General features: G+C 37.7%; 2 protein-coding genes across 5 annotated transcripts; both read right to left on the reverse strand.

Moving 5' to 3' along the window:
- Nucleotides 1-1,173: 1,173 nt before the first annotated feature.
- Nucleotides 1,174-38,818, reverse strand: SIK1 (Protein kinase superfamily protein). Of its 4 annotated transcripts, none has more exons than XM_077355169.1 (18): nt 38,009-38,818; nt 36,975-37,063; nt 36,633-36,740; nt 34,290-34,397; nt 28,427-28,517; nt 23,482-23,534; nt 20,547-20,609; nt 16,764-16,808; nt 16,508-16,543; nt 15,596-15,651; nt 10,098-10,179; nt 9,621-9,731; nt 9,345-9,510; nt 7,280-7,412; nt 2,683-2,929; nt 2,297-2,497; nt 2,109-2,194; nt 1,174-1,380 (listed from the first exon to the last, which is right to left on the reverse strand). In XM_077355169.1, the coding sequence occupies exons 1-18, from the start codon at nt 38,715-38,717 to the stop codon at nt 1,281-1,283; spliced, it is 2,484 nt and encodes an 827-aa protein (XP_077211284.1). In that variant the 5' UTR covers nt 38,718-38,818; the 3' UTR covers nt 1,174-1,280. The 4 variants fall into 4 exon arrangements, with proteins under 4 accessions (XP_077211284.1, XP_077211282.1, XP_077211283.1 ...); XM_077355167.1 differs by having other exon boundaries at nt 7,280-7,433; nt 38,009-38,817; XM_077355168.1 differs by having other exon boundaries at nt 7,280-7,433; nt 9,345-9,507; nt 38,009-38,816.
- A 12,273-nt stretch (nt 38,819-51,091) lies between these two features.
- Nucleotides 51,092-54,314, reverse strand: CYP78A5 (cytochrome P450, family 78, subfamily A, polypeptide 5). The gene is made up of 2 exons (XM_077353782.1): nt 53,093-54,314; nt 51,092-52,007 (listed from the first exon to the last, which is right to left on the reverse strand). The coding sequence occupies exons 1-2, from the start codon at nt 54,047-54,049 to the stop codon at nt 51,408-51,410; spliced, it is 1,557 nt and encodes a 518-aa protein (XP_077209897.1). The 5' UTR covers nt 54,050-54,314; the 3' UTR covers nt 51,092-51,407.
- Between the last annotated feature and the right edge of the window lie 4,791 nt (nt 54,315-59,105).

Raw genomic sequence — 59,105 nt, forward strand, 5'->3', positions numbered from 1 at the left:
GCTCTGCATCAAGATCTGAGTCTCTAGACCTTGGCATTCATCTCGTTCTCTTAGTCGATCGAACCCTCTGCAGCAGGGGAGAAAGGAAAGGTTCTATTAAGACCTCCTCTGAGAGCCCCCGTTGCAGATAGCAGCATGGGATACGGACTCGATTTGATTGGTCCTAGGGAAATGAAAGCAGCCAGTCAGCGGAAGCAGCTAACTAAGAGGCGAATTCCTTATTCATTTCTCTCCGGCCTCTTCTGGGTATGGAATAAGTAGTTGACTCCCATTCGATACTGCAAGGGGCTCGGCTAATGTCCCGGAATTTTGAAAACAATGCAAAAATAAAGTTTCGAAAAAACTGGAAAATGAGCTAACTGGTAAAACACCCATATGCTCAAATAATTAGGGAAAAGGACCTATAGCCCTATAGGTCCCCACAGCTAAGGAATCTCCCATGTGGGCCCCATACCATCATCTTCATGCCAAATCAAAATTTGGGCCTGGGAATTTAGTCCTTGGTATCTCTTAGGTATTTCAAAGGCTCCTTCAGATTCCTAACAAGTGCTCTTTGCTCCTTACAGTGGGGTCCACATTCAAGTGAACAAACCAGTTGACAGCATCAGTGGGACCCACAAATCAGCTATAAACAATAATTCAAGCAAGGAAGGTGATGAAGTCAGAAAGCAAAGAATGCCCTGCGATGGGTGAGAAAGAAGGCCACCCAAAAGAAAAGAAACACCTGATTTCATTACTCAGACTACGTCGCTTTAACTTCAAAAGATATCTGTTAAGGTTTCTGAGTTGATTGCTATTAGAAATCTGTATCCATAGGGAATAATAATATCCTATAAAACTACTCTAAAAATTATCCTGTTTGAAGACTTCTTGCATCTCGTGCTGCAAGAAGAGAGCCCTGTAAAGTGGCTGGCTGAATATTTGGTGTTTCGGATGAATCTTGTATCCATGTGAAAATATTTGATGGCAATTTAAATTTCTTCTATTGACTTTACTTATTAGATTGTACTATTTACTTTCAATTTGGCTTATGTACAGTATTTAATCAAGAGAATCCATTTTGGTTTTGTTTCTTGGTGTCTTTGGCTCCCCAAACCTTCTCCTCAATTCCAGGAATGAGTTTGGGGATAAAATAATTTTGCCAGTGTATGATTTTGCCTCCCCAGACCCCACTTTTTCTTCAAATAATTTCGCTGATAATCAATATATAAAATGAACCAAGCATAAACAAAACCATATAGGAAGATATTGATGGCATAAAATACTTACACAAGGTGGGACTACAACCGTAATATAGTTCTGAGGGTGTCACATAAGTTCTGAATTGTATGTTGCTCTTCAGATGCATGCAGCTCTTGGAGTGGCATTTCCTCATAGCACCTGGAAGAAATGACAAGCAAACAAAAAATAAGGAGCTCAGCTTATGCCTGGAGAGAGATATATCCAATGAAAAGGCAACTCAAATTATATGTTACAGAAATCTGTGATTCTTGTGGCAATAGCTCTAAAAAAATCATGTGCATGCAAGAGATGCTTAAATGGTTAAAACCTACACTACACAGACATGGTATGAGGACGTCAAGTGTAACGTGTTTACCCTTAAAATTAAAGTGTTTGGATTCAGTTATTTAAGTCTACAGGCAATGAAGGTTAGAAGAGATTTCTGTTTCTAGGTGTCAAAACAGTTTTGGATTTCAAGAATTTTCTGGAAAAGTTAGGAAAGGAAAAATATTTCTAAATTTTCATACTTTTTTTACACAAAAACAAAGATCACTTGAACCAACCCTATTCCATGATTACTTAGAGGGAGGTTCAATTTATGATAATATCCCTCTAAATTAACCATAATCATATCATTTCCCTCTAAATTGTAGAAAGAAAAAAATTTCCATCAGAAACGTTTTTCTTTCAATCCAATCAGGCTCTTAGGGTAAGCATAGAGTGAGATGGTCAAATGCCTTTTGATTGCAACATAAGCCGATTGGCCTAGCTTAGTTTGCCTGGACTTGGCTTTTGATTAGACAGTGATAGCTATGAAAATAAGATTGAACAAACAGAAAATTCCTACATTTTGTGCAAGTATGATTGAATCAACAGAAAATTCATACATTTTATGGTAAGCTAAAGCCTGTGCCAGATTGAGTAGTGTTGAACTTGTAGTCAGTCTTTCATACACACTTGAAGGAAGGGGCATCTGCAGGGAATTAAGAATTGAAATCAAGACATAAAACACCATTAATACCATTTAATGGCTTTGAAAAACATGAATAGAGATAACAAATTAAGATGTTAGAACCTCGTTTTGTCCCCGTCGGCCTTTTCTAGCTTGCCCATCAGCACTGAAAAGCTCCTGTACTGCTTCCAGTGCAATAGTGCCATCTTTATTCAGTTCACTACCACCAAGCATATTGCCTGACACCAAAGCAAGAGGAGAAATGTCTGTTGCCTTTAAGAATGGTATAGGCACTGTCTTACCAGCTGCATATATTGACAAAAGCTACAACAACAGAAAATCAAATAAGTTAGCCATTATAACTATTGATTCGCTTTTTTTCTACTTTGAAAGGGATAATCAAAATAATAGGTCGGACACCTGTGGGGGGCTCTATGTCACAATTTCAAAGCAAAAAAAAAAAAATCTTAGATTTTACTTGGAAGTAATGATTTGAGGATGAAAATTACCTTGTCTTGCAGTGCGAAGGCTTTCCGACTAACAGTTGTGCTCTTCAAGGTCCCACTTTTATCCTTTAATGAACTAAGGCTGTCTATCTTAAGGTTTTGCTCATGAGATCCAAGTGCAGAAGGCAGTGTTCCCTGTATGCCTTGTGCATTGGGATTGAGTTCTGCATTTGAGAGGTTGTTGGTGATGGAAATGGCAGTTTTCTCCTCCCTGACAGAATAATTACTAATGAAGTGTATCTGTGTTGTACTAAATAACCCAGAGGTTGCAGCATATAATAGTTAGTATCCAACACTGGTAGGGAAATAAAACCAGAGAAACTTAAAACGCACTAGCACATGGAAAAATGCAAGAGTAAACAGTGAAATAAATAATTTAAAATCCAAAAAGAAACTAAAATTTGCATACAAGCCAAATAGATTGGAAAGAGGGAAATGTCACCAACCATTAAAAAAAAAAAGGAGGGAAATCTCACCAAATTTTCATGAATATAAAAGAAAAAAGAAAAATAAAGAAAGTGGTTCCAAGTATTATGAGATGAATGAGAAATATCCTGGACATGAGAATAGAACAAATGCAGCATGAAACTGGGAGATAAACTGTAATTTAGGATTTTTATTTTCTAATTTATCATAGCATTTCATATTTATTTTTTGGTGGTTATTTCAATTATTCCCAAGAGTACTTAAGGCAAGTAAAAAACAGCTAGAGCTAAAACTATTTATGATGTAACTTTGATAAGTATCTGAAGTGTTCGTTTCTACCCTAATTCCCTTGAAAATAGTTTAAACTTTAAAGCTACGTAAGTTCACAAGTTGTATCTACTATAGCAGTGTAGTTAGCTTTGACACTCTAGATCTAGCAACAACTACTTGCTTCTTACTCATTGAGGTGACAAGATTAAAGTCTCCAACAAACATACAACGCCAAACCCCCAACCCGACAAGCCTCATTTTTATCCTTGTATTGCCAATTTGATAACATATATAGCTTGATTCGATGTTATAACATATATATTTATCTATCACAAAGATGTTTTAAATATATGATAGAGTGTTGCAACTTGCAACTATATATCTGAATTTTTTATTTTTTTTTTATTTTTTGAAAAGTGACTAAAGATTTATTGATATAACATACGAAGGTTACATGAGTAGGGACCAGGAGTCCCCCATTTGCTACTTCGCATGGTAGCCTAGGAGGGAGCTCCAGGGCCCTGGGACATAAGCTTTCCAAATCTTTCCCCTTTACTAACCTATTCTCCCTCACATATGTCATTACATTTTCCTTAATAAAGACCCTGAACAAAAACAGAAGCTACATTTTCCTTGAAAGGCAGGTACCCCGGATAGCTTTCAGAGTCAATTTTCTTGGAAGGTATCAACTGGAGCTACTCCTCCCTTCACCAATGCTTGATCTTCGTCTAAGATCTACCAAAAGCCTGCTATCTGGTTAACCATCTTCCTGAGAGCATTGAGTTCTCTATTCCCTGTCCTTGGGGTGTTTTTGTTTTTTTCCCCGCATCCCTCTTCTCTATGTCGAAGAACATTTTCTTTGTCTCTTAAAGATTTTCCTGATACCCTATTCCCAGGCGGTCTCCTATTTTTGTCATTTTCCAAACTCATCATAGAAGACTTTTTCTTCTTCTTATGACACTTCTTCCTTGTCCTCTTATGAGGATACCTCGTCCGTATTCAACACCACTATCTCTTCTTCCTCTGACACTCTCATCTCTTCCTCTAAAACTCCCAACTCTCCTCCTACTGAAGCCTGGTCAGCTCTCTCAATGCAGGATTTAATTTTCCCTCTAAGTTATGCTTCCATTGAATCTATTGTCATTTTAGGCTCCTCATAAGGGAAAATTATATCCTTCTTCTTTTCCATCTTTTCTGCCCGGGCGGCCTCCAACCAATCCTTTCTTTCATGCCGCTCCTCTTCCAATCTTTGATGAAAGTCTGTCTCCTTGGGTTGTGATACGTTGTCTTCTTTGCCAGACCTTTTTCCAGACAGTTGGGGAACTCCTTCCACATTTTTCTTTGCTTCCTGTTCGAGCTTTTTCCGTTGTATTTTCCTGAATTCCCTTGCAATTTCACTTCTCGATGGGGATTCATCACATGAACTGTTCTTTTTATCCCCTCTGCTTTGGAGTTCAATCTTCCTTTTACCTTTTTCATCCACTCTTCCCTCATCTTCTGAGGACGAGGAGTCACCAGTTCTCTCATACTTTTCTAACATTTTCAGTACATTTGAGATGAACTGTTGCTTTTTTTGCTCATTTATGTCTACGTGATGTCCTTCCCGTTTCTTCTTAGGAGGTACGGGACCTATTCTCGAGACTTCTTTGAGTGGGTAATTGTAATGATGCCCCTTGGTCTTATCGTGGCAATGTAGTAAGTCCTTACCCACACGTAAACTTCGTGGCTTCCAATCATTTTCACCTTTCCTGGCCACATGGCACTTCTCAAAAGCTCTCGAATCCCGAGTGCGAAAGTTCTTTTGTAGCCAAACTTTAAGTTTTTCGAGGCAGCCCCAAGTTTGAAGTCCTTTCTCCCCCGATAACCTTGTTTTGCAGCAATACCTTTAGGAAGGTTTAGCTTTTCCTATCGTCGATTTAGAAGACCCCCCCCGGTTGTGAATATCCTGTAATAAGGCACCAGGTGTTGAGGCATTAAATGCAGCATGGTTGGCAGTCTCAATCCTTGGCCTTAGAGATCTAGCTAGGGAAGTCTCAGCTACCGACTGGAAGGGTGGAAATTTGAATTTGAAATTTAACGGCTCCTTTTGACCTTCCGGTACTTGCTTCGAATTACCATTTATGTCCACCTTTTCAGCCATGCTCGCCTCAGGTACCGAAGTGAGAAAACCGGTGATGTTTTTTCCGATCTGGCTAATTGTTTGGGGCGAAAAATCCTCATTTTCCCCCTCAGGCATACATTTCACTTGGACTAAGTAGATTTTATTATCTACTTTTAATTTAATAAATGGCGTAATCGACTTCCAGCACTTAGTTAGGACTCTAACTGAGGCAAAGGCCACACAATAATCATGGTTTCCTAATAACTGGACTTGAAGCACCTGGCCAAACAATTTTTCCCAAAGCTTCAACTATAGCTAATGACCAAGCATGAAGCGGAATGTCGTAGAATCTTAGACACACTGTTTTGGCACCAGAGTGAATGGCGGGGTTCCATGCATGCAGGGATGACATATTATGGCCCAGAGCATCCCCCCTTTCGGAGGACCTGCAATGCTTGTTGTTCCAAGTCAAACCTGAATAAAATCACCAAGTTATTAATTACTAGAGGCTTTGATAGCAACGGTATATTCCTATCTTTAATGGCCCACTGCCATACCTCCCTCCTCAAGGTCCCAAGAGGAGTTTTTCATACACCCTACCAGACATTTTTTCAGTTCCTTTTTGTGGTCTTCCACCTCTTTGCCTCCTACTGCGATTTCAAGGTATTTCTCCAACGCCCCAAAATCGGAGGGGGATGATACTTCTCTCTTTTCCTGTCATGTATTGACTCCGTCTTCATCCACTAGCTCATCATCTCTAGCTTTTGCACACTATCTGAATGTTTATCTGTGTTCTAGATACTTTTTTCTAAAATGATAAGAATAAATATCATTCCAATGAAAAGACCGAGGAGGTCTATACAAGGGATCAAGCACAATAGAGAGTATACAATAACGGCCCCACAAGGGCAAGAAGAAATACACAAACAAACAAAAAATGCGGGACTCAAGGGGGAAGGTAATCAAATAACTCCACCTCCGCCCTCAAAACCCCGGGTCTAACCGAACGACGGACATAGTAGAAAGACAAGATAAATTACCTCCAGAGATAATGCTCTTTAGCATATGTGTTTTAGATACTATAATGGATAAAGTACATTATTTGTCTATAGTAGAACATACCCAATAATCTATGTTAGTACATCCAAATTCATAATAGATGGAGGAATTGCAAACCCAATAAAGTGGGATCATGCTCCGTATAGGAAGGGAGCTTGTCGTTCCGGAGAAGGTAGAATTATGCTCCCTGCATGCACTCCCAACTCAATAAATCGCGATCTAGGTGTACATTTTTCTATGGTTGTCTTTAAACTGTGACTTGTTTCAGTTATTCTTCAAGCTGATACGACAACATTGTGGTAAATCATTTTACTTTCTTATTAGATATCAAAATTTAGCATCCATCACTTTAAAATTGGATCCACTCTTTCATGGTTGGGGAACCTAAACTGATTAGTCAATGTGTTAGTGATTAAAAATGAGAAAAGTTTGATATCTTGGATTAGAGAGAGGAAAAGAGAGTGTGTTGGGAGTTGGTGAGTTTTTTTAAAATCATAAACCCATATCTAAGTCCAAATAACACTTAAAATTCTGTGACTATTGCTTCTGATTTTTAGGAGGATGAGATCCAAGAAAGAGGCACCTATCAGATTGAGAGATATTACCAGCTGTCGTGGGCAGAGATCCATACATTGACTATATACATGTAATGAACACATTTCCTTTTTTGAGACAAACTAAGAATACAGTACTTAAAAATAGGTGCCCAAATGCAAACAAAGAAGTGTTTCGTGAGCAATATACCGAAGACTGGCTCCCTTGTCCCCTGGCGCATGAGAGGAATGACTTTCAATATCACTCTGAAAAGGCAGGAAGTCGTTTGCACCAGAAAGTGGTGGTTGAATGGCTGGCTGGCTTACTTCAACTTCACTATGAACTATAAAAGTCCCAAAGTCACCTGTACGAAATAAATTTCAGGCATATCTAAGAAACATCTTACTCACAAGCTCATGGAACTCTTAGTTACTGTACTTGGAGGGACTAAAAAAAATTGATAAATAACTCATTACTTTCCTCTAAGTAATCAATTTCCTAGATATTTACTTCCAAATTTGCATATTGATTCTTCCAAACGGAATTAGATAAATTACGAATCTTTGTTCTTCCAAATTTGCAAAAGCTGAGAAGCAAAAAAGAAATACAAATAAAAATGTACATATCTTAAAACAAGAAAACATACTAGTTGAAAAGGAAAATCAATAACCCCACATAGGAAACTATAACATCATTGACTTAAATAAGCGAATGGCCAAGATCTTAAGACTCGATGAATAACTGCAGCAAGAAAAAATAAAAGAATGAAAGAAGAAGTCACCGGGAATAAAACAATGCAGACATTGAAACTAAAAAAAGAAAATAATGTGCACTGAACACCAAATACTTTTGTATACAATCATGCATACAAATCGAAAAACTGGAGCAGAATAAAAGAATGAATGAAAGAAGTCACCGGGAATAAACAATGCAGACATTGAAACTAAAAAAAGAAAATAATGTGCACTGAACACCAAATACTTTTGTATACAATCATGCGTACAAATCGAAAAACTGGAGCAGAATTGCACATAGCAACAAAAAAGCCAAATAATATAAGATGGAACCAAAGATGAAAAACAACACTAACAACAAGAGAACAATTGATGAAGACGGAGGAACATGAGATTTTTCTTCCTAAGCACTACGGTTTTCATCCTTCTACGGGCTGGAAAGCTTATTCTAAGTCTTTTCCAAAATAATGTTGCAGTTCCAAACCAAAACTAATAATTAAAGGGAACATATCATCTGGCTCTTTTCGGTTTTGGTATGTCTTTTGGTCGTGATGGAAATGGAAACATGTCGGTTTCAGATGAAAATTTCGGTAGAAATCCTGTAAGATTACGGAAACGTATGGAAGCATATGTAAATGGTGAACATATAAGATAGAAATTCAGGAAGTGCCACAATAAGCACAAATACATACTAAAAAAATTATAACATGAGCAAAAAAATACCACGAATAATGGTTTAACAACATCGAAGACCACATGAAATGCGATTGATAATTCCGTACATACCGCATTTCACATGTAATTTATATAAATATCTATATAAAACACACACACCACAGTTCACTTGCAATTCAGACATATAATTATGTAACACATACTGGTTTAGTATACCAATAATACACTTACGATTTTGGTTTTGATATGCATTTCAGTGGAAATGGAAACAGAAACATTTTGGTCATTTTGTGTCGGTTCTGGTGGAAATTTAACAGGGAGATGCCCCCCCTGTAGGACAATGTGCCCCCCTCTTAAGGTGACTTGACGTCAAAAAGTGTAAAGTCTGCCCACAATTCACGTTAAAAGGGGGCGCATTATCCTACAGGGGGGTGAAAAAATCATCTCCCAATTTAAAATTATGCTTTGAAGTTTGAAAAATCATGCTATCATCAAATATAAATGCAGATAAAATATTCTAGCAATAAAATTACCATAAATGTATACAAAACTATCTCTTAATTTCCAGTTTGACCCAATCCACAAGTATCTAAAGTTGCACACGGAGATTTATCAATAGCACAATCTACTGGTAGGAGAATGCAAGGGCGGCCCAGTGCACGAGGTTCCCGCCATTGCGTGGAGAGGGATAGATGTACACAGCCTTACCCCTAGTTCGCAGAGAGGCTGTTTCCATGACTCGAACCCGTGACCACCAGGTCACAATGGAGCAACCTTACCGTTGCGCCAAGGCTCGCCCAGAGAATGCAAGACCAACAAAAAATATCTAGAATGTTGCTGAAAGTATTCCATGAATCCATGTGTACCTTGTCCAGGCAACTCCAAACCATCAGCTACATCATTCTTTCCGGAAATGGTAGCTGCATGGAGTTCATTTGGAACTTCATGAACTAGAATTTTCTGGGGTTTTGATGGAACAGTGTCGCCATAGTTCTCATTCAAATTCGGACTCTTACTATCTTCCAGCGGCTGCTATAGAGAAGGGCACATAAAAAGCATGAACCAACGTGCACTTAAAACCTCAAGAACTCATGAAGCAAAAGATAACTTTTAAATCAAACATCTCTCTAAAAATTCCTCACATCCACGCGATTATGTGCTTGCGCAGCCATTGCCACTCTGATCTGCTTTGCTTTCTCAATCTTTTGAAGCATTGCAGAAGCTCCATATTTGCATTTTTCAATGAACTTGTGCTGCAATTCAAATTCAATGCACAAGGCTAAATTATTATATGTTACATTCTGGGCACCATATGTTCAAAGTTGACAGAGAAAGTTATCTAAAATAATACATAGAAAGTCAAAAAAAAAAAAAAAAAAAAAAATTGCTGTGTAAGACTGTTCTGAGAGAAACACTTCAGCATAAATGAACATTTCCAAAATTATTCAATTATGAGTTTGTTGAGTAACAAATATCTATGTTTTATGAGAATGAAATATGTGTAACTTTATCTTTTAGCATGTTACGTGTTGATCTGAAGATAAATAGTCTAAATTTTCATTAAAACCCTGCAATCCTGCATGATGAACAAAAAAATTACAAAAAACCACTATATGTACCTTCAACATCTCAGGTGCGGTAGGACGTAGACGCGGCTCTTTTGTAAGGCACTTTGCAACAAAATCATGGAATACAAGAGACCTGCCAAAGAAACACAACCAAAATAACCTGAAGTATAAATCCTTTAAAAATCATGAAGTGGTCAAGGATCATTAGCAAGAGCAAGAGCAAAGGAGCACCATTCTTTGGTGGTTTAGAGTTGAGAGTGTACAATAGAGAAAGAGAAGAGAGAAAGAAATGAAAATAATTGTCGTGAGAATGAGATGGAGGCTATACGGTAAGCCAAACTCTTTTATTCACTTAACATTTATACAATACACGTTTTCTACACATATCTACATTATACTCTACGCAAGGAATCTAAAGGCATAGAAAACGTAACTCAATGATATGCAATTGTGGACCAAAAAAGAAAAAACTAATTATCTATTATCACATTATTTAAAAAAAAAAAATTGAAAAAACTTATCTATTATCACATTATATCATATTCATAATTAGATATCATACGTTCATTTATTTTAGAAATTCTAATTATATAAATAAATGTTCTTTCTTAGGTAAAAAACTACTTGTCTATTATCACACTATATATATATATATATATGAGGAAAGTGTCTCTAATCTCTCCCCTAGATAAGCTTATCTACTCCTCCCTTTAAAAAAACACAGTGGGCCCACGCTGTTTGGATGATCCAAAGCATTCATTTGATAGGTCCTAACATAGATAGGGTGTGCCAAAAAAATCAGCACCAAAGGGTCATCCTAGAACTTCGTTTTGTGGGGCACACCGTGTCCAAAATGGACGCATATAAACGTGGACGTTTATATGTGTCCATTCTGGGTACCACAAGGCACCACAAAACGAAGTTCTAGGATGACCCTTTGCTGCTGATTTTTTGGGCACACCCTATCTATGTTAGGACCTATCAAATGAATGCTTTGGATCATCCAAACAGCGTGGGCCCACTGTGTTTTTTTAAAGGGAGGAGTAGATAAGCTTATCTAGGGGAGAGACTAGAGACACTTTCCTATATATATATATATATATATATATATATATATATATATATATATATATATATATATATATATATATATAGAGAGAGAGAGAGAGAGAGAGAGGAAAGTGTTCCTGCGCTGCAGCACAGGGAGCTCCCTACGCTTTAGTGGCTTATAAAGCCTCCCATTCATCACTTTTTGTAGACCCGCAAAGGTGGACCCGCTATACGAACCAATGGGAGGCTTTATAAGCCACTAAAGCGCAGGGAAGCTCCCTGCGCTGCAGCGCAGGAACACTTTTCTCATATATATATATATATATATATAGAGGAAAATGATTGTGCGCTCGACCGCACCAAGCTTAGGTGCGGTCGAGGGCCCAAAACACATGGGTCCCACATTGTTAGGATGGTCCAAAGCATTCATTTGCAAGGCCCCATCATAGATAGGGTGTGTACAAAAAATCAGCTCCATAGGATCATCCTAACCCATCCAAAAATGGAGGGCAAAATGGACAGACACCGTTTGCCACAAATCTGCCCATTTTTTCCCTCAACTTTTGGAGGGGTTAGGATGATCCAATGGAGCTGATTTTTTGTACACACCCTATATATGATGGTGCCTTGCAAATGAATGGTTTTGATCACCACCAAACTTGTGGGACCCATGTGTTTAAGCCCTCGACCGCACCAAAGCTTAGGTGCGGTCAACCGCACACTCCATTTCCTCATATATATATATATATATATATATATATATATATATATATATATATATATATATTTTTTGAATGGTATCACATTCACATTTACATGGCATACGTATGTTTATGTTACAAGTTCCAATTATACAATAAATGTTCATTCATCTATAGGTATTATAAAATAAGATAGTGAATAAATTACAATAGTTTTCTACTATCACATTATATCATATTCATAATTAGATATCATAAGTTCATTTATTTTAGAAATTCTAATTATATAAATAAATGTTCTTTCTTAGGTAAAAAACTACTTATCTATATATATATATATATATATATATATATATATATATATATATATATAGAGAGAGAGAGAGAGAGAAGTTTTTGGTGCGCTTAAGCGCACCTGTATTTTAAGCTAGTGTGTAGAGAACTCTCTACACATATGTGTAGGAACCGTTTTCTCTCTCTCTCTCTCTCTCTCTCTCTCTCTCTCTCTCTCTCTCTCTCTCTCTCTCTCTATATATATATATATATATATATATATATATATATATGAGAAAAGTGTAGCTACACATACGTGTAGCTAACTTAGCTACACCGACGGCTTAAAATACAGTGGGCCCCACATTGTTTGGGTGATGCAAACCATTCACTTGATGGGCGCTCACATAGATAGGGTGTGCCCAAAAAATCAGCTCCATAGGATCATCCGAACCCTACGATTTGTGGAGGCAAAAATGGACGTGTAAAAACCTTCACAAATCTGTCCATTTTTTCCTCCACAGTTTGAAGGGTTGGGATCATCCAATGGAGCTGAATTTTTAGGCACACCCTATCAATGTGAGGACCTATCAAATGAATGGTTTGGATCACCCAAACAATGTGGGCCCACTGTATTTTAAGCCGTCGGTGTAGCTAAGTTAGCTACTCGTATGTGTAGCTTCACTTAACTCATATATATATGAGAAAAGTGTTGGTGCGCTTAAGCGCACCATTTTTTTGGTGCCCTTAAGTTGTTATAACGCCTCCCATTGGTGCGCTTTTGCGGGACTCAGCAGGACCCAAACATTTAAACGAATGGGAGCCGTTATAACAGCTTAAGCGCACCAAAAAAATGGAACATCTCTCTCTCTCTCTCTCTCTCTCTCTCTCTCTCTCTCTCTCTCTCTATATATATATATATATATATATATATATATATATATATATATATATATATATATATATATTCATATTTATATGTCATACGTATGTTTACGTTACAAGTTCCAATTATACAATAAATGTTCATTCATCTATAGGTATTATAAAATGAGGAAACTGTAAGCTCACCAAACTTATGGTGAGCTAGCTTGCCCAATCACATGGGTCCCACATTTTGGGGAGTGATCCAAACCATTCATTTGCAAGGCCTTATCATAGATAGGGGGTGTACCAAAAATCAGCTCCATAGGATCATCCTAACCCCTCCATTTGTGGAGGACAAAAATGGGGCAAATTTGTGTCTGTCCATTTTTGTCCTCCACAAATGGAGGGGTTAGGATGATCCTATGGAGCTGATTTTTGGTACACCCCCCATCTATGTAAGGGACTTTCAAATGAATGGTTTGGATCATCCTAACAAAGTGGGGCCCCATGTGATTGGGCAAGCTAGCTCACCATAAGTTTGGTGAGCTTAACAGTTTCCTCTTATAAAATAAGATAGTGAATAAATTACAATAGTTTTCTATAGAATTGTTTAACAACTCTCCGAGTCAATCGTTGACTCACCCGAGTCGAATCTTTTTACCTTGGCCAAGTTCACTTCTTAGTCCAAGGTTTTCCCTATCAAATCAATTGAAAGTCCTCATGCTCACCCGATAATGATATGATATAAAATTGACTCTTTCAACCCTTTTTTTAATACAGATGATAGATAAAAAATTAAAAAAATTAAAAAAATAGGAAAATTGCAAGGAGAGCAACGATTGCACAACATGCAAATCAACAATACAAACACCCTTCACGGCGAGCGAATCTACCAAACAGTTAGCGCTACGAAGAGAATGGCGAAATTACCTCGCATTATCACATGCACTAGTCATGTCCTTTTTACTTGTTCAAGTCAAGCCCTTTTTACAATTTACATCAGCACATTGTTTGCTAACATACAACAAAGAACCATATATAAAAGGGGCTGGAAATATAGTTCTATAATATATGCTAAATGTGATCTTTCCTTTTTCATTTGTTCTCCCATGGAAAATCTTAATTGGAAAACTTTTCCCATGGAAAATTATTATTGGAAAACTTTTTTCTATGGCAGATATTTTACACTCATGCATAGCATGGGTGGGGCCCACCATTTTATAAAATGTTTTGATGGGGTGGGGCCCACCATCTCCACGCAAACCCAAGCTTATGAAGGGTCCCTCCATTTTAAACCGATGAGCGGGCCAACAATCTATGCCAAAACCCATTCATACATGGGGTCCACCATTTTACACCATGTTTCGATAGGATTGGGTCCCACCATTTCAGTTTCGGCCGAAATTATGTAAAAAAAAAAAAAAAATGGGTTCTTCGAATATTTTTACCGATCTGAAAAATGGGTAAAAATTTCAAGGTTGCCGCCCTCTCCAAGATGGTGGGAAGGGAAGCGTTAAATCTGAAGGCCCTGACAAAATGGTATTTGAAAGAATTGACCGAGTAAAGCAAAAAATAATGCAAAGAAAAGTAGAAAACAAGCCTAGAGAGAAACAGTGAAAAAGAATACTCATACCCATTTGAAGAATAAAAGAATCAAGAGAAAAGAAGATGAAAAGATGAATACACATAAACACTGAAAAATAGGCTATGTTTGTTTCAGATTGTAACAGCCGATTGTTAGACTCTAACCGATTATTGGCTCAAAAAAATATATAAAATCGAAATGGCTCGACGCACACTGGTTTTTGGGTTTTTTTCTCCGTAAACATTAAAGAAACTTTACAAAGGGAGGGCTTGGGTTATGAGATAGGGTTTTAGGGTTTGGGTGAAAAGACAAAAGAATCCTTTACAAAGGATGAAAATTACATCAGGTACAATAAAATTATGACTAATTATTTAACTTTAAAATCAAAAACCCGTAAAAAGATGGGAATCGACTTTTTGAACTCGATTCTCATTAACGAAATACGCGCTTCCCATTAACAACATATGTGCTTCCCTTTAATAAAATACTCGCTTCCTATGTATTATGAAACGGGTTTCCCATAAATGAGACCTGATATCTGGAGAAGCGCCCCGAATCACGCTTCGAAAACGCATTATGGGGAAACGTGACTCCCACTTACGATAGGCGTTTCTTGCTTTCCTATTTAAAATTTCTGAAATTTCGGCCGAAATCTGGACCGACGTCGAATCTCTGTACTTTCGGTGTTGGTCCGACCAAAATTCCAAATTTCGGTATTTCGGCCGAAATTTAAAACCTTAGCAACATGTTCTCTTGGTTAAGAAAATTGATGGAAGCCTAAGATTTAAAAAAATAGTACGTATTTTATGCGCGCACGCACACACGTGTGTGTGTGTGTGTGTAAAAAAATAATATGTATTTTATGCGCGCGCGTACATGCGTGTGCGTGTGTTACATCTTTGTACATAATATGTCAATTTGTATTGGAGCATCAAGTATACCTTCATGAGAATAACTACACATGATTGACAAACACGAAAGTTACATTACTCGAAAAGCATAAAGATGAAATATGAAACCATCAGCATCTTAAAATGCAAATGATATCTTGAAAACAAGAGATAAAGACTAACCATTTTTCCTTATCCTCAAGCATTGGAGCAGGCTCTATAGATATCATGAACAATACCTATCAGAAAGGAAATATTTGTCAACATACCATTGTCTTATACCAAGCAACACAAGGTACAGGATTCATTACAAAGGTTCAGATAAAAGATAAATAACAAAAAAAAAAAAAAAAATGCCCAACACAATTCGTTATTCATCATAATAGGATTTTAGTGCAATGACAAAATCATGGAAAAATGATATCAAAAAATCATTACCAATTCTAATCGTTAAGGGTCTTGAAATATTTATGAAAAAAAATGGAAAGAGGAAGACACTACACTAGGTATTGTATCTCTAAGACCAATTCATGTAACCAAGACAAGGGTTGTCTTGGGGTCTAGGGTTCAGATTTAGGTTATTAAGGCTAGGGAAATGTATAAGAATTAAGGGGCAGGATTAGATAAATTCAAGGGATAGAAATTCGGGGCTGTTATGATAGGGTTAAAGGGGGGTTACAGATCTAGACAGATATGTGACAGTAGGGTAAAGAAATGGTAGGTCTGGGTAAAATTCTGTATTTAGGTAATAAAAGGGGTAAGTGTTTCAGGTTATGGGTCATCCTTTTTGGATAAATTTTTCCTCTAAATTTTAGCCACCTATGCATTTTTTTATTTTTTATTTTTTTGAATGGCAAAGAGATTTTATCAAACGAAAGGAAAAGGGGAGATAGAATGTTTAGGTACTTTAGTGCTAACAACCAAATAAGAAAAATACTATAATTATCACAGTAGAGCATCATAAAGAAGATAGAATGTAGTTAAAAACTTAAAATAAATGCATCCGACACAAATTTGAAACACGCATTAAATTCTTCCTATGACATTGGAAGATAAAGGGAAGAGAATTATAGATAACAAAGAGCATATACTCACCCTCATTGGATGCACAGTGGATCTTGGTGGGAATCCCTGAAAATTGATGAAGGAAGGATAAAAACAAGTATAAGGTCTCAAGAATCAATGTTAAGCGTCAAAATCACATTCATACGCAAATTATTGCATTTCAATTGGCAATGAAAGAAAAGGATGATAGCATTTGTGAAGCCACGTAGAAGAAAAATGAACAAAACAATAAACAGTATCATAGGAGGAATTGCAAATACACCATTTATATACCAAAGAAACATACCTCCGCCATTTCAATTGCAGATACACCAAGAGCCCACACATCTACCTGGAAAAAAAATTAAGTTAATGCGATACTGTGATGTTGCAAATTAAGAACTTGAAGATAAAAAATTAAGAACACTACCAAATGTGATTTAGAGAGAAAAGCATATAAATGAAATATTTAGGCATGAAACTCTTAGGATTGTGTACAATAGCATGATAATGCATCGCCATTCAAAAAACAAATAGCGTGATAATCCATCAGTAGAAGAAAGTTGGGTCATTTATGATTCCTCGGTGTACCTACAAGTCCTACACAGATGGAAGAACACCCTTGATCCAAGTTTGGAGGATATTTTTTACCATAGGAAGTTGTGTTTGTTTTCCTTTTTGTTTTTTTTTGAATGATGAAGCAAACTTTATTGACAGAGAATAAAGCTTACAAAGAGAAACATGCCTTACATGGTGATCAAGGCAAAACAAGAGAAAAAGAACAACACTAATGATTGCACACACACAAAAAATCAACAATGAACCTCAATGCGAATGTGATCCCTAGCAACCAAAGAAGGTCTATTCACACCACAATGAGCCAACGGATCTGCATCAGCATTAATAGACCGAAAGTTGTGCTGAAAAGTCAAATGTGCCACTCAATATGGTCAAGGACCTCCTCAATGGGATTGAGCCTCTAGCTCAATGGTCAAGGCAGTGTCCTTCAATCTGAAGGCCAGAAATTCAATCCCAGCTTACCTACCAAAAGAAGGACCTCCTCAATGGCATCTGGAAACCTTCAAGGAAAGCCTTTCTTATTGACCCAAAGGATGGCGTTCAAAGAGTCACCCTCAACGACTAACAAACAAAGAATCCATGTCCACCCTGAGAAAGTCGATTTTGAACACAAGGGGTTCCATTTCATTAGAGTACTTAACCTCAAACTGGCTAGAGAATGCCCATCTAACTTCCCTGTCATGACCACAAAGAACTCCCTCAATACGGCCATGCCTGTATTTCCAAACCTTGACCCATCAAAGTTCTTCTTAAGGGAACTGGGAGGAAAGGATCTAGGGAAGGCAGGTACCACCTGTTGTAGCTAACACAAATTGCATGCCAAGAACGCCTTACGGAAGACTTCGGGATGCCATGAAACTCGTTCACCCCAACTGCCCAGTTAACCAATGTAGAAAAAACCACCTAACATAAAGCAAATCCCTTGAAAATCCAGCTATTTCTCTCCTACCAAACCAACCAAAGAACAGCCACCAACGCAAGATTCCATAGCATCATACCTATCGGCGGCCAAAGGGAAAAAGCCCACGCGTCAATGAAGGCAACAATGTGCATTGGAATCACCTGCCACCCCAAACAATATGTCCAACAAAAAACATTCATCCGCAATGGAGCTTTTATCCTCTACGCACGCCTAGAAGGGGTTGTTCCTCAAGATGAGCCCGCCAAGTTATGGAGAGATTTAAGCATAAACAATCCATCCGTACACCCATTCCATGTGTGCTTGTCCCTATCAGCCTGCTTTATATATACCGACTGTAGGCATCCCTACAGCTCTGCCGCCTGATCCATATCTCTATCAAAGAAAGGTCCACGGAACTTGAACATCCAGTTGACTTCTCCGTCCTCAGAATGAAACATCTCCCCCACTCTAATGAAGCCAGGATACTTGTCTTTCAAATGACAAGAGGTACACCATAGATCATACTAAAAATGGATATAGTCACCCACACCAACATGAAAGCAACAACCGTCTCAACCACCATTGCACATCTCATAATATCTATCCAAACTGTGACCCTCTGGAAGCGATAGGAGTCTCCTAAGAACCATCCTCCCCACTTGACCCCATATTCCTAGCAATCATATCCCGCCCAAGGTGATCCTCCATACAAAACCTCCAAACCTTCTTTCTCATCAACAGCTGTTCCTCATTCTGACAACATAATATTTTTGAGTGGCCCTCATTGTGAGAACATAAATCCCCGAAGCCCCTTCTTCCTCTGGCTTGCAAACAACCTCTCAGCTAACTATGATACTTGCTTTCTTCATTCTCATTCCACATAAAGTTTCTTTGAAAGTGCTCCGGTTTATCAATAACATCTATGAAACATCTAAAAATTGACATGAAGTACAATTGAACGTTAGCCAATACGAAACTTAATAAGGGTAATCCTCCTCGCGAGCAATAAAAGGATCTACCATGGTGTCAGTATCCTCTCCGCCCTCCCGATAATAGAGTCCCACAGACTCATGCTCGGCCCATTGCTTTGAAAATCTTATGATTTATGATTCAAATCACATCTTATGTATTTTGATATGAATCCAATGATTGAAATCTAAAATTATATGGATCTTGAAATTTTCAATTGAATTGCACGATTCAAATAATTCATGTGATCTATCATCATGGTTATAAATTTCAGCCGAAATCCGAAATTTCGGTTGGGACCGATTTGTGAAATCAGAAATTTCGGATTTCCCAAATTTTGGCCGAAATTTTGAAAAATTGAATTTTTTTTTCTTTAAATTTAATATTATTCCGAAATTTCGGCTGATAAAATAATACTTTTTCTATTACTAGATTTCGGCCAAAATAACCGAAACCAAAATTTTAAATCCATATCTGTCATGACTAAATTTTGTATAGAAGAAAATAGGGTATTCTTTCGAAAGACACCATTTCCCTCTTAGGTTTGAAGAAGCCCTTGTACCCCTCTCCTAAGAAGGAAGAAGAAAAAGAAGGGGGTGGACTAGTTTGAATGAATCAATAAGGGCATGCACCGTTACAATCAATACGCTGCGTTGTAATTAGAAAATAAGATTCACACAGACCATTCCTTAATTAGAAAATAAGTAATTAGAAAAAAAGTTTCACACATGTTTTAAATTACTATTTAATCCCCTTCCATCAGAGACAAACCATTTGCATCAATTTGACATGTTACATCACCAATTGCAGATTAGCAAAGAAGGTCAACCATCCCTGTCTTAGTATCACTATTCAAAACAAATAAAAATAAACAGAATATTCCTAGGAATGCACACATGCAGTCAATAGATTGCATAGTAACAAGGAATTATGAAGATCCACACATTTTAAATTGCTATTTAGGAAAACACTTCCAAAAAGGAACTCCGATTGGAAAATAAAGATGGAAGTGAAAATTACCGATGATTTGGTCATTTTCACAGTGCTTTTTGTGTTTCATGGGGATTGAGCTCTTTTCCTTGTCTTTTTGTGGGAGTTTGACAATAGTATATCCACTTCTTTTTTCACAAAATGGATTTCCGCTTTGCTAGCAATCATCTACTAATTCTATGAAAAAAATAATTTCAAGGACCTTGAAATCTTTTGGAAGCCAGAGCTGCGTACTAAAGATGCTACAAATATGAAAATAAGAAAGTAAATCAACAGATAATAACCATCACATCTTGCACCTATTTAATATGTTTTCGTTTCCATGAGATATTTGAGAGTAAATCAGGACAATCACAACTTTTCTTTTCTTTTTTTGAATGGCATGACAGTCACAACTATGCATCACATTTACTTTTATTTATTAATAAAACAGTGGAAAATCGATAGAAAGGAGTAGAGAAGGTAAAAGCAAGAACTCGAGCACCTATTCAATATGTTTCTTTCCCATGAGATATTTGAGAGTGAATCGGGGCAGTCACAACTATGCATCACATTTACTTTTTATTTATTATAAAACAGTGGAAATTGATAGAAAGGAGTAAAGAATGTAAAAGCAAGAACTACATGTACATCGAATCAATGAAAAATTACCTTTCCATCATAGCGACTTTCTTGAATAACCTCTGGAGCCATCCAATGAGGCGTACCAATAAACTGCAGAAGCAAACAAGGACTCCCTATTAGCTATCACAGGGGAAAAGGAAATGTCAAGCAATAGACCAAATCTAGTAAAAAAACATAATGTAACAATATATACTTCCAAATAGTCATGACAGTGACAGCAGAAGCAAACAAGGACTCCCTATTAGCTATCACACAAGAAAAGGAAATGTCAAGCAATAGAAAAACTCTAGTAAAAATATATAATATAACAATATATACTTCCAAATAGTCATGACACGATTCCCAAGCTGTGACACAGTAGCCATTCTACAACTTATTTAATTCTCTAATAAAGCAACCAGCAATAATGCTCTTCGGACCAAGGTTTAAAATTTCGGTTTCGCTTTCAGTCGCCAAGGAAATGAAAATGTTTCGGTTGAAAATTTTGCAAACGTATGGAAACATATACAGATGATGAAATTTTAAGATGAAACTTTATGAAATGCTAGAATAAGCACAAATGTACACATAGAAACCATCACATAAGCAAGACAACCATCCATAATAGTTAAGCAACATTGAACACCTAGTGAAATGCATTGTCATGGATGTGTGATAATTCAGCACATACCACATTGCACATTAAATTCACATAAACACTTATACAAAATACATGCACCACATTTTACATGCATTTCATATAAATACATTTATGTAATACATGCTAATATAGTATACTAATAACACACAGTTTTCATACACACATTTCAATTCAACCCTTGTAAAGAGAGCCCGAAGGGGGGAGAAAAACCTAATTTGAGTCAAACAAAAAAAAAGACCCCCCCCCCCCCCCTGGCAGCCGCCCAAAGGTAAGCAGTCCTCTCCTCTCGTTTTTCTTTCTTCTTCATCTCCCTATACTTCTCTCTCCTTTCTCTCCTCCTCCTCCTCTTCTTTCCTTCTCTCCTCTCTTCTCCTTCTCTTCTTTTCCATTTTCTTCTTTTCTCTTCTCCCCCACCTCATGTTTTTCTCTTTTGAGCCACCAAGTGACTTCGGCATTAGGGTTGATGTCGGGGATTTTAAGGGTCACCTCGACCCCGACGAATACCTCAAGTTGCTCAATAGCGTTGAACACTCCTTTGAATCGAAATAACTCCATGAGGGCAAGAAGGTTAAGTTTGTGACCATGAAAGTGAAGGGTGTTATCCTTGTTTGGTGGAAACAAACTCAACCTAGCAGACATCAAACAAACTCGTCTGCGTGTATGCTTGCGTGAGAGAGCTGCTAACTTCATTCTCCAAGGGTGAGACTATTATCTCTCACCTTTTGAGAATTTCCCTGCCCCTTAAATAGGAAAAGCCAATTCACACCCTAACTAATTTCCACGAATATTTGTTTGTCTTATCCCTCATCCCAAGTCTCACCATCTTAAGAAAGGTGAGAGTTAGCAGTTCCAAATTCGGCCCCAAAATTTGCAACTTTGTGTGCATGAAGTCTAACCATTTTGCAGCTCAAGGTCATGGTTTTCAAGTTCGGTTTCAGTCAGCCAAGGTTTTAAATCTCGGTTTCGGTTTCGGTTTCGGTCATCACCGAAACCGAAACGTTTCGGTTTCGGAACGAAATTTCGGACGAAATCTTGTAAAAATTTCACCGAAATTTCGGTGAAATTTTGGAAATTTCCGAAACGTTTCACCGAAATTTCACCGAAATTTTGTACTTCACCGAAACGTTTCACCGAAATTTCCGAAACGTTTCACCGAAATTTCCGAAACTTCACCGAAATTTCCGAAATTTCACCGAAATTTTACCGAAACGAAACGTTTCGGCCGAAATTTCCGAAACGTTTCGGCGAAGTTTGGTACTTTTCCGACTCACAGTGAATTTCGTTTCGGTTTCCACCGAAACCGAAATATTTCAGCCGAAACGAAATATTTCGGCCGAAACGAAATATTTCGGCCGAAACGAAACGTTTCGGCCGAAATTTAAAACCATGCAGTCAGCATGGAAACAGAAACATTTCAGTTTTGATGGAAATTTCGGTGGAAATCTTGTAAAATCACGGAAACGTAGTGAAACATATGCAAATGATGAAATTTTTTTATCTTTTAAAAACATATGAAAATGATGAAATTTTAAGATGGAACTTTGGGAAATGCTAGAATAGGCACAAATACATATTTATAAACCATCGCATAAGCAAGAAAGCCTTCCATAATTGCTTAATCCCATCGAACACCTAGTGACATGAGGTGTCGCACATGTCTGAATCTGTAAAGTAAATAAATAAGTACAGTGTAATAAAGTATAAAGACCAGTCTCACCTCCAAGTATCATTCTCTATATTAATGAAATGAAGTGCAAATAATAACACCTCTCCATTTTATTTTATTTGCTTTCCAATCATTGTGCCCCCCCCTGAAAAAATTTAAAATTCTTGTAAATCGATTCCAGAAGAAAGAATAGAAGACTCCATAGGCTCATTATTGGTCATGGGTTGAGAACGGGAATTGAACTCTATGAGATCTAATCTCCCGTTGTTTGAATTTCGGTTAAAATTTTGGGGAAATAACGACGGAAGGAAAAGAAAATCATGTAGATTTCGTTTCGGTGGGGATGGAAATGGAAATATTTCGGTCATTTCGAGGAAATTTAAACCATGCTCAAGGTGTTGCAAATCGATGAAGTAAAATTAAGAAGTTGAGCAAATAAGGAAATTTGAAGGCAAAAATCTGTTGCAGCTTTAACTTGCCTTCCCTGTGTGTATATTTTCTTTTGTTTAAAACTGTTACTAAAAAGAAGATAATTGCTATAAAAGTTACTGACTTTCCAGTCTGTTGGAGATAACTTTACACTATGAAAAAATGAAAGAACACGAAAATCAGTCGGGGTAAAATTTACAAATATCAATTAACCAAGAAAAAAATACCGTGTTGCGTTTTGACATTGTCTTGGTCAGTTGAGCCGCAACGCCAAAATCACCTATCGTCACGATACAACATATTTCCCAAGTCAGTATGTTTAAGTCAATTACAAGAAAGAAAAGCGTAATAAATTGTCAGCGCAATAAAATAAAACAACCATATTATAAGCAAGGTTTTAAATTTTGACCGAAATTTCAGATTTCGGTTAACACTGAAACCGAATTGTTCCGAAACCGAAATTCCCGAAACGAACCAAATTTCAGTCGAAATTTCGGCAAAATTTAAGACAAAATATTAATTTTTTATTCCTGTACAGAATTTTAGCCGAAATTACAGAAAATTCGGCCCAAAAAACGACATTTCGAGCGCCCATTACCGAATTTCGCCCGAAATTTAGGGATTTTGGCTAAAATTTCGGTTTCGGATAGGACCGAAATTTAAAACCTTGATTATATGCTACAATATCATAATGCAAAAAATATATCATTTGACATCTTAAGTATCCACCCCATGGATAGATTATGAAAAGATTCAATGCCACAAAGCATAAACAAGTTCTGAAAATATCATACCAAAAGGTGGTAAAGCTTGACAAAGAAAAAACCAAATGTCTAGATCCATCCACACAATTGAAAGAAATAGACAAGAAAACAGAAACTAGACTTCAAACTGCTCAGAATTGATCATTCCATTAAACAAAGTTCATAAGCTTCCAGTAAAAGATGTATGGCATTTTCAAAAAATAATAATAAAATAATTGCACAAAGTATCATATAAAACCTTATGGTAAGTCCAAAAAAACCAATAAAGCATTGGTATATGGCTAATTGTAGAGAGAAGTTTGAGAGCTATCAAAGGAGGCATTAAGAATATATTCCAAAAAAAAGGAGGCATTAAAAATTCTGCAAGTTATAACTAGCCTAAAAAATGCAAATGGCCTTTTCTTCTAATTTTATGGACTGATTGGACCCCCAAGGAGTAAGGACCCACTGGATGATGTTGCATGATGCCATGATAGTGTCCTCATGTGGCTCAGTTTGAACCCCATTCGTTAAGGTCCACTGCATTTGGTCCTTTTCTCAACAATGTTATCCTCCTCTGCATGACAGTCACTACCGGTAGGAGAGAATCCATCCTCGAGTTAGAACCGTCAAACACCACATCTCATTGATCTTGCAGAATTCTTCTTCTCTCAACCCACGTACCCCTGGTTGATGGGTTGTTCCTCTACTAGACCAAATACTATAGAGAAGAACCATAAATTTTGTGGTTTTCTTCTCCAAAACCAGATCTACGTGATTGCTCACCTCCAAAAGTTCCTGACTCCACAACTCCAATTCATTATCTGCATCATCACCTATAGAGATTTCCCTCCTATACTGACACCAGCCATACATGAAAAACAAGACAAGACTCAACCAAAATGATAGGAAATGAGAAACAAGCAATGGGGGTCGATTTGCTTCTTGATATTCTCCCTAAATTCGATGTATTAGTCCCAAGGAAACTTGTAAATATGATTCATGGTTTCTATGTGCTCCTATAGCATGTTTAACACCTGCGGACCCGCCAAAGCAAGAACAAGCAATGAACAAGATGATCAGAATATGCATGAAAGCAACATTAGAAACAGAAGCAGAAAATCCCAACAGATTACAAATATGATTCACCTCCAACAGATAGCGTCTCTCTCAATACTCTTTCCTTGGCAAGTTGATCAGCAACAGTGTTTGCTTCCCTCCAAACATGAAATGGGACTTACATTTAATAGTTGATTCTAAGTCGTGAATGAAAGCAACATTAGAAACAGAAGCAGAAAATCCCAACAGATTACAAATATGATTCACCTCCAACAGATAGCGTCTCTCTCAATACTCTTTCTTTGGCAAGTTGATTAGCAACAATGTTTGCTTCCCTCCAAACATGAAATGGGACTTACATTTAATAGTTGATTCTAAGTCGTGAATGTTCTCGATGCAGGCCTGACAAAAGGTCGGAAGCAACAGAAAGATTTCATCCATTTATGAGAAGAACTATATTATCACTTCCAAAATGTGTACAGTAAGGTCTCACTGTTTTCAATTGCGGAAAGCACAATATGGCCCATCATAGGGGTCCAAGTTTCATGCAGGAAATTGTCACCACATGAAGAGGACAAGAACATAGAAAGAGTAGGATTGTAGTAGGCCAGAGATGAATGGTTAATATAGGTAAGGATCACAAGTACAAAAGAAGACTTTGTGACTAATTCGAATTACAACTTTTAGGAATTTACAGTTTCACATGTATTATTCATGTATATTTAATATTAAGTTTATGGGAAAAGATCAGCATAATTTTCATTTGAAACTTAAGATGAGTTTTCAAGTTGTAAATGCAATTTTTTAAATACGCTCCTTCAGCATTGTTGAAAGGAAAAAATATTCATTTAGGAAGAAAAAATCACCTAAATAAAAAGTGTACTCATAACTAAGAAGAAACGTGAAGCGTGCTTCCCCTAAATTTGGGAAGAGAGAAATTAGGTTTTGAAGCAAGCTTCCCATCCAACTAGGAATTTTCCGGTAACTATGAGATTTAGTGTATACAATATCCAATATGTACCCTTGATGCTTAGTCAGTTACACGTGTCGTAAGTTAATACATGCTATATTGTTCCCAAAAAAGGATAATACATGCAATTTCTTTCTCTTCTCCCATTACAATGCAGTAACGAAAACCTTTTTCCGAAGAAATTGAACTAGAGATTTCCAAAGCTATAAGAGATTCAATGGAGTAATTTAAACATACAAGTAGTCTAAAAGAGGTGTAACAACTGTTGTTGGATTACTGGTAAGGGAGAAGTTGCTTTTTGAGCTGATAAATGGATTGGCAATTGCCCCATTAACAATAATGCCTATAACCAAATTGAAGTGAACCTAAAGCTTCAAGTAAAGGAGGTTATAAATGAGCATGGAAACAGGGTGCTAAACGAGTCTAAGAATAGCATACATCAATAAGTTATCAATGACATAAAGGTGAGTCAAATTGACTGACAAAGAAGATGAGATTGTTATGACTCCAAAGTCCAAACTCCTCGGGTCTTTTCTCAACTAGATCAGCTTGGAACGCGGTTAGAGAGAAGTCGAAACAAAGATGGTTGTCATCCACATGAAGAGATCTTCCACCCAAAATAGGATGTTTCATATAGAAAGTTTTTTGAAATGCGATTACTGTTGATAGTAGGCTGAAAGGTATTGTTACACTTCCAGCTATGTGTGTGTTGCTCATCGCTTAGAGAAGAAATTCTTGACCACATCCTTGTAGACAGCGACATGGCTAGGGGTATGTGGGGCCGCTTTGCAACCCTCCTTGGTGTCCCCTAAATGCAAAACCAGCCTATTGTAGACTTTGAACACCCAAGACTCGAACTCTGGTCGCTGGTTAATAATAACAATAGCTACCAAATGGAGCAAGCGTGAGTGGTAATGCAAAACCAGCCTATCATTGTGTCTCCTTCAATAGTTTGAGTTAGCCAGGAGAAGAAGAAAGTTTATTTTCAGTTTAGTCATAAAGATAATTTCATCATTCATAGTTTGAGAAATATGGAAAGAATGATACATAAGACGAATGGATGGATTATTAAGGAAGTCAAGGTTTGGGCTAGCTCACTTGCTAAATCCTTTACTAATATTCTTGAATTCCATGGTTGGGAAATATGGGCCCTTAGCAAAATTAATATTTCTCCAATGTGAGGGTCCATTTCAAGGTTTTTTCATGTATGCTAGGAAAATCCAAGGGTTGATGAGTTTAAATAAAATGCAGATGGGAATGCTAAAGGCAAGGAAAATGAAATACGAACAACCGCTCTGGTCATAAGAGATCGACTTGAATGCTAGTTCTTGCTCCAGCATTCGACGTTCCATTTCAGGGGAGGACGACGTACCATGATACTTTCTGGAGTGGTCTCGAAGTCGAAGGGCCGCTGCCACCACCCCCAACGAGGCAGGGGAAGGCTCAGGCTCCGGCTCCGGTGATAAGTCGCCTAGATCATACTAGTTCAGTTCATTTTCAGCGTATTCATGCTATGTTCTCTAAGTCTAAAATGCCACTTGAATGGTGGCTTGGTCGAGGACGGCCTCTGAATTTGTTTACCTTCGCATATCATGTGGTGGATGAGTATTGAGAAATTATAAGGGTAAGCTGATTTTTGCCTATTCTCATTTTTATAATACAGGTACTAACATGCTGGCAGAAACTAGGAGAATGATGGATGGCCTTAGATATTGCAAAGCTCTTGATCTCATCAAGATTTGGACTGAATCTGGGAACAAGCTATTAATTGATATACTAAATGACAATAAAGAACTGTCATGGCCCATCAAAATATATTGGCAGGAATTGAAATCTTTGATTGCAGAGTTGAGGCCTCGGATGTCTCATACTTATAGAGAAGCTAATCAAGTTGCCGACTCTTTGGCCAATTACGCTTTGATATAAGATGTATTATAGTTTGTAGTCAAAGGAATGAGATACCCATTAGGGCCCGGGAGCGATTAGATGTGATGCTCTCCCAAGCATCTGTCGGAAGTAATTGTCTTTCTTTTTCAGGTCTAGAGGTAGGACGGCATGTCTCTTGCATTTCTTTTATTCATGAATAAAATTTAAGGTGCCAGCCCGGGTTCCTAGATAAATTTTCTTTTTGCAAAAAAGAAAAACATACAAGTAAAAGAAATATAAGTTTAACCTAAAGAGTTTACCCATATGCCAACAAGGAACATATACGTAGTAGGAGAAATATATGACAGCTTCAAAATTGTTCTAAGCATGTGGAATCTGAAGTGGTTAAGATGAAGACTTAGCAGCAATAACAATTTAAATTCTTCATGAAATATTTGAATAGTGGTTCAAAAATAATCATTTTCTCTATCAACAACTACAAAAAGTAGATTGAGAATGCTGAAATGGACTCACCCAACTTTACCTCTCCTTGTTCAGTAAGCAAGATATTACCACCCTTAATGTCTCTATGGACCTTGAAAATTGAGTGCAAATAAGACAGACCCTACAACAAAATAAACTCTTAATTAACAATTAGGCAACTTGATGCGGATAGTAGGTCAAATAAGTGGCATATTTGCCCATTAGTATTTATTTACATGTTCTTAGTTTTCCATGTTATTTAGTTTCTAAGATTTTATATTCATATTTTAGTTGTAGGGCTTTTATTTTCCATGTAATTTTATGTCCATTGCCTATATATAGGCCTCATGTATGGAACTGCAAGAAGTTTTGGATGATTATTGATTGATTGAGATTCTCCCTTCTAATTTCCTCTCTTCTCCCCCCAAGACTTCCTATTTCTCCTCTATTCCTCCCCTCTTCTTCTTCTATTCTTCTCTTTCTTCTATTTCCCTTCTCGGTCCTACATCAATTTGGTATCAAAGCAAAAGATCGAAGTTACAGCTTCAGTCGTCGGCTACCTTCAAGTTCCGCCCAAGATCTTTGCTGCAGAGCCTCAAAGATCTGTCCGGGTTTTTGCGACAGGATTCCCTTAACAAAAATCAGCCCCAATGCCACCACCATCAGGAAGCAACTCCTTGCTTGCGTCAATTTGCCGCGGAAATATTCCAAGCCCGAGCCTTACTTGCAGGCTTGTTTGCACGCAAACCAAGGTTTTAAATCTCGGTTTCGGTTTCGGTTTCGGTCATCACCGAAACCGAAACGTTTCGGTTTCGGAACGAAATTTCGGACGAAATCTTGTAAAAATTTCACCGAAATTTTGGTGAAATTTTGGAAATTTCCGAAACGTTTCACCGAAATTTCCGAAATTTCACCGAAATTTTGTACTTCACCGAAACGTTTCACCGAAATTTCCGAAACGTTTCACCGAAATTTCCGAAACTTCACCGAAATTTCCGAAATTTCACCGAAATTTTACCGAAACGAAACGTTTCGGCCGAAATTTCCGAAACGTTTCGGCGAAGTTTGGTACTTTTCCGACTCACAGTGAATTTCGTTTCGGTTTCCACCGAAACCGAAATATTTCGGCCGAAACCGAAATATTTCGGCCGAAACGAAATATTTCGGCCGAAACGAAACGTTTCGGCCGAAATTTAAAACCATGACGCAAACCAGTTCTCAGGTTTAAGTCTTGTTTCCCTCTTACAAATCAGCCCTTCATCTTCAAGATTCCTAGCCGAAAGCTCACCTCTTCACTCGTATTTTCAGCTTCTACCTGCCCCATAAAACATGTAGAAAAGTCCTACAAACCAGCCTCCATATACCTTCAAATCCCTAAAAAGAAAAGGGTGGCCCAGTGCACGAGGCTCCCGCCATTGCGGGGTCTGGGGAGGGCTAGATGTACGCAACCTTACTCCTGTTTTGCAGAGAGGCTGTTTCCGTGACTCAAACCCGTGACTACCAGGTCACAATGGAGCAACCTTACCGTTGCGCCAAGGCTCTCCCTCACCTTCAAATCCCTAAAACCATTTTTAATTCCAGCCCAAACCCTAACCCTTCAAAACCAGTCCAAAGGCTCCAAAACCAGTCTCTATATCCCCCTTCAGACCCACTTTCCTGTGCCACACGTGAGACCCTTACCATATCGCCGAACAGCAAGCCTAAACCCATCCCCTTCTCCTAACTTGTAACCCTAACCCTAGCCTTGATTTTTCTTCTTCCACCACCACCTCGTCGGAGCTTTGGCCGCCGCCGTTTGAACCACCGCCGCCGGAGCCGTCGTACCACCTCGTCAGAACAAGAGCTGTGCTCCGTGCACCACTGCCTCTACCCCGCTGTCTTATTTGGAGGAGTAGAGTCGGAGACGACTCTATTTCTAAAATGGTAAGCTTACCTTTTTAGTTAAAGTCAATTCAACACCCCCTTTTCTTCCCTTGGGCACCCTTTACATATTAAATAGCTTATAAAAACAGATTTCGACCCCCCTTTTCTTCCTCAAGGCAACCCTCCACTTTCTTTAAGTCTTTGTAAAAGGAAATCATCCCCCCACCTTTTTCCCTTAGACCACCCCCCTTTACTAATTGAGCAAAAAAATCTGTTCCGCAAGAGTAGTTGCCGTAACTAGAGAAAGAAAGAAAGGAAAAAAAGAAGAAAGGAAAAGGAAAAAGAGGGAAAAAAGGGAAAAAAAAGAGAGAGAAAATCACTCTTTCTCTCTCTCATTTCTCTCTCATCTCACTCTCCATCTCTAGTTTCACTCTCTCTCTCTACACTTTCTCTCCCATCTCTCCATCTCATTTTCTCTCTCTTCATCTACGTCATTTCCGATGGGAATTTTATCTCGTCGTCAACAGGAAAGTTGTTCGTGTCAACTTGAGGAGCCTAGCGAGCCCACTTTCAGCAGCCAACAGCGAGTGCAAGCACTACTTCGACCAGCTTCCATCATCCGTCAATTTTGGTCCGACCACCGATCCAGGCCATCCAGGAGTCCGAACTGAGATCTGCGAAAAGCATTGTGTTCCATTTGACATGACAAATATATCTGACGGTTGATTTCATTTTTCGACACCGATCACAATGGCTCCTCTAGTTGTTCCATATATTGAAACATACGGGCATCGATATTTTTTCACCACATGTTCCATATTTCTATGGTTATGATGACTACTACTATCCCTATGGAAATTTCAAGGATGCGTTTCTAGAATGGATCAAAGCACTTGATGCATACCATAAGTACTATGGTTATGATCATCAAATAACTATTCGTCGAGTCAAAGGATACAATATGCAGCGACGCCAGGTCGAAATGGATATTCTTTGTGCTCGAGCGCAATAACTTGGGCAAGCCACCATTCCCTCTATGGGATGAGATTCGTTATGAGTTCATGAGGATTTATGCATATCAGTACAGAGGTTAATACGTGAACGAGCAACGTATAAATAAAGAATGATGCGTGAAGAAGCCGCTCGACGTAAACAAAAAGCCGAAATTGAAGCAGCGAACAAATATCTAGCGTGTCGCATCCGTGAGATGGATTTGCAGAGCCACTTAGCTATTTCTTCTCCCCCACCACCTATTGATGATATTAGTTCTCACAAAGGAAGAAAGGATTTGCTAACACTACTGAGAACCGCATGATGATCCAGCTGACATTGTGTATGAGACCATTATAGTTGTTGAGCCCGAGATTATGTCAGATACAGAGTCCATGATAGCAGATACAGAATCAGAGATGGAAGATATAGAGCTAGAGAGTCCAGTGACTGATGAGGCATTGCCAAAGCATGCAAAGCACGAACAGTTCATTGAGGATGCCGATTCCATATCATTACACGAGCACAGTTCATTGAGGATGCTCCGATCAACATGATTGTGTAGGTTGAGACCAAGGATTTCAGTACATATGATGATCATCAGGAGGATTATCAGTCGAACGTCACCAAGCCACATAAGATGCCCACCGATTGGCTTATTTGTGTTGATCTTTTAGAGGATGGTCATAGATTGTTACTGCCCATAGTTGTCATGTCGATCACACCGATCTAGGAAGAGTACGTTATTATCTTCCCATTCAGTTTCCTTCTCATACGCAGTTTGTGTTCTTATGATTCTACGTGGGCAATTTATTCAGGCCAACCCAAACCCGACCCGACCAATCACTTACTCAACCCGAACCCAACGCGAGTTCCAACCCGACGAGGTTCAACCCGACCCAACCCGAGGAACCCTTTTTGCCAACCCGAACCCGACCCAACCCAATTTCAACCTGACCAAACCCGACCCAACCCAAGATTTTAATCTTAAAAAATATAAAAATTATTAAAAATGTCGTATTAAACTCGGGTCGGGTTGCCCAAGCCCTCAACACGAACCCGACCCGAACCCGACTCGAACTCAACCCAACCCGACTTTTTCCCGGGTTGAACCCGACGGGTTCGGGTTGAGCCCGCCCAAGTTGCACCCCTATCCGCGAGCATATCAGGCTACTCTTACAATTGTCATGAGCATTAGACATCACGAGTTCTTTTGACGGATTATGACTCCTACTATCTTACCATTCGGTTTCCTTCTCATGCGCAGTTTGTGTTCTTATGATTCTGCGTGGGCAATTTCTTCCCTCTCGCTCCGCGGGCATATCAGGCTACTCTCACGATTGCCGCGAGCAGTAGACATCATGAGTTCTTTTGACGGATTATGACTCCTACTGTTTGAGTGGGTCGTGTACATATTTGATTCAGGCGGATTAGAACTTGAGGGCAAGTTCTTTTCAAGAGGGGGAGAATGATGCGGATAGCAGGCCGAATAAATGGCATATTTGCCCATTAGTATTTATTTACAAATTCTTAGTTTTCCATGTTATTTAGTTTCTAAGATTTTATTTTCATATTTTAGTTTTAAGGTTTTTATTTTCCATGGAATTTTAAGTATGTAGGCCTCATGTATGGAACTTCAAGAAGTTTTGGATGATTAATGATTGATTGAGATTCTCCCCTCTAATTTCCTCTCCTCTTCTCCCCCAAGACTTCTTCTCCTATTTCTCCTCTATTCTTCACCTATTCTTCTTCTATTCTTCCCTCTCTCCTCTTCTTCTCCTATTCTCTTCTTCTTCTCTGTTCTCCCCTTTCTTCTCTTTCCCTTCCCGGTCCTACATCACAGCTAAGAGGATAGATAGGCCATAATATAGACACTTGCTATCAATTCAATATCAGATTTCAGAAAATTCGTCAGTCAATTGGGATGCAAATCAAGTCATTTCTTAGCGGTACATAATATCGTAACGAATTGGAATAACTTGGATGTATAGAAAGAGCAAAAACCGAACCATGACTTTGATATGCCTATTGGCTCCAGATAAAAAGGATCAAAAGAAAAGAAAAGAAATAGCTAGTCATGCTTTTGTGTAAATATAATAATAACTAAAATAAATAAAGGCCGATAAGTCAAAATTAAGACAATCCCATAAGTTGACCAGGTCAAAGGGCTAACCAACCAACCTATCACCAATAATAGGATAACTTTTTTGAAAAAAAAAAGACAAGGGTTATTTTAGAATGCGTTCCTTAGGTATTACATGTAGTTATTTGCTTTAGTTTTGTTCATAGTGTATGCCATGGTTTCAATCTTTTGTTTCGGAATGTGTTTCGGTCCTCTACGAAACTGAAATCCAACAATACAAAACACGGCTATTTTATCTCCTATAAAATTTCGAGAAAATATTAAATAATTATCAAAATCCAGATTTTTTGGGTGAAATGAAATCCCTTAAATTTCGGGATAAACAAAATTTTGAAATTTCGGCCGAAATAAACAATGGTTTCGAGTATATTATCAATTTCAGTTTCGTTCTCGACCGAAATTTCGGACCAGATTTTGGTCTAAATTTAAGACCATGATGTATACCTCTTCATCAAAACTAAAAGAGGGCTGTCAACCATGACGAACAAGGAGATTCAAACGAGAGTGGCTTTAAGCAATGACAAACAAGAAGATTCTGTAATCCAGGGAGGTTAATTACACTTTTTTTTTTTTTCGGCAATGAGAAAACCTTTGCATTGCACAAAGGGAATGTTTTAGCATTGTTCGCACAATATTGGCATGGATTAGTATGTCCATTCTTCTAGTTTCCATTTTAATATTTCATAAGTTCATCAAGAATTGTCTGCCTTCCATCAGCTTCCATACATGCAAAATATCTTGCATGAACTGTGTTTTTAAACAGTCAGAAAGTTATGAACTATAACATAAATAACAAAAAAAAAATCTGAAGTAATTCCCATTGATATAGTCAAGAAAATAATTTGTTGAGGATCAACATTCTCTAGCTTGCCATGAATGACGCTCCAGATTAGACTATTCAATAGAACAAGATTTTACCTTCAAAGCCTCTTTGCAAATATAAGCTATCTGATACTCCTCTAGAGGCTCATCAGTAATGTTCATCAAATCAGCGACACTTCCACCCCCACAATACTCCATTACAATCTGCCAACACGAAATTCAACATTAGTAATGCTATGAAAAAATTTATTACCTTTACCATGTAATGTACTTAAGAAAGTTAGAGACTTTTAAACCTATAGGGTCAAAAAATAGAAACTCATTTTCGGGGAAAGCGTCATAATTCATAAATAATTCTGAACAATATTTAGAAAATTCTGGTTTCAAAAACCAGCGATTAAGTACACATGGACAGAAAATTTATACATCGAATGAAATAAAAATCATGTCATTCTGAAAAGTGAAAAATGTTTTATCATTTGTACTTTGATCCAAGTGAAGGTTTTATTTCATCTTATATTCTGATTAGCATTCAAAAATTTGAATATCAGACTCAAAATATCAGCCGGGATTTGAGCACTAGCTTTTTAAAAATAGGAATGCAACTTTATTTTAGTTTTACCTTGCTTTCAGTCAACAAGATGAAAAAAAATTCAGTTATACAGGATTTATTGGTTCTGATTATTTTTCTACTCTTCTGCAAACTTCACTATCCTGTGTGGATTCCAAGTAGTAGATTGCACCACAAGATCTAACCAAGGTGGAAAGGCCTAAGCTTTCATGAAGGATTGTTTTGCGAGAGGAGACAAACTTGTGGAAAATTGAATTTAGATGAAACTCTTTTGACTGGGAAGTGGACAGGGTTACCTCTTTAATTCACCTTTTGGAGTCTTACTACATCAAGAAAACAGGTAGAGATAAAAGGGTTTTGAATCTTTTGATCTTGAATGCCTCTGGACTGTTCTCAGTGAAGTCGTTCTATCTCCACCTTGCTTCTTCTTCCCCTCCCTTGCAGCATTCCAACCCCACCTAGAGTATGCGTGTTCGGGTGGACAGCTTTCCAAAACAAGATCCGGGCTATACCCTTGCCATTGTAACAAGCTTATTATTGGCCATTGTGCCCTTTGTGTGGGTACAGTGAGTCTGTGGACCGCATACTGCTCCATTGCAGGTGTGCTAGAGAGGTTTCGGCCAAAATTCAAGAGTTGTTCGAAATTCTAAAATTTCCAAGCTCCTAGACAGCTAGTTTTTTTGCATCGTGGCCCAGCAAGGGTATAATTTTATGCAAGCTTGTCTTGTTGCCTGCTATCTGGGTCCTTTGGAAGAGAGGAATGCTCGCCCTTTTAAGAATGTAGTTAAAATTGCATTCTTTTCTATTTCAAGGATCATATCGATATCATGGAGTAAAGTCCGTCCTACCTTCAACTAGTATTCGGCCACAGATATTAGACGGTGCCAGAAGGAGATTTGTTGCAGTAACGACCGTGAGGAGATCGTCGTTCCCAGATAGATCTCCCCCGACCCTGGATAGTTGAAGTTAAACTTTGATGGTTCGAGCTTGGGTAATCCAGGGCCGGCAGGAATTGGAGGTGTTCTTAGAGATGATAATGGTTTTACCAAGTGGGCCTTCTCTGGCCGATCGAAGTCAAGGATTCTATTAATGCAGAAGTGAGGGTGATCCTCCAAGGCCTTAGATTGATGGGGAGCAGAGATATGGCTAATCCTATCGTTGAGGGAGATGCTGTCAATGTTATCAGATAGCTGGATGGGAGATCTCCCCACCTAGGGAGATTGTCAGAGTTTATTGATGAGATCTTGGACCCTGTGAACGTCATTCAGTTCGCTTCCACCGCGTCAGGAGATCGGCAAATGGAGAGGTAGACCGTCTAGCTCGGGCTGAAGCGTATAGATAGGCGTTTGAGGTTTTTTATTCCTTACCTCCTTGAGCATTGATGCCCTTGCAGTGGGTTTTTTTTTCTCTGTCCGCATGACTGTCTCGGTCGTGGTCCCACCTTTTTTTTAATAAAATTTCACCATTAAAAAAAAAAGGGATCACTTTGGTCCAAGGTTGTTGTGCTTCAATAATTGTATATGACTTCAGGTTTAACCAGTGAACAAAAATGAAAAGCCTTTCTTTCTTAATCACTTAGCCCCATACTAATTTGAAACCTTCAATCACTTCCTGAAAGCTTTCCTAGTTGTTCTTTCCCTTGACACTAAACCCACGTGCAAATATTATAAAACTAGGAAACAAAGAAAAAAAAATCAACAAATATCAAGTTGAAACAACAAAGTAAGCCACACTGATAAGGTCAAATAGAAACCGCACTTAATATATTAAAAGTGGAAAAGAAACTACTCAAAGGAAACATGGAACAAATTATATTAACCAGAATTTGAAAAGTGTGCAATTAAAGTCTGTTGCATTTGTTCATTTACCCAAAGGTATTCTTCTCCTTGATAGCTTCCGAGATAGCGAACCACATTCGGATGACTGCACTGTTGCAATGTCTCAATTTCGCCACGAATTTCTTCGTATTCCTCGTCCTGATCAAAAAACGCGCACTTCATATATGTAAGCAAGAGTGTAGAATCGTTGAGGCCTTCTCTAACCTACACTCTTAACATGATATTTATCAAATGGCAATTTACATAAAATGCCCACACGCATGTACACATGACACGTCATTGTACAGAATAAGAATAGCCAAAGTTTTCTCGACCCAATCAAATTCATAAAAAATAATGAGAAAGTGAGGGGCACAGACACAGAGGACGAACCCCTTCAGACAAAGATATCACTTTGATGGCGACCAGCTCCGATGTCTTTATGTCTCTAGCTTTGTATACAGATCCATACGAGCCCTTCCCTGCCATTTCCTCCACAATCAAGCTCATCTCAAAACAAAATTCAACTAAAAATCCAAACTTTTGGGATTGGACCAGCCTACCCAAGAACTCCAGAGGAACAGCTAGATGCGACCAACTGTGTATTCTTTATATACGCAATAAATAATGTTGTTTCTTTTTGGAGGAAGAGGATTTACTGTCTTATTTTTCTTGTATTATGGGTTAGAGGCAGAGTTTTATGTCCTTCTCTTGTATCTTTTATTCTTATAATAAAAGGGTTTTGCTAACGTGTGCCCTAAGGTGCATTGGAAATGTGACTTTACACATTTTTTGATATAACAATCTCAAAACTTGTGTAGAAGCATGAATACATGTGTAAAATGATTGTAAAATCACATTTCCAGTGCACCATAACGAGTGCCCTAAGCATAACCCTTAATAAAATTTAGGGATTTGTAATGAGTGCCCTAGGTTAAGGAGCATTGGAAACATAATTTTACACATGTTTTCATAAAATAATTTCAAAACATTCGTTAGTCATTTACTGTATCCATATCGTTTATATACATATATGAGGTACCAACTGAAATAGAACGATCTTAGAAGGGGCATAATGAAATTCACCGATTGGCTCTTCTTTACGATCTATCTTATTTGATTGATAGATCCAACATTATAATGAATTATAAAAGAGAGTGTTCTTAAGTCTCAAAACATATATAAAAGTATGGGTAAATTAGTCTCAAAACATGTGTTCTTAAGTCTCAAAACATGTATAATTCATTAGTTTCCAATGCTCGCTGACCGCAACTAGTTTGGGACAAAGGCTTGTTGAGTTGAGTTGAGTTGTAGTTTCCAGTGCTCCTTAGCAAAACACCAAAATTTAAGGTGCAGCTCCAGGTTCCTAGATAAATTCCGCATTTCAAAAAAAAAAAAATCATTGAATCAATCTACATTTAACTCACCAAGTTCATGGAGCAATTCATACTTAGTAGTAGGATCCTCCTTAGTAACACTATCCGGGATCGAACCCACCGATATCTTCCTCCGCGCCTGCCGATTCTCATTCACATGAGAAGAACCTAAAGAGCTACCCTTACCATTCTGTGACACAGACCCTAACCCTAATTCACCAAAAGACGACCTTGAATGCACACTCTCTGCAGCTTGAAAAGAAGGATACAAACTACTACTACTACTTCCGCCACCAGTTCTCCTAATAAAAGTCCCCAACATTGATGATTCCTTAGGGCTCGATCCTCTCGACCTAGACCCCATAGATTTCACAGGATCGAAGGGATTGGATAACTTCCTAGGGCTGGATTTGGAAAATGGGGGGTTGAGATAATGTTTGGTGGGACCAGATCGGTCCGGTTTGACGATAAAGGTGCCGGAGAAATCTCCTGCGTCTTCGTCTTCTTCGTCATCGTCAAGGACGATTCCGAAATCTTTAGGGAGGCGTTGGAGGAGAGGAGGGAGAGAGGATTCTTCCTCTTCTTCTTCTTCTTCGGGAGAGTCTTTGTAGAGCATTGTGGCGTAGATGTCTGAGGGTTTTGAATCGGAGGGTTTTGATTCGTCTTCGTTATGGATGATGAAGGTAGAGAAGATATCGGATTTTTTACTGGTTTTGCGAGGGGTGCGAGAGGAGGAAGAGGAGGTTGGAGAGAAATCCATGGAGGGAATACGGGTCTTCTTCTCCACGGGCGCGAAAGTGCGGAGAGAGAGAGAGAGAGAGAGAGAGAGAGGAGAAATTTTTACTCTGGAACTCAGAAATGAATTTTTCCTGCGTTAGGAGTGTTAGGATAAGTAATCGGGAATCGGCATCCTATTCCGGCTTACATTGAAAGGGAATGAAAATAAAAATAGCAATAATAAATTTAGGGAATTGATATCAGCACAACCTATGTTTTGATATTTTCATTTATGCTTGGTTGTTGCATAAAAGCTCGGCAGCCAGCCGTCTGAATTTGGTTTGGATTTGGCATGCCAATGCTTTAATACTTGTGGGTGCAAGAGCTATCTCAAATAGCAACTGTTTTTTTCTTTAATCTGTTTCCCAATTTGTATTCAATTGCAGATAACTTCCAAACCGTGGGGGTTGCTCCCAACAATGTGGTGTGAGAGCACGCGCGTGCATGTGTGTGTTTGTGTTAGGGATTGTGTGTTTGTGTTAGGGATTTGCTAGGGACCATAGCAGAAGGCATTTCACGACTGGCTGTTGCGTGTGAGAGCAGCCGTGTCAGATTAATTAAGGTTGCATTTGGATACCTCAAGTTTTTGTATTTGGATTTGGATTTGAGTTTTGGATACAAAATAGGTCAATCATCTTCATGCTCATGTTGTACGAGGAAGGGAGGGAGGGACGTCTTGCTGCTGCAGCAAAGTCGAGGAGCAGCGAGGGTGAAGGTAATTGCCACAAATGGATTTTCAAATAATGTCTTGTAGAACTGATTTGAAAATCAGATCTTTTTTCAATGTTGTAGCTGATTTGGAAAATTAACGATTTGATCCAGATCCAAATCTCAATTGGATCCAAGGTTTTAAATTTCGTTTCCAGTACCGATTTCAGACCCACGAAAATTTCAGGCCGAAATTTGGTATTGGTCTAAAATTTCGGCCGAAATTTTGTAACATTTTTTAAAATAAAAAATGGCATTTTCTAGAAATTTCTGTAGAAATTTAAAACCATGGCCGGATCTCAACTGCAAATGTGAGAAATTCAAATATAAATCTCATGGGTATACAAACGTGGGCTAAATGAATCTGCCAAATTTGAGCATGTGTGGCTGCTCTCAAATGCATGCAACAGCCCAACCGTGAAATGCCTTCTGCCATGGCCCCGATCAAATCCCTATATATTAAGGTCAAGTTTGTCATGGGTATTAAGAACCGATTGTTGAGTCCAAAACTGATTATTAGACTCAAAATTCTCATTATCTATAATATATATTAAGGCTATGTTTTGTATTGGGTATTAAGAACCGATTTTTTAGTCCAAAACTGATTTTAGGCTCAATTGGAGTTACAATCGCTTCTCAAAATCTAAAACAAATAGGGCCTAAATGCGTCTCTTGTCATTTTCATTTGCTCGATGTCTATGGAAAATATTTACTGAAAAACTTTTTCGTTGGAATTATTCTCGCGGGGGAGGGGGAGATTTGTTACACCTCATGCATAACATGGCTTAGGCCCATTATTTTCCACACATTTTTTATAAGGTGAGGCCCATCATTTTACAACTGGAATGGTTGGGGCACGTCATTAGATATACAACTCAGGCTGTGATATGGTAGGGCCCTCCATCTCTACCCAAAACCTTGCATATGGTGAGGCCTACCATTTTGCCTCATGTTTTGATGGGGGTGGATCCCACGAGGTCCACCCAAGCCCATGAATAGGGTTGGACCTACTGCCCTAGGAAATATAATTAGGTTTTTATCCAAAGCAGCTTAAGAATGCTCTCGAAATTTTCTCCAGGAAATGTAGTAACAACTTTTCCACACTTAAAAAGAAAATAATAAACGAAAAAAAGTAATAGGGATTTGCTAGCCTCCTTCTTAGAAACACCTTCACGCTCCGTCCTTTGCAAGTAATGACAGCCGCATATGTCCAGTTTTGCTTTATTCATTTAATTCATCTGACATGGCTGTCATCACTTGCTAACGACGGAACACCAAGGTGCTTTTGCGAAGGAGGCTAGCAAATCCCAGAGTAATATCTTTTCTATACTTATAAAGGATGAATTGAAGGAGAAAAACTGCATGATATGTGCACTTGAAACAGCTTAAATCAATGAGTTGGGTCATACAAATATGCTCAATTCCCTTTCTCTTTCATCTCCAACTCTTAACAGATTCTATAACAATCTTATTATTTGAACCTAAAATATTACTAGTACTTAGTATGTATAAGGTGCATCATAACTGCCAACTACTATTATTTAAGAAAAATGCCAAAAAAATGATCAAATCTGTTGATCCAACAGGCAACCAAAAGTCTGGCCCATTGCCATTGACTCCACCTAGACCATTTTTTTAATGGTAAACAAAATTATATTAAAGGGATGAAAGAAGAAGGAGGCTTATGATCGAGATGGTCAATAGAGAGTGTGAACAAGAAGAACCAAAACTGCAACAAAACACAAGAATCTCATGGGAGAAGAAAATAAAAAATCTCCAACGATGCCCACCCAACACCCACCCGGGCTAATCTGTCCGCGTGCATCACTATTAGCTAATCTCCTGATATCGTGGAAACACACTGGAAAATCCACCATGTTGTCAGTTCAGTGAGGGAGCGGGACCATATGGGTCTACTTGTGGAATCTAAAATTGATAGTTTGGATCGATCCCTAAAAGTGACTTTTAGCTGAGTCAGATTTTTATTATTATCATATATTGTAAATCATGAATGACAAATTATCTTAGGGCATGTTTGGCAATCAGGAAAAATATTCCATGGAACATGAGTGGGAACACTTGAACAAGTACAAAAAAACTCAATTTGAAGTAGGGTAGTTTTTAAGTTTTTCTCATGCTTCTGGTGAGTAAGTCGAGAGTCTAGGCGTTCAAAGTCCAAGTCCCCAAGCAGTCATTGGCATTTCGCAAGAGTTCACGCAACATTCAAAATCCCTTACAACTAAACCCCCTACTCTACCTTAAGATGTCTCTCCCCCGCCCTTCTTTTCAGCTCCTCTTTCACAATTGGGCCCACCAATATTCCATGGAGTAATTTTTCATTGTTGTCAAACAGGCCCTTACCAATCAACTATAATCCACTATATTGAGATACTAGTCGTTAGATCAAGTTATATGGATAGTTTTACATGGTAGAAAATCAAGAGGATTCGAATAGCTGCTATAGTCAAGGATCTGTTTAAGATTTTCTTAGGATTAAAGCAGTTGCTCTGGTTGCCTCCTTATCTTTCTATAGGATCATCCCAACCCATTCAAAAATAGAGGGGAAAAATGGGCAAATTTGTGACAAACAGTGTTTGTCCATTTTTTCCACTTTTTCCCTCCACTTTTGGACGGGTTAGCATGATCCTATAGATCTGATTTTTTGCCAATTAGTCCCTACATGGCAAAATAATTGTTTATTAGTCCCTAAGAAAAGCATATTAGCTGAATTGTCCTACTTTTAGAAAATATTTGCCAAAAGGTCCCTAAAACTCACGAACTTCAATTTTCTCCGTTTAAAATTTTTAAATGGCAAAGTCACCCCCAGCCCATTTAATCAGTTTTAGCGTTTTTTAATTTCCCTTCCAATATTTTTGGAAAAAAACTATGAAATAAGCAACAATATTATCTCTTCCAATATTCTCGTCAAAAAACCTTCAACAAAAACTCATTTTAGGAATTAAATAATTTGGAAATCCCTCTAAAATTAATTAAATAGGGTTGGTTTGAGTTACTTTTTCTTCGTAGATAAATAAAGTAATAAATTTTAGGAATATTTTTCGTTTCCAACTTTTCTAAGAAATTCGTATCTTGGTTGGATTACAAGGAAATATCTCTAATGGAAAATTATTTCTATGGATTTTTTTTATAGGAATTTTGTCTGATTAATTTAGAGGGATAACATCATAAACCGAAGGTCCCTAACTGAAAAATTGAATAGGGTTGGTTTACCTTATCTTTTTTTATGTGATTTTTTTTTTCCTTTCCGAACTTTTGTTTTGGGAATAAGAACTAGGGATTGGCTTCTAATCTTAGGAGAAGAAGGGAGAATGTGAAAGGGAAAGTCAATATTGGAAGAGATAATATTGTTCCTAGTTTTTTTCCGAAAATATTGGTAAGGAAATGAGAAAAACGCTAAAACTGATTAAATGGGTTGGGGGTAAATTTGCCATTTTAAAATTTTAAACGGAGAAGATTGAAGTTCGTGAGTTTTAGGGACCTTTTAGCAAATATTTTCTAAAAGTAGGACTATTCAGCTAATATGCTTTTCTTAGGGACTAATAAGCAATTATCAGCAAAAATCCCTTCATCACTAGCAGGTAAAACTATATTATTCAATGATGATGTACATGCATGATTAGAGATGAAACTTTGAAGAAAACATTATAGAAATTTCACTAAGAATCGAGAAGGAAGTTGATGATCACATATTGATTACTATATCAACCTAATATTTTAAGGTTAGGGTGCGAACTGTATAGCAGATGAGGAATGATGGGAACAGTTAGTGTCAAAAGGATAAGAGTGTTTTGAGATGATATTGCCCATATGCTTTCAAACTTTATTATAGCAAAAAAATGTATTTTTTAAGAAAAACGGTAAAATAATATGTTTAAAACTTATTAAATGCGTTTAATATACTGACTTTCTAATTTTGAACCAATTTATTTTGTAAATTACAAAAATACCCCAAGAGGGGTAATACCCTAATACACCCTGGCATAGGTTCTTTTACAATTTTATATTAAAGTTTATGATATTCTTATTATTCTCCCATTTTTCTTATTCTCCCATTATAGAAGGCCGTTTCTCATTGTCCCATTACATTCATTGCACATCTCTTCAAATTTTTTAGGTAACTTAGGCAAGTTTTACATTCATACACAGTAAAGCTGACACGTGGCACCTCTCCTATACACGCTAGTTCTGCGTATAGCCCCTTTTAAGAGAAAGTGTAATATACACCGCACTACTGTGTGTAGAATCGAAATGTGATCAGTTTACGTTTGAGAAGGAATTCTACAACTTCCTTATTTCTCTCCACAGCAACCAATTAAATCTCTTATAATCTCTCTCCCTTTTATTAGTTACGTTGTAAAGAGAAAGCAACCCCTCTTTCCACAGTCTACTTTGAAAAGGATTTCTACAACTTCTCTGCAAGCAATAAAATCTCCTATAATATCTCTCCCTTTTTTTTAGTTACGTTTTAAAGAGTTTTAAAGAGAAAGCGGAGAGAGATATTCAATTATATTAAGTTTCAAACTTCTTCTCTTCTACCCATCAATCCTTTTCAAAGCAGTGACCTCCGTCCTCGTCCAGGTATGTTAATATTTTGTTTAAGCCATGATTCAATAATTTAATTCATCTTTCTTTTAGTTTTAATTTATAGAGTTTTTATATGGTGTAAACCCTTACAGTCCCTTATTTTTCAAAAAGTACTGTAGGGACCACACTATAGGATGATCCAAACCGTCTATGTGATGGAACACAACATAAATCAGTGGTGCCCAAAATATCATTTCTATAGGATGATCCTAACCCTCTAATCTATATGGAATTTATTTTTGAAGCACTCAATTTCCTTTAGTATATGAAATTATATATTTATTTTATTTTATTTTTTGGTAAAAAATGAATCTTGCTACTCTGTGCTTACTTCTAATTGGTAGTGCAGGTTAGTGCATCAGCAAGGCTGAATATCGTTAGGGAACACCCTTCTGATCTGAGTTACAAAGGTTATTTCTTTTAATTTCTGTTTCAAGCATCTACATAGAAGTTTGACATAAGAGGCCTATATAGGGCTTCAGGTAGGTCTGAGTTTTTCATGATGTTAAAATGGTGGGTCCTACCCATGCAAAAGGTTTAAAAAAATCTATCAAAATTCCAATGTTTAATAGCAATTTTAGTTTCCATAAAATGGGAAAAATTATTTTGTAAGACAATTTAGGTAGGCCCATGCTATGCATGGCTGTAAAAAGATGAGTTGCAAAAAGGGTGGAAATATCATTTTCAAGAAAAATTCAAAATTGGGGAACAAATAGCCAAATTTCAAGGGGTAAGATTTTCTTACCCGATTTCGTGAGATCTTCTCTCACGGTGGGCTATATTTAAAAAAAACCAATCCATTGCAAAGAGGGGGAGATTGCTTGTAAACTGCCACTTTCCTGTTACAAGTTAAATTCAAAAAACCAATCCGCTAGGCGATATTTTCTCCATGGGAGAAAAAGTTCAGAAAAACTGGTATCCATAGAATTTAAGGGAAAAAAATTCTCATAAAAAACTTTTCTAGGAAAGAAAGCTAAAATACAACTATGGCCCCCAGTCACAAAATAAAAGCAATTAAATGTATGATTCTTGTCACACAATCCATTGAAGAGCTGTAATATGTTGGGGTTGCTTCAGTTATCTCTCCACCTAAAACAAAAAAATACAAATTAAATTGAAACATGTATGTATGAACGTAATAGTACTTGGTTCCGGTGCCATTATAAGGTCAGAAGGATCCAAATCCCTTGATAAAAGTTGTAAATTATCACCCTTCTTTGTTTCTTGGTTTATCTAATACTTGGCAGTTTTCACCCATTTCCCATAAAAGGGGACACTGAAATTTACTTTCCTCTATTTTGACCTTAACACCCAAACATGACAATTTCTAGGCAAATCCTCTCACATATTAGAAATGTTGTTTCTATGGATTTTACGGACGTGGGTCTCTCTATGAGAGGTTCGTCTCTTTTCCCTGGTGCTGTTTTCCCTGGAAAACAACCTCTTTTTTTTCCTGACAAGACCTTGACAAGACAGGATTTCTGTGTTCACTTCTTTTCCAGGGAAAAATATTATCAGATGTGGAATTTCTTATTTAAAAGCTGAAAATGACATGGAAATTGACTTTTTCCCTGTTACTCCAGATTTGGTTTCTGATTAAATATATCGGAAAGAGGCTTTCCAAGGAAAGAAAGGAGATCTGAAACCTTTTCCTTGACAGTTTCCCCGGATTCCTTTCCTTCTGTCACGTCACCTGGAAAGGAAAGGAAAACGCCTTTCCAGGGAAAAGAAGTGAACAGAGCCTATGGGAAGTAGGAATCCCAGGAAATCCATCTCTTTTATTAAGCAGCCCAGTTCAACCGGACTAAACTTTTGTTAGTTATGATGTCGCTATTTCATAACGACACCCACAATAATAGATAAGGAATGTTGTTTAGCACTCTTTTGGTTTCACATTGAAGACTATCTATCTTATCATGTACGTATGGTCTTTTGAGTGCATGGGCATGTTTTTGCTTCTGCCGTATTGATCTCCTATACTGTTTCTTTAAATTATGCTAGTAATTATCTCTCTCACCCACTCGTCTGCTGTATGTAAACTTAGTAGACTTTACAATAAATATAAGGGGACGGTGCCATGGATCAAACCATGTGGTAGGTGATCAGGGCCATTGATTTAGTTGATTATCGAGAGATTGGCCTATGTATATGGGACCCACCTAATACATAGATGACTTATTTGGTTGATTATCAAGAGATTGGCCTATATCTTAGCTTCTCGTTGCTATAGATAGGACTAATCTAGCTAGTTGCTCAAATGTTGTATTTAATACAACGAAGATGAGGATGTGTAGATAAATGTTATTAATCTAACTGCTATGCCTATATACTTTGGCTGGATCATTTTCATACATATGTACTTGCTGGTTTTGAGATTCCCATGTAAAATGTTGAAGTGCTACTCTAACATGATACTGACATTAGTTTTTGAAGACAAAACAATATTGTGCTAAGAGAAAATTTTAAAAATAAACAGACATGGAAATCAATAGAGATATATTGTCAACAATATAATGTGTAGATTATATCTTGTATCATGAAATGCTTATCGTAATGTAAGTTGTGTGGGGGTGCGTACTTGCACAAATAGAATAAATTATCATGTTCACTAAATGCTCAAATGTGGGGGTATTTGAAATTTTTGCGGGATTGAAACTTATGAAAATATGACATTTGTGTTGATATTCCATTCATGTCTATGCTAGATATTATTTTTTAAGAATAATGGATGATTATAGTGAGTGGCATTATCATGATGCAGATATATGACATGTATACTCATTTTATTAGTGAATAATGATGATGTAAATGTGATTGACATGATCACAATGTGAAAAAGGTGTTTTAGACACAATTCAAATAAAAGTCTCTTAGAGAGTGATGGTTGTAGACCTTTTAAAGTCTAAAAGCAATATAATTAAAAAGACTAGCTCAAAGGCTAGTGATAAATCATCGAGGGGATTGAGACTGAAGCCCATAAGGTAGTCATCGCAGTTGACACCCAACCATTGTGATTGGAGATTCCATGAAGGAGGTTCAATGGGTAAAAACGAAGCTGTAGGGTGGCTAGGTGAAGCACTGAATATTTTGAGGGGTATTCCCTAGTCTCATTCCTATGGTGACAGTGCTCATGACTGTGACGGTTTTAGGTTGAGTTTTATCTCTTAATCAGTCCAACGCAGAATTCTGCAGGGGGTTACAGAGCACCTTTGGAGGACTCACCTATGTGAGTGTGGTAGTATGGTCGCTACTGTGGGAAGCTGGGCTACTTCCTAAAGACACTCATGAAAACAAGATAGGGCTCATGACCGTAAAGGGCCAAACCAATTAGAACTCAAGTAATTGCCCGTACTGTGTGTGTGGTAAGATGAAGTCTGAACTCAAGGACCTAGTTCAAGACTTAGTTCACTATGACTCCTTCAGATGGAAAATTGCTAACACTAAGTGTAGGTTCAAGTCCGGAAGACACCTACACCCATTGCACAGTAAAGTCACGCTTGCCTGTGTTTATTTTAAATTTTAAATCATGTGGGGGATTGTTAGATTTTTTTTATGATTTAAAATTAATAAATCTTTTCCGTTTTATCTTTTCCTACTTATTAGGGAAGTTAAGAGATACTTAGGGAGTGGGAGAGATTTTAGGGGCATAACGTATGAAAAGTCCCATTCCTTTATTATCTCCAACGGCTCTCTCAACCCTCTCTATCTCTTAAAAAGGAAACGTCATCTTCTTCCTGGGCACTCTCTTCTCCAGAAAACTAATCAGTTTTCATTGAAAAACCCACTACTTGTCGTTCTTGATTTCATACTATATCTTTATTTTTATTGTTATTTGCGATATGGGCGATTGACGAGTTCGTGGGATCAGTTCCTTGCACGGAAGAGACCCTGAAGGATGGTTGAATATTGGGAGCCAAACGCCGATGAACCCAATGCAGACGAGGGGGTTTTTACTCTAAAGAGAGCGTCATTTCTGACGTGCCTCGATCCATTGAAACAACTATTTCTAACCTCTTTTCTTGATCTATATATTTTAATTATTTTGATTGATTATGGTTATATCTAATATTAAATATTAATAGAAAATTCCTAAATGGATTATTTGACAAATAATCCAACAATTTGTCTTCAAGTGGTGAGAGAGGGGCAGGGAGGGTGGGAGAAGGAGAGACTTGAGATGGCATGAATGAGTAGAAGTTACTAAAAAATAGGGGAAACATTAATCATATTTTGAGTGGAGTTTTTTGTTTCCCTGTTTTTCAGCCTTTTAGTATCCTCTCCTCTCCTTATTCAGTCCCTCTCCCACCTTCCCTCACCATTGGGTACACTAATATTTCATGGAAAAAGAATTCAATGTAGCCAAACATGCTGTAAATGTATGTTTTTTTCCTTTTTTCCATTTGTTTGACTTTCTTTTTTACTATATTTTTAAGTATTAAACCCAAAATTTACCCTATTTTTTGCCATATCACTGAGTAGGGTGGTCAGTTCTATGGATTTGGTCAACCCCATAGCAAAACTTTACCCGAGAATATATGAAATAGGAGGGAAAAAACCAAAAATTACATATTATGAATGCTATGGAGCGCCATGACATGCTCATGGTGGATGCATCCCATGGGTACATACTTAGCCACAGGGCTCAACTTGTGTTCACAATGCTGACCCACTTCAGAAGCTTGAAAGACTAGTCCTAGAAAGGGGTTTCAAGGTGAAATTCAATTGGTAGTCAAAGACAAACATACATTCCCTAGCTTTCCAACATTTATAGTGGCAAAAAAGAGATGCTCAAGATCTTTTGTTGCTTTATATACCCATATACCAAGATTTGTACATTGGTGACAAAGGAATATTTAGGGATAAATGTGAGAATCAGCAAAACAAAGAAGAAAAGGAAAAGCAAGTTGCATTTGTTTGGAAAAAAATATGATAGTTTGGATATTCAAATACCATCTTCTTCTCCTTTACTGGGGCTAAAAAGGAGAGAAGCTTTCTACAGCTCCAAATATTCTGCAGAAGATTTGGATCCCCAAAAGAATTCTAACTTGGAACCATAAAAATGGTTTGGGTTCTTGTTCTTCAATCATTTGGTTCTTTACTGTAAAATGCAAATCATAGAAAACACCTAGGTGGTGTAACCCTAGAGTTTTATTTTATAATACTCTGAAAACCACAAGGGGAATAAGTAAATAAGGAAGCCATGCATCATAAAGTCATGTATGGGATAAAGAAGCACAATGCATGTGAGAATAAAGATGGATTGTATGTTGAGAACCAATAGATAAGAATTTAGATGTGGATAAAAAAATGGGTGAAGGATAAAGGGCCAACTTTTGCACCAAAAGGTGTTTCTTTTTTCTTGAGGTTGAGCAAGAACAAGAGCAAAGTGAATCACTTTCATAGATAACTTCATTCAAGCTTGCAATGAAAGGTGGTATCCTCTTACCTTGCATCTCCAAACAGTTTTTTTAAACACGAATACTATAATGACAACAAAAGCTTTGGATACAGGAGAATTGAGAATATGATCCTGAGACCCTTCACCTAATGGGACCCATCAAAGAAACATCATAGCATATATGTAACAATCATCAGACATTCTGAAAATCAGAATGTAAGATCATTCCCAAAGGTTGGAATTTTGAAGCCCACTACTTATTCAAAGACAAAAAGCAGATTGAAAGAACCCATTAGTGGGATTTTATGCGATATCATCTTCACAATGGAGCCTACAAAACAGAGTAGGCCCACCTCTTTTTTCATAGAGATATTCTTAAAAGAAAGCCATTTTTGTGCCCCTTCCTAGGACACTTATTGGCCCCGCTTCTACTATTGGGACAAGTTTAAATATCAAACATCTACCCCATCTACCTCCACTAATCACCTAAATTAGTACTGAGGCTCCTACCCTACACAAACTTGCCAGACATTCTATATGTGTGTTTTCTCTGCCAACAGGCCCCCAAATCTCCACATGGCCTTTGCTAAATGTACCTTTACAATATTCGAGTCCCAGTTTTCTTATGTACGCAAAAGTCATCATGAGACATCTTTCTCTAAGAATGTATAAACCCAATTTGGCAAGTGACTATCGCTGTATATATCAATCTTGATTTATATTTTTTTGTCTTACAAGAGGGAATGGTATACATTATCCACCCAAATTAAGAAACCACTATTTAAAAGTATAATATAAGGGGAATTCTAAACTGAGGGGCACGCCCCTTGCAAAAATGGGGTGAAAGGGTGCCCCCATTGGCTGGGGCTCGCCATCATGCATTTAGGATGGGTGAAAGTCAGGGTATGAAATGCACTTTGGTGATTTTGCAAGGGCACCCTTCAGTTTAGGATACCCAATGAGGTAAATGACAATGGCTGCATATATAAATCTTGGTTGAATGTAATGAAAATGACAAGTAAATTCAAGCAACCACTATCCACTCCTTTTAAGTACCCACTTGTTTTTTCAAGTTCATTACAAACCCAATGAGATGAATAACTATGGCTGCATATATCCATCTTGTTTGATCTTGATTATCTTTTACCTGAATGAAATGAAATTACATGTAAATTTAAGCATTCACTATCCACCCAAATTAAGAAACCACTATTTAGAAGTATAATAGAAGAGGAATGATAGCTGCAAGAGCCCTTGAATGAAATTACATGTAAATTTAAGCATTCACTATCCACCCAAATTAAGAAACCACTATTTAGAAGTATAATAGAAGAGGAATGATAGCTGCAAGAGCCCTTGAATAGATCCATGTCATTAAGTGCAACTGAATTCAGTTTCTCAAACGACTTTTAAAATGATGTTGATCTATTCAAGGGCCCCTTCTCCAGCAGATTCTCAACCAACTTTTAAAATGACGTGGATCTATTCAAGGGCCCTTCTTTAGTCCTTGCATAAAGAGGGCCCTTGCATCTATCATTCCTTTTTATCTTGTAAAGGGATTATCATCAATAATGGTCAAAGAGAATTTCTGCATTCGTTCTCTTTCTAAATGTAATGAAAATGACATGCAAATTCAAGCCACCACAAACCACCCAAATTAAGAAACCACTTTCTTCCAAGTATTACACAAGCCCACATGGATGTATTTATATCAAAAAACTGTCTACAGTCTGCAAACTGTATGGATAAACAAAACCAGCATTGACGCAACAAGCTGGTATTAGTCATTTAAACTGTAACCAACAAAACCTAGAGAAGACATAAAACAAACTAAGAACCACTACAAAGCATAAAGTAGGGCTTTAGCACCAAAGCTAAGAGCCACAGGTACAAAATCATGGAGATAACCATCCTTCTCTCCAACAGTCCAGTTACCTTTCTTCAGCTGAAAACCAAGTAGATTCAGGACCTAGGAACAGCCCTACAAACCAAAGGACTCTTCATCTCAAGAGACATTTTAAGGCATTCATCCAAGCTTACACCATTCTCTGTAGGGAGAAACTTGAACTCCTTGAGCAACTGAGCCAACCATAAATGAACAGTAGCTAAACCCATAGCTTTACCAGGACATACCCTCCTCCCAGACCCAAAAGGTGCCAACCTCAGATCAGACCCCATTACACTCACATCCTCATCCATGAATCGCTCCGGTTTGAATTCCTCTGGCTCGGTCCAGATAGCCTTGTCATGGGTTATCGACCACATATTCACCATCGCAGTGGTGCCCGCAGGAATGAAGTTATTCCCAATGTGAACATCGTGGATTGCAAGTCGGGCCCACGAGAGAAGGGGGCCGGGTGGGTGCATTCGAAGGGATTCCTTCACTATGGATTGAAGGTAAGGCAGATTGGGTATATCAGAATCAGCCACAGGTCGGGAATTTCCAACAACAGTATCAATTTCAGATTGAGCTTTGGATTGGATATCAGGGTGTAGAACCATTCTTGCAAGAATCCATTCTAGTAGGATTGCTACTGTATCAGTGCCCCGGAAAATCATCTCCTGGGCATGGAAATGCAGACAGCATCAGAGCGTTTATTGCAATACATAAAGATAACTAATAACACAGAAAAAAGAACTACAATTAACACTAAACTACTGTAGAAGAATACTGAAATGTCGAACTGATATAGAACTGTAATTCTAGGGAAAAAAAAACATGAGACAATGAATGCAATAACTTGTAAAGTTTCTGGTCTTACAAAAATGGTAAAGAACAAGTCAATGAAAGCGCGCACACATAATCAAATCATGTGTGATAAAAAACTAGTAAAGAAAAAGCACCAACTCAGTGTAATAATACATGTTGTGGACTGTAACAAGTTAAACCAAAAAACATAACCAACTCGGAGCAAACCAACTACCATCGAATTCAATGCTCAGAATCAAACCCAACAAAGAAATTCATAAAAAAACACACAACCCTAAGAACAAATTACATGGTAAAGAACAAGTTCATAGACTTGTAAAATGGAAAAGAAAAATAACAAGTCTAAGAATTGAAATACGAAACTAGTAAAGAAAAGCACATTATATATTCGAGACTTATAAAACTAGTAAGGAAAAGCACCAACTCAGTGAAAGAATAAATATTGCCGACTGTGAAAAATAGTAAGTTTTGTATCTTGCTAATCAATAATAATGGGTTAAAATTGCATATGAAACCAATAAAATTGTTCATTGGTGGAAAAAGTCGACCCAATCAAAGGAATAACCATTGACAACTGCTTGAATAATAAAAGAAAAAATGATTTGATACAATTATCAAAACGTAGTTGAACCAAAATCAGTATCACAAAAAACCCCAGTATCACAAAGAAAACAACAAAATAATAATATGCAAAAAACAAAACAAGACTCAAAGATATTAAAAAAAAATGCTACTGATGTTGGCACTACCATATTTTATTATTTGCACAAACTTAGCTTGTCTTTTGTTTTCAACAATAAAAGACAGGATGCCTGGATGAGTTTGTCCAATTGTCAAAACATGGGAGAGCCAATATCAACTGCCAAAAAATTCATGCAATAAGTTCACAATCAGAGAGAGAGAGAGAGAGAGAGAGAGAGAGAGAGAGAGAGCAAACCCAAAGAACAGCAATCATATCAGAATAATTGAGCTTATCCTCCTCCAAACCAAGCAACACATCAACAAAATCATCTTTCCCATCCTCACCCAAAAACCCATCAACCTTCTTCGTATGCTCCTCTATAATCTTTCCAACAAAAACATTCACCCTACCAACCAAATTCCTACACCTCTTTCTCACTCCTTGTAAATCCAACAACCCTATCAAAGGAAAATGATCACTCCAATTAAAACTCCCTAGCAAATCATAACCTTCTCTTACCAACTCCTCCAACTCAAACCCTTCTCCCCCTTTCTCAAAATCATAATAACTCTTTCCAAAAACACTCATCATCACATTGTTCAAAGACCCAAAATGCAACACCCTTTTTACATCAACCTCCCCTCTCTCCCCCATCAAAACTCTAATCTTCCCAATCATTTTCTCCCCAATCTCTCTCCTAAAACCCTCAAAACCAGCTATTCTCCTAGGACTAAACAAATGGGTAGCTGAAATTCTCCTCAGATTCCTCCAATAAACACCAAAAGGAGCAAAGCCCATTGCCCTATGAAAGAGCAACTCATAAGCGGACTCCTTAACGGGCCGATCAGCAAAAGCTGAGCTATTAAGGATCTCTTTAGCAGAGTCCGGATGGCTTGAAATAACAAAACGAGTGAACCCAATAGAAAATGCCATGAGATGAACAGAATCCATGGTTTTAGCAATTTTTGCAAGGGCCCGATGGGCCACCGGGCCAGAAAATGCAAAGAGAAGACCCACAAGAGGAAGGCCCGATGGGCCATTGATGGGACCCTGTTTTCGGACCTTGGTTAAACCCCATGCAAGCCCACCGGGCACAAGCCAGAAGGCAAAAACAGCAGCAAACAACAAAGCCAAGGCAAAGAACTCAACACCAACGAGGTTTTTGGGGAAGAAAAGAAGGAAAAAAGCAGAATCCAAATCAAAAGACATCATAAAATCACAAAATGGGGTTTTGAGTTACTATTAAATAGAGAGAAAAAGAGGTTTTTTTTATTATCAGAATTGATAAAAGATGACTGTATTTCTTTCTGGGTGTTTCTGAAAACTGTTGTACTAAGGAGGAATGGGGGTGTCGGATGAGAATTTCGGGGGGGTGGGTGGGTTGTTGATTAATGGTTGTTTGATGAATAATGATTTTGAGAGGAAAAGGTGAGGGTTTGGGAGAGAGAAAGAAGAGGGTTTGGTGAAGGAAGTAGGGAGTGTGAAAGACGAGAGAGATGGAGATACAAAGTGCGTGAGAGGGCGGTTAAATAGGCGTGGAATAGACACGGACTTTTCAAAAATTAACCCTAGGGTTAAAAATACACCGCTAGTTTTTTAACTTTTTGTTAACCACGGTTAAAACGGGAAATTTACTGTGGGAAAATAAATACGCTGTGCATCGTACATATGTACCTAGTTTTTCATATTTACAGATTTGCCCCTGATACGATGCCACAGAAGATTTTTCTTTTGGTATTGTACATAATTACGATAATGCCACCACCTTTTACCTTTGGCGACCCAACTGGCAATACCATTTATTTTAATAATTGAACTAACTCAGCTTGTCTTTTGGTTTTCCTCATTGGCTTGTAAAAGCTTTTTGGGAATTGTAATAATCTCTGATAGCTCTTAAGATAACAAAAGACAAGATGGGTTAGTGCAGTAATTAAAAAATGGTTGTGCTGATATCATTGCATGACAAAAATGGATCAAAACTAACAATTTGAAGGGTATTCTTTTTCCCCTCCTGGGAGTGACGGATTTCGTACTTGGGGCTGAAATAAGCCGTAAGTGTGTGGCATCCGAGGGGGAGCCTGATAGTTGGACGGCTTAGATCAATTATCACTTGGCCCCTTTTCTGTCTACTTAAAATGAGCTTAAAGCAAATTCACCCCTATGCTCTGTTTGGTTGCTTGTAGATGGCTGGGAGAATACGAGAAAAATAAGTCAAAGAGAATTAGACAAGAGTGGAAGATGAGGAGAATATTAGGAGGGAGATTTGCTAGTAGTATTTGGTTGTGCGAGGAAATTAGAGGAGGATGTAGGGTGTCATTATCAAAATATAGGTGAAAGAGAGAGAAAGAGAGAAAAAGAATAAGACAAGAATTTCTCCTAATTCCCCCAACAAATTTCTTCATTTTGGTGAAAAAAGAGGAGTAGATTATGGGAGGAACATCTCCCCCACGTAGGCACCACCTAGGATAAAAATCAATAATGATGTCTAGAAGTTGTCTAGTGGTCAAAGGTGTAAATGACAACCAAACATGCTTTGGATAGATTTCTGGGAGGTCTCATGCATTTGAAACTCCTACAATCCCCCCAAAACAAGCAACCAGACAGAGCATTAGTTTTCAAAAATGGATTGTACAGCCCACACCATAGGATCATGATCCAAACCGTCTGTTTGATGAGCCACAACGTAAATAGGTTGTGACCCAAGTGTCATTTTCTTAGGATGATCCCAACCGTCCGATCTATTGAAGTTTCTATAATGTGAGTACTTCTTTAGATGGGAGGGTTAGAATCATCCCATGAAAATGCTTTTTTGAAGTAGATGGGGTGAATTTATCAATCCTGGTACTTTCTATTTATTATGACAGACGGCAGACGTTTCTCTGCCTACTTAACTTAACCGAGTCATAATAGCCGCGGTTTGAAGCCGATTATTAGCTCTGACAATAGGGCGCGAATACCACTAAAGGCTGCGATGTTGACACGTGTCGTGAGCGATGTGGCGCTTATGACTGACACGTCGATACGTTTTCTCTGGAAGCAAAAAATAACGAAGATCCGATCCGGTACGGAAATCGGGCTCAATTGCGACCTGTCCGCTTTTCTGCCCGCGGTCAGACTCAGAAAGCACGTCTCTACGGCGCCGCCCTTGGGCTTTCAGTCTTCAGAAGGGAAGCGTAACTGTACGGTTAGGGGTTTTAGGGTGGGGCCCACCATGTAAGAGAAATAGAAACTCCACTATCCCGCTTCCAAAGGGTTCTACACAAAACTCTCGTTGGTTAATTTTTTAATTAAGGAAGTTGATGATTAGTTGTGATCATTAGTTACCGAAACTTTTGGTTTTTTTAAACGGCCTTTCCAGCTTTCCCCGTTAATATATCTTTTAAAACGGGTTTCATTGTTTTAAACATATTTTTTTAACGCCCTGATTTGAGCAACTTTCCAACTTCAACCCTCATATATGATAGATGCAAGGACTCTAAAAATGTCGTGGATCTATTCAAGGGACTTTCTCCGGCCCATGCATAAAAGGGCCCTTCATCTATCGTTCCTTTTTTCTTTTTTCTTTTTTTTAATGACAAAATTTTAAACATTAAATGCTTTTTTTTGTGGGGAAATGATATCAGCACCACTCTATTTTGATGTTTTGGCTGAGCAATCTTGTCTTTTAGTTTTAAAAAGCTATCAGAAGGTTGTAACATGAGGTATTCTAAACTGAAGGGGGCACCCCATTTCTGAAAGGGCATCCTTCCATTAGAACTCCTATTATTACATTTCCCAAAATACTCTCACGAGCCGATCAAAGAAGAAAAGACAGCTGAGTTTGTGCAAATATCAAAAGGTTGTGTTGATAACATTTCCCATTTTAGGTTTTCATTTATTTAACCGTATTTTTAGGATATTAATATCGGCACTAACATGCTTTGATGATTGCACAAACTCATCCAGTCTTTTATTTAACCACTTGTCAAAAGTTATTACAATTCCCAAAAAGCTCTAAAAAGGCAATTAAATAATAAAAGACATAGTGACTTTGTACAGCTATCAAAACTTAGTAGTGCTAAATAAGGCTGAATAAAATGTGTTTTGCTAACTATGATGGTGATTAAGGCTGAATAATCTATCTAAAGAGAAGAGGGGTGATTTAAACAGGAATGTGTGTCTATATCAATTCCCTGTATTCAAAAGTAAAGAATACATTCACCCTTTCCCCTTAGACCACCCCTTAGAAGTGTAAAAAGAATAGTACTAAATACTTAGAGGGGCAGTCCATGAGAAGAAAAAAAAGACGGGGGGGGGGGAATATATCATCCGTCATCCCCTTTATAAGGCCCTCGATTAGGGTTAGAGAGGGAGGGATCTCTTCATTTTTTGTTGAGAGAGAGAGAGAGAGAGAGAGAGCGCCGGTCTTGTTGTACACCGTTGATGGTCGATTTGGATAGATAAACCTTTTTTTTCGGATAGATAAATGTATTTAACTACTTGATTTGGATTTGTACCAGATAAACCGTGAACCAAACCGAACCAAACCGGTCAAAATCGGTTTGGTTTGGTTCGGTTATACCCCCGATCGGTTTGGTTATTGTTTGGATTTTCTCTAAACCGATGTGATTGGTTCGGTCCAAAAAAACTCCCTAATCAGAACCGGTCCGAACCGTGTGCAGCCCTAGTCATTAAAGAAGGTTGTGCATGCCCGTGGCAACTAAGGCCATTAATAGAATTAGTCACACCTGGCGAGAAACCCATGCATCCCGTTGGGGCCACTATTTGCAACTCATGTTTGATGGCGTAGTACCCATTATTTTACACCATGCACCGCATCAACCAAGAATGCTATTAATAATTAAATTAAGGCTCTGTTTGGATGCTTAAGCATTCTATGAGAAAGTATAGTCCATGGAGGTGGGGAAGGATTTTAAATCCCGGGTAAACCCAAGTAAAGTCCCTATTTGGATGCAAAGTTAACCCAGAGAGAGAGAGAGAGAGAGAGGATTACCCATGAAATTTCTTCTTTTTTTTGGGTTATTTCGTATGGAAAGATATATCATACCACGTACCAGACAGGCAATTACTACAATTGTTTATCGGTAGTTTTTAGAGATTTCAATGCTACATTGGCAATCGAGAACCATAAAGTTGAGGAAAAGTGATTTTTTTTTTTGCCTGGAAATTGCCTGGATGGGTCATGGATGCCACATGCAAGTGCCATAGAAACAGAGCCCAAGGGAATTGATACATTTGCCTCCATTTTCTTCCTCCATTTAGTGTCAAAAGGTGTGAAAGTATCATTTCCCACAATAAAAGCGTTTCTTTCCTTTGCTAATTGTTTTCTTGTCATGTAAGAATTTTATTGGAAAACGTTTTCATGGAAAAAATTTATTGGAATTTTTAATATTGTAAATTTTTTTACACCTCATGCATAGCACGTGCAAGCTCATGGAGGCTCATCATTTTGCACTCATGCTTACAATTTTATACTATGACTAATTGCAAACCCGTGCGTTGCACAGGGCGGCTAAAAAAGGAAATAATTCATAAAAAAATTTCAATGTAGAAGGATTAAACATCCTAAAATACCAGGATTTAACATCGGATTGTCTTCTATAGTTTAATAGAAGTTGCCTAATAAGAAACCTCCTAAAATGGGATTCCAAATCTCTCACTTTAAAATTAGTAACAAACCTCCTATTGCAAATCTAGAAAAAGAACCTGCTAACTAAACCCATGCACTTTTGAAGGAGAGATTATTGTGTATTTTCTTACATCCAATGAAATGTGCTTAATTTAATGTGTATTTTTCTGTTTTCATGTTTTGATGGATGGGTTCCACCATTATTGTGTTAATATGTGTTTCTTTTGGTTTCTGTCTTTGATTCTTTCTCTTGGGTATTATTTAGCTGTTGTGAGTTTCTTAGTGAGAAATTTTGAAATTTATTTCAATTTAATTGAAATCTTGAGATATGTAAGTTGAATTATAAATGGGTATGATATGATGAAATCTTTTGAAACTGATAACTCTATTGTTCGAATCAAAAGCAATAATATGAAATTTGGATGTTTTTTCATATTGAAGTTCGAGAGAGATGTACATCTCTCTCTCTCTCTCTCTCTCTCTCTCTCTCTCTCATTTGTAGATCATGAAGCAGAACCTGCTCTCGAGGAAAGCCACGTGTAACTCACACAGGCAAGACTCTTCATACTTTCTTGGATGGGAGGAATATGAGAAAAATCCATATGATGAGATTCAGAATCCCGAAGGAATCATCGAGAT

This window comes from Tasmannia lanceolata, unplaced genomic scaffold (genome assembly GCF_043159265.1).
Source record: "Tasmannia lanceolata isolate RefF3 unplaced genomic scaffold, GAP_Taslan_0.1 ptg000015l, whole genome shotgun sequence".
Taxonomy (NCBI): domain Eukaryota; kingdom Viridiplantae; phylum Streptophyta; class Magnoliopsida; order Canellales; family Winteraceae; genus Tasmannia; species Tasmannia lanceolata.

Bases quoted from the DNA above. Each gene is read 5' to 3' on its own strand.
- SIK1 (XM_077355167.1), bottom strand. From the start codon at position 38,717: ATGGATTTCTCTCCAACCTCCTCTTCCTCCTCTCGCACCCCTCGCAAA. The intron at 36,741-36,974 runs GTTCGTCCTCTG...TTTTTTGATCAG, and splicing joins TGATATCTTTGTCTGAAGGG to GACGAGGAATACGAAGAAAT. The intron at 23,535-28,426 runs GTGAGTCCATTT...TCGTGACGATAG, and splicing joins ACAAGGAGAGGTAAAGTTGG to GTGATTTTGGCGTTGCGGCT.
- CYP78A5 (XM_077353782.1), bottom strand. From the start codon at position 54,049: ATGATGTCTTTTGATTTGGATTCTGCTTTTTTCCTTCTTTTCTTCCCC. The intron at 52,008-53,092 runs GTTTGCTCTCTC...TTCCATGCCCAG, and splicing joins ATATGATTGCTGTTCTTTGG to GAGATGATTTTCCGGGGCAC.